Source organism: Salvelinus alpinus, chromosome 28 (assembly GCF_045679555.1).
Source record: "Salvelinus alpinus chromosome 28, SLU_Salpinus.1, whole genome shotgun sequence".
NCBI lineage: Eukaryota > Metazoa > Chordata > Actinopteri > Salmoniformes > Salmonidae > Salvelinus > Salvelinus alpinus.
In genome coordinates, this window is record NC_092113.1 from 29,422,682 (window position 1) to 29,483,629 (window position 60,948).

Sequence of the window (60,948 nt, forward strand, 5' to 3'; positions counted from 1 at the left end):
CTGGGAATAGAGATATGCACTTTAAAAAAAGAAGGTAGGGGAGTGGATCAGAAAACCAGTCTGTATCAGGTGTGACCACTATTTGCCTTAAACCGCGCGACACATCTCCTTCGCATAGAGTTGATCTGGCTGTTGATTGTGGCCTGTGGAATGTTGTCGCAATCCTCTTCAATGGCTTTCGAAGTGGAGGATACTGGCAGGAAATGGAACATGTTGATGGACATGTCGATCCAGAGCATCCCAAACATGCTCAACTGGTGACATGTCTGGTGAATATGCAGACCATGGAAGAACTAGGAAATATCCAGCTTCCAGGAATTGTGTACAGATTATTTTATTTTTATTTATTTTTATTTTACCTTTATTTAACCAGGTAGGCAAGTTGAGAACAAGTTCTCATTTACAACTGCGACCTGGCAAAAAATAAAGCAAAGCAGTTCGACACATACAACTACACAGAGTTACACATGGAATAAACAAAACATACAGTTAATAATACAGTATAAAAAGTCTATATACAGTGTGTGCAAATGAGGTAAGATAAGGGAGGTAAGACAATAAATAGGCCATGGTGGCGAAGCAATTACAATATACCAATTAAACACTTGAGTGACTGATGTGCAGAAGATGAATGTGCAAGTAGAGATACTGGGGTGCAAAGGAGCAAGATAAATAAATGAATATAGTATGGGGATGCGGTAGTTGGATGGGCTATTTACAGATGGGCTATGTACAGGTGCAGTGATCTGTGAGCTGCTCTGACAGCTGGTGCTTAAAGCTAGTGAGGGAGATATGAGTCTCCAGCTTCAGTGATTTTTGCAGTTTCATTCCCGTCATTGGCAGCAGAGAACTGGAAGGAAAGGCGACCAAAGGAGGAATTGGTTTTGGGGGTGACTAGTGAGATATACCTGCTTGAGCGCGTTCTACGGGTGGGTGCTGCTATGGTGACCAGTGAGCTGAGATAAGGCGGGGCTTTACCTAGCAGAGACTTGTAGATGACCTGGAGCCAATGGGTTTGGCGACGAGTATGAAGCGAGGGCCAGCCAACGAGAGTGTACAGGTTGCAATGGTGGGTAGTATGTTGGGCTTTGGTGACAAAACGATGGCACTGTGATAGACTGCATCCAATTTGTTGAGTAGAGTGTTGGAGGCTATTTTGTAAATGACATCGCCGAAGTCGAGGATCGGTAGGATGGTCAGTTTTACGAGGGTATGTTTGGCAGCATGAGTGAAGGATGCTTTGTTGCGAAATAAGAAGCCGGTTCTAGATTTAATTTGGGATTGGAGATGTTTAATATGAGTCTGGAAGGAGAGTTTACAGTCTAACCAGACACCTAGGTATTTGTAGTTGTCCACATATTCTAAGTCAGAACCGTCCAGAGTAGTGATGCTGGACGGGCGGTCAGGTGTGGGCAGTGATCGGTTGAAGAGCATGCATTTAGTTTTACTTGCATTTAAGAGCAGTTGGAGGCAACGGAAGGAGAGTTGTATGGCATTGAACCAGGCGAGGCAGTCATTTGAGAAACCAAGGCTGTTTAGTCTGCCGATAAGAATGTGGTGATTGACAGAGTCAAAAGCCTTGACCAGGTCGATGAATACGGCTGCACAGTAATGTCTCTTATCGATGGCGGTTATGATATCATTTAGGACCTTGAGCGTGGCTGAGGTGCACCCATGACCAGCTCTGAAACCAGATTGCATAGCGGAGAAGGTATGGTGGGATTCGAAATGGTCGGTAATCTGTTTGTTAACTTGGCTTTTGAAGACCTTAGAAAGGCATGGTAGGATAGATATAGGTCTGTAGCAGTTTGGGTCTAGAGTGTCTCCCCCTTTGAAGAAGGGGGAGACACTCACTCTAGACCCAAACTGCTCAGCCTTCTAATCTTTGGGAATCTCAGACGATATGAAAGAGAGGTTGAACAGGCTAGTAATAGGGGTTGCAACAATTTCGGCAGATCATTTTAGAAAGAGAGGGTCCAGATTGTCTAGCCCGGCTGAATTGTAGGGGTCCAGATTTTGCAGCTCTTTCAGAACATCAGCTATCTGGATTTGGGTGAAGGAGAAAAGGGGGAGGCTTGGGCGAGTTGCTGTGGGGGGTGCCGGGTAGTTGATCGGGGTAGGGGTAGCCAGGTGGAAAGCATGGCCAGCCGTAGAAAAATGCTTATTGAAATTCTCAATTATAGTGGATTTATCGGTAGTGACAGTGTTTCCTAGCCTCAGTGCAGTGGGCAGCTGGGAGGAGGTTCTCTTATTCTCCATGGACTTTACAGTGTCCCAGAACTTTTTGGAGTTTGTGCTGCAGGATGCAAAGATCCTGTAGCAGATCCTTGTGACATGGGGCCGTGCATTATCATGCTGAAACATAAGGTGATGGCGGCAGATGAATGGCACAACAATGGCCCTTAGGATCTCGTCATGGTATCTCTGTGCTTTCAAATTGCCATCGATAAAATGCAATTGTGTTTGTTGTCCATAGGTTATGCCTGCCCATGCCTGCCCAGTTGGACGTACTGCCAAATTCTCTAAAATGATGTTGGAGGCGGCTTATGGTAGCTTTTTGTGCAAATGGAAGATTTCTGAGATCTTTTATTTCAGCTCATGAAACCAACACTTTACATTTTGCGTTTATATTTTTGTTCTGTGTATTTATGACAATAGAACCCTTTTCCTTACAAAGGACCCTTGTCTTTCAAAAAGGGTAATTCTGCTCAAAATGGTTCTTGGTAGAACCCTAACACTCCGCAAAGAACCCTTTTTGGAACCCTTTCTTCTGAGAGTGTATGGGCATCATGCTATAGGTGATTTATTAGATGGAGTAGTGGGGTATTGATCGAAGGAATGAATAGGAAGAAAGATAAGAGTTGTGACAACTTCCTTAGAACTCATGGGAAGGTTTGGAATTTATGGAAATTGTGTGCATCATGTTCCCCAACATGGCATTTATAGAGAGCTGTCACAGAAAGTGACTGACTCACTGCATTCAATTTATCCTGAACAGCAGAGCAATATAAGGCTCTGCTGTAGCCTACTCTAATACAAATGTTTTGTACAGTGTGTTCCGTACAGTATACAGAAGATGTTCTGTACAAATCTTCCATACAGTATGCCCAGTTCTACAGTACCAACGTATAGCTTCATACAAAAAAATCCTTCAACGCTCCTTAGATGTCTAATATTTTCCTACACTCCCTACCCTGTTGCTGTCTCTGATCAGTTTGGCAACGGTGTCTCTGCTCAGTTTGACAGCGGTGTCGCTGATCAGTTTGACAGCGGTGTCTCTGCTCAGTTTGACAGCGGTGTCTCTGTTCAGTTTGACAGTGGTGTGTCTGCTCAGTTTGGCAGTTGTGTCTCTGCTCAGTTTGACAGTGGTGTCTCTGCTCAGTTTGACAGCAGTGTCTCTGATCAGTTTGACAGTTGTGTCTCTGATCAGTTTGACAGCAGTGTCTCTGCTCAGTTTGACAGTGGTGTCTCTGCTCAGTTTGGCAGCGGTGTCTCTGTTCAGTTTGACAGTGGTGTGTCTGCTCAGTTTGGCAGTTGTGTCTCTGCTCAGTTTGACAGTGGTGTCTCTGCTCAGTTTGACAGCAGTGTCTCTGATCAGTTTGACAGTTGTGTCTCTGATCAGTTTGACAGCAGTGTCTCTGCTCAGTTTGACAGTGGTGTCTCTGCTCAGTTTGGCAGCGGTGTCTCTGCTCAGTTTGACAGCGGTGTCTCTGATCAGTTTGGCAGCGGTGTCTCGGCTCAGTTTGACAGTGGTGTCTCTGCTCAGTTTGACAGTGGTGTCTCTGCTCAGTTTGGCAGCGGTGTCTCTGATCAGTTTGGCAGCGGTGTCTCTGCTCAGTTTGACAGTGGTGTCTCTTCTCAGTTTGACAGTGGTGTCTCTGATCAGTTTGACAGCGGTGTCTCTTCTCAGTTTGACAGCGGTGTCTCTGATCAGTTTGACAGCAGTGTCTCTTCTCAGTTTGGCAGCGGTGTCTCTTCTCAGTTTGACAGCGGTGTCTCTGATCAGTTTGGCAGCGGTGTCTCTTCTCAGTTTGACAGCGGTGTCTCTTCTCAGTTTGACAGCGGTGTCTCTGCTCAGTTTGGCAGTTGTGTCTCTTCTCAGTTTGACAGCGGTGTCTCGGCTCAGTTTGACAGTGGTGTCTCTGCTCAGTTTGGCAGCGGTGTCTCTTCTCCGTTTGGCAGCGGTGTCTCTTCTCAGTTTGGCAGCGGTGTCTCTGCTCAGTTTGACAGCGGTGTCTCGGCTCAGTTTGACAGCAGTGTCTCTACTCAGTTTGGCAGTTGTGTTTCTGCTGAGTTTGGCAGTGGTGTCTCTGCTCAGTTTGACAGCGGTGTCTCTGATCAGTTTGGCAGCGGTGTCTCTGCTCAGTTTGGCAGCTGTGTCTCTGCTCAGTTTGGCAGCGGTGTCTCTGCTCAGTTTGGCAGTTGTGTCTCTGATCAGTTTGACAGCGGTGTCTCTGCTCAGTTTGACAGCGGTGTCTCTTCTCAGTTTGACAGCGGTGTCTCTGCTCAGTTTGACAGTTGTTTCTCTGATCAGTTTGGCAGCGGTGTTTCTGCTCAGTTTGGCAGCGGTATTTCTGCTCAGTTTGACAGCGGTGTCTCTTCTCAGTTTGACAGTGGTGTCTCTGCTCAGTTTGACAGTTGTGTCTCGGCTCAGTTTGACAGCGGTGTCTCTGCTCAGTTTGACAGTGGTGTCTCGGCTCAGTTTGACAGTGGTGTCTCTGCTCAGTTTGACAGTGGTGTCTCGGCTCAGTTTGACAGTGGTGTCTCTGCTCAGTTTGACAGTGGTGTCTCTGATCAGTTTGACAGTGGTGTCTCGGCTCAGTTTGACAGCGGTGTCTCTGATCAGTTTGACAGTGGTGTCTCGGCTCAGTTTGACAGTGGTGTCTCTGCTCAGTTTGTCAGCGGTGTCTCGGGTCAGTTTGACAGTGGTGTCTCTGCTCAGTTTGACAGTTGTGTCTCTGCTCAGTTTGACAGCGGTGTCTCTGATCAGTTTGTCAGCGGTGTCTCTGCTCAGTTTGACAGCAGTGTCTCTGATCAGTTTGGCAGCGGTGTCTCTGCTCAGTTTGACAGGAGTGTCTCTGATCAGTTTGGCAGCGGTGTCTCTGCTCAGTTTGACAGGAGTGTCTCTGATCAGTTTGACAGCAGTGTCTCTGATCAGTTTGGCAGCGGTGTCTCTGCTCAGTTTGACAGGAGTGTCTCTGATCAGTTTGGCAGCGGTGTCTCTGCTCAGTTTGACAGCAGTGTCTCTGATCAATTTGACAGTTGTGTCTCTGATCAGTTTGACAGCAGTGTCTCTGATCAGTTTGACAGTGGTGTCTCTGCTCAGTTTGGCAGTTGTGTCTCTGCTCAGTTTGACAGTGGTGTCTCTGCTCAGTTTGACAGCAGTGTCTCTGATCAGTTTGACAGTAGTGTCTCTGATCAGTTTGACAGCAGTGTCTCTGCTCAGTTTGACAGTGGTGTCTCTGCTCAGTTTGGCAGCGGTGTCTCTGCTCAGTTTGACAGCGGTGTCTCTGATCAGTTTGACAGTTGTGTCTCTGCTCAGTTTGACAGTTGTGTCTCTGCTCAGTTTGGCAGCGGTGTCTCGGCTCAGTTTGACAGCGGTGTCTCGGCTCAGTTTGACAGTGGTGTCTCTGCTCAGTTTGACAGTGGTGTCTCTGCTCAGTTTGACAGTGGTGTCTCTTCTCAGTTTGACAGTGGTGTCTCTGATCAGTTTGACAGCGGTGTCTCTTCTATGTTTGACAGCGGTTTCTCTGATCAGTTTGACAGCAGTGTCTCTTCTCAGTTTGTCAGCGGTGTCTCTGCTCAGTTTGACAGCGGTGTCTCTGCTCAGTTTGTCAGCGGTGTCTCTGCTCAGTTTGACAGTGGTGTCTCTGCTCAGTTTGACAGCGGTGTCTCTGATCAGTTTGACAGTTGTGTCTCTGCTCAGTTTGACAGTTGTGTCTCTGCTCAGTTTGGCAGCGGTGTCTCGGCTCAGTTTGACAGCGGTGTCTCGGCTCAGTTTGACAGTGGTGTCTCTGCTCAGTTTGACAGTGGTGTCTCTGCTCAGTTTGACAGTGGTGTCTCTTCTCAGTTTGACAGTGGTGTCTCTGATCAGTTTGACAGCGGTGTCTCTTCTATGTTTGACAGCGGTGTCTCTGATCAGTTTGACAGCAGTGTCTCTTCTCAGTTTGTCAGCGGTGTCTCTGCTCAGTTTGACAGCGGTGTCTCTGCTCAGTTTGTCAGCGGTGTCTCTGCTCAGTTTGACAGTGGTGTCTCTGCTCAGTTTGTCAGCGGTGTCTCTGCTCAGTTTGACAGTGGTGTCTCTGCTCAGTTTGGCAGCGGTGTCTCTTCTCAGTTTGGCAGCGGTGTCTCTGCTCAGTTTGGCAGCTGTGTCTCTGCTCAGTTTGGCAGCGGTGTCTCTGCTCAGTTTGGCAGTTGTGTCTCTGATCAGTTTGACAGCGGTGTCTCTTCTCAGTTTGACAGTTGTGTCTCTGATCAGTTTGGCAGCGGTGTTTCTGCTCAGTTTGGCAGCGGTATTTCTGTTCAGTTTGACAGCAGTGTCTCTTCTCAGTTTGACAGCGGTGTCTCTGCTCAGTTTGACAGCGGTGTCTCTGCTCAGTTTGACAGCGGTGTCTCTTCTCAGTTTGGCAGCGGTGTCTCTGCTCAGTTTGACAGCAGTGTCTCTGATCAGTTTGGCAGCGGTGTCTCTGCTCAGTTTGACAGGAGTGTCTCTGATCAGTTTGGCAGCGGTGTCTCTGCTCAGTTTGACAGCGGTGTCTCTGCTCAGTTTGTCAGCGGTGTCTGCTCAGTTTGACAGTGGTGTCTCTGCTCAGTTTGACAGCGGTGTCTCTGATCAGTTTGACAGTTGTGTCTCTGCTCAGTTTGACAGTTGTGTCTCTGCTCAGTTTGGCAGCGGTGTCTCGGCTCAGTTTGACAGCGGTGTCTCGGCTCAGTTTGACAGTGGTGTCTCTGATCAGTTTGACAGCGGTGTCTCTTCTATGTTTGACAGCGGTGTCTCTGATCAGTTTGACAGCAGTGTCTCTTCTCAGTTTGTCAGCGGTGTCTCTGCTCAGTTTGACAGCGGTGTCTCTGCTCAGTTTGTCAGCGGTGTCTCTGCTCAGTTTGACAGTGGTGTCTCTGCTCAGTTTGTCAGCGGTGTCTCTGCTCAGTTTGACAGTGGTGTCTCTGCTCAGTTTGGCAGCGGTGTCTCTTCTCAGTTTGGCAGCGGTGTCTCTGCTCAGTTTGGCAGCTGTGTCTCTGCTCAGTTTGGCAGCGGTGTCTCTGCTCAGTTTGGCAGTTGTGTCTCTGATCAGTTTGACAGCGGTGTCTCTTCTCAGTTTGACAGTTGTGTCTCTGATCAGTTTGGCAGCGGTGTTTCTGCTCAGTTTGGCAGCGGTATTTCTGTTCAGTTTGACAGCAGTGTCTCTTCTCAGTTTGACAGCGGTGTCTCTGCTCAGTTTGACAGCGGTGTCTCTGCTCAGTTTGACAGCGGTGTCTCTTCTCAGTTTGGCAGCGGTGTCTCTGCTCAGTTTGACAGCAGTGTCTCTGATCAGTTTGGCAGCGGTGTCTCTGCTCAGTTTGACAGGAGTGTCTCTGATCAGTTTGGCAGCGGTGTCTCTGCTCAGTTTGACAGCGGTGTCTCTGCTCAGTTTGTCAGCGGTGTCTCTGCTCAGTTTGACAGTGGTGTCTCTGCTCAGTTTGACAGTGGTGTCTCTGCTCAGTTTGACAGTTGTGTCTCGGCTCAGTTTGACAGCGGTGTCTCTGCTCAGTTTGACAGTGGTGTCTCGGCTCAGTTTGACAGTGGTGTCTCTGCTCAGTTTGACAGTGGTGTCTCTGATCAGTTTGACAGTGGTGTCTCGGCTCAGTTTGACAGCGGTGTCTCTGATCAGTTTGACAGTGGTGTCTCGGCTCAGTTTGACAGTGGTGTCTCTGCTCAGTTTGTCAGCGGTGTCTCGGGTCAGTTTGACAGTGGTGTCTCTGCTCAGTTTGACAGTTGTGTCTCTGCTCAGTTTGACAGCGGTGTCTCTGATCAGTTTGTCAGCGGTGTCTCTGCTCAGTTTGACAGCAGTGTCTCTGATCAGTTTGGCAGCGGTGTCTCTGCTCAGTTTGACAGGAGTGTCTCTGATCAGTTTGGCAGCGGTGTCTCTGCTCAGTTTGACAGGAGTGTCTCTGATCAGTTTGACAGCAGTGTCTCTGATCAGTTTGGCAGCGGTGTCTCTGCTCAGTTTGACAGGAGTGTCTCTGATCAGTTTGGCAGCGGTGTCTCTGCTCAGTTTGACAGCAGTGTCTCTGATCAGTTTGACAGTTGTGTCTCTGATCAGTTTGACAGCAGTGTCTCTGATCAGTTTGACAGTGGTGTCTCTGCTCAGTTTGGCAGTTGTGTCTCTGCTCAGTTTGACAGTGGTGTCTCTGCTCAGTTTGACAGCAGTGTCTCTGATCAGTTTGACAGTAGTGTCTCTGATCAGTTTGACAGCAGTGTCTCTGCTCAGTTTGACAGTGGTGTCTCTGCTCAGTTTGGCAGCGGTGTCTCTGCTCAGTTTGACAGCGGTGTCTCTGATCAGTTTGACAGTTGTGTCTCTGCTCAGTTTGACAGTTGTGTCTCTGCTCAGTTTGGCAGCGGTGTCTCGGCTCAGTTTGACAGCGGTGTCTCGGCTCAGTTTGACAGTGGTGTCTCTGCTCAGTTTGACAGTGGTGTCTCTGCTCAGTTTGACAGTGGTGTCTCTTCTCAGTTTGACAGTGGTGTCTCTGATCAGTTTGACAGCGGTGTCTCTTCTATGTTTGACAGCGGTGTCTCTGATCAGTTTGACAGCAGTGTCTCTTCTCAGTTTGTCAGCGGTGTCTCTGCTCAGTTTGACAGCGGTGTCTCTGCTCAGTTTGTCAGCGGTGTCTCTGCTCAGTTTGACAGTGGTGTCTCTGCTCAGTTTGTCAGCGGTGTCTCTGCTCAGTTTGACAGTGGTGTCTCTGCTCAGTTTGGCAGCGGTGTCTCTTCTCAGTTTGGCAGCGGTGTCTCTGCTCAGTTTGGCAGCTGTGTCTCTGCTCAGTTTGGCAGCGGTGTCTCTGCTCAGTTTGGCAGTTGTGTCTCTGATCAGTTTGACAGCGGTGTCTCTTCTCAGTTTGACAGTTGTGTCTCTGATCAGTTTGGCAGCGGTGTTTCTGCTCAGTTTGGCAGCGGTATTTCTGTTCAGTTTGACAGCAGTGTCTCTTCTCAGTTTGACAGCGGTGTCTCTGCTCAGTTTGACAGCGGTGTCTCTGCTCAGTTTGACAGCGGTGTCTCTTCTCAGTTTGGCAGCGGTGTCTCTGCTCAGTTTGACAGCAGTGTCTCTGATCAGTTTGGCAGCGGTGTCTCTGCTCAGTTTGACAGGAGTGTCTCTGATCAGTTTGGCAGCGGTGTCTCTGCTCAGTTTGACAGCGGTGTCTCTGCTCAGTTTGTCAGCGGTGTCTGCTCAGTTTGACAGTGGTGTCTCTGCTCAGTTTGACAGCGGTGTCTCTGATCAGTTTGACAGTTGTGTCTCTGCTCAGTTTGACAGTTGTGTCTCTGCTCAGTTTGGCAGCGGTGTCTCGGCTCAGTTTGACAGCGGTGTCTCGGCTCAGTTTGACAGTGGTGTCTCTGCTCAGTTTGACAGTGGTGTCTCTGCTCAGTTTGACAGTGGTGTCTCTTCTCAGTTTGACAGTGGTGTCTCTGATCAGTTTGACAGCGGTGTCTCTTCTATGTTTGACAGCGGTGTCTCTGATCAGTTTGACAGCAGTGTCTCTTCTCAGTTTGTCAGCGGTGTCTCTGCTCAGTTTGACAGCGGTGTCTCTGCTCAGTTTGTCAGCGGTGTCTCTGCTCAGTTTGACAGTGGTGTCTCTGCTCAGTTTGTCAGCGGTGTCTCTGCTCAGTTTGACAGTGGTGTCTCTGCTCAGTTTGGCAGCGGTGTCTCTTCTCAGTTTGGCAGCGGTGTCTCTGCTCAGTTTGGCAGCTGTGTCTCTGCTCAGTTTGGCAGCGGTGTCTCTGCTCAGTTTGGCAGTTGTGTCTCTGATCAGTTTGACAGCGGTGTCTCTTCTCAGTTTGACAGTTGTGTCTCTGATCAGTTTGGCAGCGGTGTTTCTGCTCAGTTTGGCAGCGGTATTTCTGTTCAGTTTGACAGCAGTGTCTCTTCTCAGTTTGACAGCGGTGTCTCTGCTCAGTTTGACAGCGGTGTCTCTGCTCAGTTTGACAGCGGTGTCTCTTCTCAGTTTGGCAGCGGTGTCTCTGCTCAGTTTGACAGCAGTGTCTCTGATCAGTTTGGCAGCGGTGTCTCTGCTCAGTTTGACAGGAGTGTCTCTGATCAGTTTGGCAGCGGTGTCTCTGCTCAGTTTGACAGCGGTGTCTCTGCTCAGTTTGTCAGCGGTGTCTCTGCTCAGTTTGACAGTGGTGTCTCTGCTCAGTTTGACAGTGGTGTCTCTGCTCAGTTTGACAGTTGTGTCTCGGCTCAGTTTGACAGCGGTGTCTCTGATCAGTTTGACAGTGGTGTCTCTGCTCAGTTTGACAGTTGTGTCTCTGCTCAGTTTGACAGCGGTGTCGCTTCTCAGTTTGGCAGCGGTGTATCTGCTCAGTTTGACAGCGGTGTCTCTGATCAGTTTGACAGTGGTGTCTCTGCTCAGGTTGGCAGCGGTGTCTCTGCTCAGTTTGACAGCAGTGTCTCTGATCAGTTTGACAGTTGTGTCTCTGCTCAGTTTGACAGTTGTGTCTCTGCTCAGTTTGGCAGCGGTGTCTCGGCTCAGTTTGACAGTGGTGTCTCTGCTCAGTTTGACAGTGGTGTCTCTTCTCAGTTTGACAGCGGTGTCTCTGCTCAGTTTGACAGCGGTGTCTCTGCTCAGTTTGACAGCGGTGTCTCTTCTCAGTTTGGCAGCGGTGTCTCTGCTCAGTTTGACAGCAGTGTCTCTGATCAGTTTGGCAGCGGTGTCTCTGCTCAGTTTGACAGGAGTGTCTCTGATCAGTTTGGCAGCGGTGTCTCTGCTCAGTTTGACAGTGGTGTCTCTGCTCAGTTTGTCAGCAGTGTCTCTGCTCAGTTTGACAGTGGTGTCTCTGCTCAGTTTGACAGTGGTGTCTCTGCTCAGTTTGACAGTTGTGTCTCTGATCAGTTTGACAGTGGTGTCTCTGCTCAGTTTGGCAGTTGTGTCTCTGCTCAGTTTGACAGTGGTGTCTCTGCTCAGTTTGACAGCAGTGTCTCTGATCAGTTTGACAGTTGTGTCTCTGATCAGTTTGACAGCAGTGTCTCTGCTCAGTTTGACAGTGGTGTCTCTGCTCAGTTTGGCAGCGGTGTCTCTGCTCAGTTTGACAGCGGTGTCTCTGATCAGTTTGACAGTTGTGTCTCTGCTCAGTTTGACAGTTGTGTCTCTGCTCAGTTTGGCAGCGGTGTCTCGGCTCAGTTTGACAGCGGTGTCTCGGCTCAGTTTGACAGTGGTGTCTCTGCTCAGTTTGACAGTGGTGTCTCTGCTCAGTTTGACAGTGGTGTCTCTTCTCAGTTTGACAGTGGTGTCTCTGATCAGTTTGACAGCGGTGTCTCTTCTATGTTTGACAGCAGTGTCTCTGATCAGTTTGACAGCAGTGTCTCTTCTCAGTTTGTCAGCGGTGTCTCTGCTCAGTTTGACAGCGGTGTCTCTGCTCAGTTTGTCAGCGGTGTCTCTGCTCAGTTTGACAGTGGTGTCTCTGCTCAGTTTGTCAGCGGTGTCTCTGCTCAGTTTGACAGTGGTGTCTCTGCTCAGTTTGGCAGCGGTGTCTCTTCTCAGTTTGGCAGCGGTGTCTCTGCTCAGTTTGGCAGCTGTGTCTCTGCTCAGTTTGGCAGCGGTGTCTCTGCTCAGTTTGGCAGTTGTGTCTCTGATCAGTTTGACAGCGGTGTCTCTTCTCAGTTTGACAGTTGTGTCTCTGATCAGTTTGGCAGCGGTGTTTCTGCTCAGTTTGGCAGCGGTATTTCTGTTCAGTTTGACAGCAGTGTCTCTTCTCAGTTTGACAGCGGTGTCTCTGCTCAGTTTGAAAGCGGTGTCTCTGCTCAGTTTGACAGCGGTGTCTCTTCTCAGTTTGGCAGCGGTGTCTCTGCTCAGTTTGACAGCAGTGTCTCTGATCAGTTTGGCAGCGGTGTCTCTGCTCAGTTTGACAGGAGTGTCTCTGATCAGTTTGGCAGCGGTGTCTCTGCTCAGTTTGACAGCGGTGTCTCTGCTCAGTTTGTCAGCGGTGTCTCTGCTCAGTTTGACAGTGGTGTCTCTGCTCAGTTTGACAGTGGTGTCTCTGCTCAGTTTGACAGTTGTGTCTCGGCTCAGTTTGACAGCGGTGTCTCTGATCAGTTTGACAGTGGTGTCTCTGCTCAGTTTGACAGTTGTGTCTCTGCTCAGTTTGACAGCGGTGTCGCTTCTCAGTTTGGCAGCGGTGTATCTGCTCAGTTTGACAGCGGTGTCTCTGATCAGTTTGACAGTGGTGTCTCTGCTCAGGTTGACAGTGGTGTCTCTGCTCAGTTTGGCAGTTGTGTCTCTGATCAGTTTGACAGTGGTGTCTCTGCTCAGTTTGGCAGTTGTGTCTCTGCTCAGTTTGACAGTGGTGTCTCTGCTCAGTTTGACAGCAGTGTCTCTGATCAGTTTGACAGTTGTGTCTCTGATCAGTTTGACAGCAGTGTCTCTGCTCAGTTTGACAGTGGTGTCTCTGCTCAGTTTGGCAGCGGTGTCTCTGCTCAGTTTGACAGCGGTGTCTCTGATCAGTTTGACAGTTGTGTCTCTGCTCAGTTTGACAGTTGTGTCTCTGCTCAGTTTGGCAGCGGTGTCTCGGCTCAGTTTGACAGCGGTGTCTCGGCTCAGTTTGACAGTGGTGTCTCTGCTCAGTTTGACAGTGGTGTCTCTGATCAGTTTGACAGTGGTGTCTCTTCTCAGTTTGACAGTGGTGTCTCTGATCAGTTTGACAGCGGTGTCTCTTCTATGTTTGACAGCGGTGTCTCTGATCAGTTTGACAGCAGTGTCTCTTCTCAGTTTGTCAGCGGTGTCTCTGCTCAGTTTGACAGCGGTGTCTCTGCTCAGTTTGTCAGCGGTGTCTCTGCTCAGTTTGACAGTGGTGTCTCTGCTCAGTTTGTCAGCGGTGTCTCTGCTCAGTTTGACAGTGGTGTCTCTGCTCAGTTTGGCAGCGGTGTCTCTTCTCAGTTTGGCAGCGGTGTCTCTGCTCAGTTTGGCAGCTGTGTCTCTGCTCAGTTTGGCAGCGGTGTCTCTGCTCAGTTTGGCAGTTGTGTCTCTGATCAGTTTGACAGCGGTGTCTCTTCTCAGTTTGACAGTTGTGTCTCTGATCAGTTTGGCAGCGGTGTTTCTGCTCAGTTCGGCAGCGGTATTTCTGTTCAGTTTGACAGCAGTGTCTCTTCTCAGTTTGACAGCGGTGTCTCTGCTCAGTTTGACAGCGGTGTCTCTTCTCAGTTTGGCAGCGGTGTCTCTGCTCAGTTTAACAGCAGTGTCTCTGATCAGTTTGGCAGCGGTGTCTCTGCTCAGTTTGACAGGAGTGTCTCTGATCAGTTTGGCAGCGGTGTCTCTGCTCAGTTTGACAGCGGTGTCTCTGCTCAGTTTGTCAGCGGTGTCTCTGCTCAGTTTGACAGTGGTGTCTCTGCTCAGTTTGACAGTGGTGTCTCTGCTCAGTTTGACAGTTGTGTCTCGGCTCAGTTTGACAGCGGTGTCTCTGATCAGTTTGACAGTGGTGTCTCTGCTCAGTTTGACAGTTGTGTCTCTGCTCAGTTTGACAGCGGTGTCGCTTCTCAGTTTGGCAGCGGTGTATCTGCTCAGTTTGACAGCGGTGTCTCTGATCAGTTTGACAGTGGTGTCTCTGCTCAGGTTGGCAGCGGTGTCTCTGCTCAGTTTGACAGCAGTGTCTCTGATCAGTTTGACAGTTGTGTCTCTGCTCAGTTTGACAGTTGTGTCTCTGCTCAGTTTGGCAGCGGTGTCTCGGCTCAGTTTGACAGTGGTGTCTCTGCTCAGTTTGACAGTGGTGTCTCTTCTCAGTTTGACAGCGGTGTCTCTGCTCAGTTTGACAGCGGTGTCTCTGCTCAGTTTGACAGCGGTGTCTCTGATCAGTTTGGCAGCGGTGTCTCTGATCAGTTTGGCAGCGGTGTCTCGGCTCAGTTTGACAGTGGTGTCTCTGCTTAGTTTGACAGTGGTGTCTCTGCTCAGTTTGGCAGCGGTGTCTCTGATCAGTTTGGCAGCGGTGTCTCTGCTCAGTTTGACAGTGGTGTCTCTTCTCAGTTTGACAGTGGTGTCTCTGATCAGTTTGACAGCGGTGTCTCTTCTCAGTTTGACAGCGGTGTCTCTGATCAGTTTGACAGCAGTGTCTCTTCTCAGTTTGGCAGCGGTGTCTCTTCTCAGTTTGACAGCGGTGTCTCTGATCAGTTTGGCAGCGGTGTCTCTTCTCAGTTTGACAGCGGTGTCTCTGCTCAGTTTGGCAGTTGTGTCTCTTCTCAGTTTGACAGCGGTGTTTCGGCTCAGTTTGACAGTGGTGTCTCTGCTCAGTTTGGCAGCGGTGTCTCTTCTCAGTTTGGCAGCGGTGTCTCTTCTCAGTTTGGCAGCGGTGTCTCTGCTCAGTTTGACAGCGGTGTCTCGGCTCAGTTTGACAGCAGTGTCTCTACTCAGTTTGGCAGTTGTGTTTCTGCTGAGTTTGGCAGTGGTGTCTCTGCTCAGTTTGACAGCGGTGTCCCTGATCAGTTTGGCAGCGGTGTCTCTGCTCAGTTTGGCAGCTGTGTCTCTGCTCAGTTTGGCAGCGGTGTCTCTGCTCAGTTTGGCAGTTGTGTCTCTGATCAGTTTGACAGCGGTGTCTCTGATCAGTTTGGCAGCTGTGTCTCTTCTCAGTTTGACAGTGGTGTCTCTGCTCAGTTTGACAGTTGTGTCTCGGCTCAGTTTGACAGCGGTGTCTCTGATGAGTTTGACAGTGGTGTCTCTGCTCAGTTTGACAGTGGTGTCTCGGCTCAGTTTGACAGTGGTGTCTCTGCTCAGTTTGACAGTGGTGTCTCTGATCAGTTTGACAGTGGTGTCTCGGCTCAGTTTGACAGTGGTGTCTCGGCTCAGTTTGACAGCGGTGTCTCTGATCAGTTTGACAGCGGTGTCTCGGCTCAGTTTGACAGCGGTGTCTCTGCTCAGTTTGTCAGCGGTGTCTCGGGTCAGTTTGACAGTGGTGTCTCTGCTCAGTTTGACAGTTGTGTCTTTGCTCAGTTTGACAGCGGTGTCTCTGCTCAGTTTGACAGCAGTGTCTCTGATCAGTTTGGCAGCGGTGTCTCTGCTCAGTTTGACAGGAGTGTCTCTGATCAGTTTGGCAGCGGTGTCTCTGCTCAGTTTGACAGGAGTGTCTCTGATCAGTTTGACAGCAGTGTCTCTGATCAGTTTGGCAGCGGTGTCTCTGCTCAGTTTGACAGGAGTGTCTCTGATCAGTTTGGCAGCGGTCTCTGCTCAGTTTGACAGCAGTGTCTCTGATCAGTTTGACAGTTGTGTCTCTGATCAGTTTGACAGCAGTGTCTCTGATCAGTTTGACAGTGGTGTCTCTGCTCAGTTTGGCAGTTGTGTCTCTGCTCAGTTTGACAGTGGTGTCTCTGCTCAGTTTGACAGCAGTGTCTCTGATCAGTTTGACAGTTGTGTCTCTGATCAGTTTGACAGCAGTGTCTCTGCTCAGTTTGACAGCGGTGTCTCTGCTCAGTTTGTCAGCGGTGTCTCTGCTCAGTTTGACAGTGGTGTCTCTGCTCAGTTTGACAGTGGTGTCTCTGCTCAGTTTGACAGTTGTGTCTCGGCTCAGTTTGACAGCGGTGTCTCTGATCAGTTTGACAGTGGTGTCTCTGCTCAGTTTGACAGTTGTGTCTCTGCTCAGTTTGACAGCGGTGTCGCTTCTCAGTTTGGCAGCGGTGTATCTGCTCAGTTTGACAGCGGTGTCTCTGATCAGTTTGACAGTGGTGTCTCTGCTCAGGTTGGCAGCGGTGTCTCTGCTCAGTTTGACAGCAGTGTCTCTGATCAGTTTGACAGTTGTGTCTCTGCTCAGTTTGACAGTTGTGTCTCTGCTCAGTTTGGCAGCGGTGTCTCGGCTCAGTTTGACAGTGGTGTCTCTGCTCAGTTTGACAGTGGTGTCTCTTCTCAGTTTGACAGCGGTGTCTCTGCTCAGTTTGACAGCGGTGTCTCTGCTCAGTTTGACAGCGGTGTCTCTGATCAGTTTGGCAGCGGTGTCTCTGATCAGTTTGGCAGCGGTGTCTCGGCTCAGTTTGACAGTGGTGTCTCTGCTTAGTTTGACAGTGGTGTCTCTGCTCAGTTTGGCAGCGGTGTCTCTGATCAGTTTGGCAGCGGTGTCTCTGCTCAGTTTGACAGTGGTGTCTCTTCTCAGTTTGACAGTGGTGTCTCTGATCAGTTTGACAGCGGTGTCTCTTCTCAGTTTGACAGCGGTGTCTCTGATCAGTTTGACAGCAGTGTCTCTTCTCAGTTTGGCAGCGGTGTCTCTTCTCAGTTTGACAGCGGTGTCTCTGATCAGTTTGGCAGCGGTGTCTCTTCTCAGTTTGACAGCGGTGTCTCTGCTCAGTTTGGCAGTTGTGTCTCTTCTCAGTTTGACAGCGGTGTTTCGGCTCAGTTTGACAGTGGTGTCTCTGCTCAGTTTGGCAGCGGTGTCTCTTCTCAGTTTGGCAGCGGTGTCTCTTCTCAGTTTGGCAGCGGTGTCTCTGCTCAGTTTGACAGCGGTGTCTCGGCTCAGTTTGACAGCAGTGTCTCTACTCAGTTTGGCAGTTGTGTTTCTGCTGAGTTTGGCAGTGGTGTCTCTGCTCAGTTTGACAGCGGTGTCCCTGATCAGTTTGGCAGCGGTGTCTCTGCTCAGTTTGGCAGCTGTGTCTCTGCTCAGTTTGGCAGCGGTGTCTCTGCTCAGTTTGGCAGTTGTGTCTCTGATCAGTTTGACAGCGGTGTCTCTGATCAGTTTGGCAGCTGTGTCTCTTCTCAGTTTGACAGTGGTGTCTCTGCTCAGTTTGACAGTTGTGTCTCGGCTCAGTTTGACAGCGGTGTCTCTGATGAGTTTGACAGTGGTGTCTCTGCTCAGTTTGACAGTGGTGTCTCGGCTCAGTTTGACAGTGGTGTCTCTGCTCAGTTTGACAGTGGTGTCTCTGATCAGTTTGACAGTGGTGTCTCGGCTCAGTTTGACAGTGGTGTCTCGGCTCAGTTTGACAGCGGTGTCTCTGATCAGTTTGACAGCGGTGTCTCGGCTCAGTTTGACAGCGGTGTCTCTGCTCAGTTTGTCAGCGGTGTCTCGGGTCAGTTTGACAGTGGTGTCTCTGCTCAGTTTGACAGTTGTGTCTTTGCTCAGTTTGACAGCGGTGTCTCTGCTCAGTTTGACAGCAGTGTCTCTGATCAGTTTGGCAGCGGTGTCTCTGCTCAGTTTGACAGGAGTGTCTCTGATCAGTTTGGCAGCGGTGTCTCTGCTCAGTTTGACAGGAGTGTCTCTGATCAGTTTGACAGCAGTGTCTCTGATCAGTTTGGCAGCGGTGTCTCTGCTCAGTTTGACAGGAGTGTCTCTGATCAGTTTGGCAGCGGTCTCTGCTCAGTTTGACAGCAGTGTCTCTGATCAGTTTGACAGTTGTGTCTCTGATCAGTTTGACAGCAGTGTCTCTGATCAGTTTGACAGTGGTGTCTCTGCTCAGTTTGGCAGTTGTGTCTCTGCTCAGTTTGACAGTGGTGTCTCTGCTCAGTTTGACAGCAGTGTCTCTGATCAGTTTGACAGTTGTGTCTCTGATCAGTTTGACAGCAGTGTCTCTGCTCAGTTTGACAGTGGTGTCTCTGCTCAGTTTGGCAGCGGTGTCTCTGCTCAGTTTGACAGCGGTGTCTCTGATCAGTTTGACAGTTGTGTCTCTGCTCAGTTTGACAGTTGTGTCTCTGCTCAGTTTGGCAGCGGTGTCTCGGCTCAGTTTGACAGCGGTGTCTCGGCTCAGTTTGACAGTGGTGTCTCTGCTCAGTTTGGCAGCGGTGTCTCTGCTCAGTTTGGCAGCTGTGTCTCTGCTCAGTTTGGCAGCGGTGTCTCTGCTCAGTTTGGCAGTTGTGTCTCTGATCAGTTTGACAGCGGTGTCTCTGATCAGTTTGGCAGCTGTGTCTCTTCTCAGTTTGACAGTGGTGTCTCTGCTCAGTTTGACAGTTGTGTCTCGGCTCAGTTTGACAGCGGTGTCTCTGATGAGTTTGACAGTGGTGTCTCTGCTCAGTTTGACAGTGGTGTCTCGGCTCAGTTTGACAGTGGTGTCTCTGCTCAGTTTGACAGTGGTGTCTCTGATCAGTTTGACAGTGGTGTCTCGGCTCAGTTTGACAGTGGTGTCTCGGCTCAGTTTGACAGCGGTGTCTCTGATCAGTTTGACAGCGGTGTCTCGGCTCAGTTTGACAGCGGTGTCTCTGCTCAGTTTGTCAGCGGTGTCTCGGGTCAGTTTGACAGTGGTGTCTCTGCTCAGTTTGACAGTTGTGTCTTTGCTCAGTTTGACAGCGGTGTCTCTGCTCAGTTTGACAGCAGTGTCTCTGATCAGTTTGGCAGCGGTGTCTCTGCTCAGTTTGACAGGAGTGTCTCTGATCAGTTTGGCAGCGGTGTCTCTGCTCAGTTTGACAGGAGTGTCTCTGATCAGTTTGACAGCAGTGTCTCTGATCAGTTTGGCAGCGGTGTCTCTGCTCAGTTTGACAGGAGTGTCTCTGATCAGTTTGGCAGCGGTGTCTCTGCTCAGTTTGACAGCAGTGTCTCTGATCAGTTTGACAGTTGTGTCTCTGATCAGTTTGACAGCAGTGTCTCTGATCAGTTTGACAGTGGTGTCTCTGCTCAGTTTGGCAGTTGTGTCTCTGCTCAGTTTGACAGTGGTGTCTCTGCTCAGTTTGACAGCAGTGTCTCTGATCAGTTTGACAGTTGTGTCTCTGATCAGTTTGACAGCAGTGTCTCTGCTCAGTTTGACAGTGGTGTCTCTGCTCAGTTTGGCAGCGGTGTCTCTGCTCAGTTTGACAGCGGTGTCTCTGATCAGTTTGACAGTTGTGTCTCTGCTCAGTTTGACAGTTGTGTCTCTGCTCAGTTTGGCAGCGGTGTCTCGGCTCAGTTTGACAGCGGTGTCTCGGCTCAGTTTGACAGTGGTGTCTCTGCTCAGTTTGACAGTGGTGTCTCTGCTCAGTTTGACAGTGGTGTCTCTTCTCAGTTTGACAGTGGTGTCTCTGATCAGTTTGACAGCGGTGTCTCTTCTATGTTTGACAGCGGTGTCTCTGATCAGTTTGACAGCAGTGTCTCTTCTCAGTTTGTCAGCGGTGTCTCTGCTCAGTTTGACAGCGGTGTCTCTGCTCAGTTTGTCAGCGGTGTCTCTGCTCAGTTTGACAGTGGTGTCTCTGCTCAGTTTGTCAGCGGTGTCTCTGCTCAGTTTGACAGTGGTGTCTCTGCTCAGTTTGGCAGCGGTGTCTCTGCTCAGTTTGGCAGCTGTGTCTCTGCTCAGTTTGGCAGCGGTGTCTCTGCTCAGTTTGGCAGTTGTGTCTCTGATCAGTTTGACAGCGGTGTCTCTGCTCAGTTTGGCAGTTGTGTCTCTGCTCAGTTTGGCAGCGGTGTCTCTGCTCAGTTTGACAGCGGTGTCTCTGATCAGTTTGACAGTTGTGTCTCTGCTCAGTTTGACAGTTGTGTCTCTGCTCAGTTTGGCAGCGGTGTCTCGGCTCAGTTTGACAGCGGTGTCTCGGCTCAGTTTGACAGTGGTGTCTCTGCTCAGTTTGACAGTGGTGTCTCTGCTCAGTTTGACAGTGGTGTCTCTTCTCAGTTTGACAGTGGTGTCTCTGATCAGTTTGACAGCGGTGTCTCTTCTATGTTTGACAGCGGTGTCTCTGATCAGTTTGACAGCAGTGTCTCTTCTCAGTTTGTCAGCGGTGTCTCTGCTCAGTTTGACAGCGGTGTCTCTGCTCAGTTTGTCAGCGGTGTCTCTGCTCAGTTTGACAGTGGTGTCTCTGCTCAGTTTGTCAGCGGTGTCTCTGCTCAGTTTGACAGTGGTGTCTCTGCTCAGTTTGGCAGCGGTGTCTCTTCTCAGTTTGGCAGCGGTGTCTCTGCTCAGTTTGGCAGCTGTGTCTCTGCTCAGTTTGGCAGCGGTGTCTCTGCTCAGTTTGGCAGTTGTGTCTCTGATCAGTTTGACAGCGGTGTCTCTTCTCAGTTTGACAGTTGTGTCTCTGATCAGTTTGGCAGCGGTGTTTCTGCTCAGTTTGGCAGCGGTATTTCTGTTCAGTTTGACAGCAGTGTCTCTTCTCAGTTTGACAGCGGTGTCTCTGCTCAGTTTGACAGCGGTGTCTCTGCTCAGTTTGACAGCGGTGTCTCTTCTCAGTTTGGCAGCGGTGTCTCTGCTCAGTTTGACAGCAGTGTCTCTGCTCAGTTTGACAGGAGTGTCTCTGATCAGTTTGGCAGCGGTGTCTCTGCTCAGTTTGACAGCGGTGTCTCTGCTCAGTTTGTCAGCGGTGTCTCTGCTCAGTTTGACAGTGGTGTCTCTGCTCAGTTTGACAGTGGTGTCTCTGCTCAGTTTGACAGTTGTGTCTCGGCTCAGTTTGACAGCGGTGTCTCTGATCAGTTTGACAGTGGTGTCTCTGCTCAGTTTGACAGTTGTGTCTCTGCTCAGTTTGACAGCGGTGTCGCTTCTCAGTTTGGCAGCGGTGTATCTGCTCAGTTTGACAGCGGTGTCTCTGATCAGTTTGACAGTGGTGTCTCTGCTCAGGTTGGCAGCGGTGTCTCTGCTCAGTTTGACAGCAGTGTCTCTGATCAGTTTGACAGTTGTGTCTCTGCTCAGTTTGACAGTTGTGTCTCTGCTCAGTTTGGCAGCGGTGTCTCGGCTCAGTTTGACAGTGGTGTCTCTGCTCAGTTTGACAGTGGTGTCTCTTCTCAGTTTGACAGCGGTGTCTCTGCTCAGTTTGACAGCGGTGTCTCTTCTCAGTTTGGCAGCGGTGTCTCTGCTCAGTTTGACAGCAGTGTCTCTGATCAGTTTGGCAGCGGTGTCTCTGCTCAGTTTGACAGGAGTGTCTCTGATCAGTTTGGCAGCGGTGTCTCTGCTCAGTTTGACAGCGGTGTCTCTGCTCAGTTTGTCAGCAGTGTCTCTGCTCAGTTTGACAGTGGTGTCTCTGCTCAGTTTGACAGTGGTGTCTCTGCTCAGTTTGACAGTTGTGTCTCTGATCAGTTTGACAGTGGTGTCTCTGCTCAGTTTGGCAGTTGTGTCTCTGCTCAGTTTGACAGTGGTGTCTCTGCTCAGTTTGACAGCAGTGTCTCTGATCAGTTTGACAGTTGTGTCTCTGATCAGTTTGACAGCAGTGTCTCTGCTCAGTTTGACAGTGGTGTCTCTGCTCAGTTTGGCAGCGGTGTCTCTGCTCAGTTTGACAGCGGTGTCTCTGATCAGTTTGACAGTTGTGTCTCTGCTCAGTTTGACAGTTGTGTCTCTGCTCAGTTTGGCAGCGGTGTCTCGGCTCAGTTTGACAGCGGTGTCTCGGCTCAGTTTGACAGTGGTGTCTCTGCTCAGTTTGACAGTGGTGTCTCTGCTCAGTTTGACAGTGGTGTCTCTTCTCAGTTTGACAGTGGTGTCTCTGATCAGTTTGACAGCAGTGTCTCTTCTCAGTTTGTCAGCGGTGTCTCTGCTCAGTTTGACAGCGGTGTCTCTGCTCAGTTTGTCAGCGGTGTCTCTGCTCAGTTTGACAGTGGTGTCTCTGCTCAGTTTGTCAGCGGTGTCTCTGCTCAGTTTGACAGTGGTGTCTCTGCTCAGTTTGGCAGCGGTGTCTCTTCTCAGTTTGGCAGCGGTGTCTCTGCTCAGTTTGGCAGCTGTGTCTCTGCTCAGTTTGGCAGCGGTGTCTCTGCTCAGTTTGGCAGTTGTGTCTCTGATCAGTTTGACAGCGGTGTCTCTTCTCAGTTTGACAGTTGTGTCTCTGATCAGTTTGGCAGCGGTGTTTCTGCTCAGTTTGGCAGCGGTATTTCTGTTCAGTTTGACAGCAGTGTCTCTTCTCAGTTTGACAGCGGTGTCTCTGCTCAGTTTGACAGCGGTGTCTCTGCTCAGTTTGACAGCGGTGTCTCTTCTCAGTTTGGCAGCGGTGTCTCTGCTCAGTTTGACAGCAGTGTCTCTGCTCAGTTTGACAGGAGTGTCTCTGATCAGTTTGGCAGCGGTGTCTCTGCTCAGTTTGACAGCGGTGTCTCTGCTCAGTTTGTCAGCGGTGTCTCTGCTCAGTTTGACAGTGGTGTCTCTGCTCAGTTTGACAGTGGTGTCTCTGCTCAGTTTGACAGTTGTGTCTCGGCTCAGTTTGACAGCGGTGTCTCTGATCAGTTTGACAGTGGTGTCTCTGCTCAGTTTGACAGTTGTGTCTCTGCTCAGTTTGACAGCGGTGTCGCTTCTCAGTTTGGCAGCGGTGTATCTGCTCAGTTTGACAGCGGTGTCTCTGATCAGTTTGACAGTGGTGTCTCTGCTCAGGTTGGCAGCGGTGTCTCTGCTCAGTTTGACAGCAGTGTCTCTGATCAGTTTGACAGTTGTGTCTCTGCTCAGTTTGACAGTTGTGTCTCTGCTCAGTTTGGCAGCGGTGTCTCGGCTCAGTTTGACAGTGGTGTCTCTGCTCAGTTTGACAGTGGTGTCTCTTCTCAGTTTGACAGTGGTGTCTCTTCTCAGTTTGGCAGCGGTGTCTCTGCTCAGTTTGGCAGTTGTGTCTCTGATCAGTTTGACAGCGGTGTCTCTGCTCAGTTTGGCAGTTGTGTCTCTGCTCAGTTTGGCAGCGGTGTCTCTGCTCAGTTTGACAGCGGTGTCTCTGATCAGTTTGACAGTTGTGTCTCTGCTCAGTTTGACAGTTGTGTCTCTGCTCAGTTTGGCAGCGGTGTCTCGGCTCAGTTTGACAGCGGTGTCTCGGCTCAGTTTGACAGTGGTGTCTCTGCTCAGTTTGACAGTGGTGTCTCTGCTCAGTTTGACAGTGGTGTCTCTTCTCAGTTTGACAGTGGTGTCTCTGATCAGTTTGACAGTGGTGTCTCTTCTATGTTTGACAGCGGTGTCTCTGATCAGTTTGACAGCAGTGTCTCTTCTCAGTTTGTCAGCGGTGTCTCTGCTCAGTTTGACAGCGGTGTCTCTGCTCAGTTTGTCAGCGGTGTCTCTGCTCAGTTTGACAGTGGTGTCTCTGCTCAGTTTGTCAGCGGTGTCTCTGCTCAGTTTGACAGTGGTGTCTCTGCTCAGTTTGGCAGCGGTGTCTCTTCTCAGTTTGGCAGCGGTGTCTCTGCTCAGTTTGGCAGCTGTGTCTCTGCTCAGTTTGGCAGCGGTGTCTCTGCTCAGTTTGGCAGTTGTGTCTCTGATCAGTTTGACAGCGGTGTCTCTTCTCAGTTTGACAGTTGTGTCTCTGATCAGTTTGGCAGCGGTGTTTCTGCTCAGTTTGGCAGCGGTATTTCTGTTCAGTTTGACAGCAGTGTCTCTTCTCAGTTTGACAGCGGTGTCTCTGCTCAGTTTGACAGCGGTGTCTCTGCTCAGTTTGACAGCGGTGTCTCTTCTCAGTTTGGCAGCGGTGTCTCTGCTCAGTTTGACAGCAGTGTCTCTGCTCAGTTTGACAGGAGTGTCTCTGATCAGTTTGGCAGCGGTGTCTCTGCTCAGTTTGACAGCGGTGTCTCTGCTCAGTTTGTCAGCGGTGTCTCTGCTCAGTTTGACAGTGGTGTCTCTGCTCAGTTTGACAGTGGTGTCTCTGCTCAGTTTGACAGTTGTGTCTCGGCTCAGTTTGACAGCGGTGTCTCTGATCAGTTTGACAGTGGTGTCTCTGCTCAGTTTGACAGTTGTGTCTCTGCTCAGTTTGACAGCGGTGTCGCTTCTCAGTTTGGCAGCGGTGTATCTGCTCAGTTTGACAGCGGTGTCTCTGATCAGTTTGACAGTGGTGTCTCTGCTCAGGTTGGCAGCAGTGTCTCTGCTCAGTTTGACAGCAGTGTCTCTGATCAGTTTGACAGTTGTGTCTCTGCTCAGTTTGACAGTTGTGTCTCTGCTCAGTTTGGCAGCGGTGTCTCGGCTCAGTTTGACAGTGGTGTCTCTGCTCAGTTTGACAGTGGTGTCTCTTCTCAGTTTGACAGCGGTGTCTCTGCTCAGTTTGACAGCGGTGTCTCTTCTCAGTTTGGCAGCGGTGTCTCTGCTCAGTTTGACAGCAGTGTCTCTGATCAGTTTGGCAGCGGTGTCTCTGCTCAGTTTGACAGGAGTGTCTCTGATCAGTTTGGCAGCGGTGTCTCTGCTCAGTTTGACAGCGGTGTCTCTGCTCAGTTTGTCAGCAGTGTCTCTGCTCAGTTTGACAGTGGTGTCTCTGCTCAGTTTGACAGTGGTGTCTCTGCTCAGTTTGACAGTTGTGTCTCTGATCAGTTTGACAGTGGTGTCTCTGCTCAGTTTGGCAGTTGTGTCTCTGCTCAGTTTGACAGTGGTGTCTCTGCTCAGTTTGACAGCAGTGTCTCTGATCAGTTTGACAGTTGTGTCTCTGATCAGTTTGACAGCAGTGTCTCTGCTCAGTTTGACAGTGGTGTCTCTGCTCAGTTTGGCAGCGGTGTCTCTGCTCAGTTTGACAGCGGTGTCTCTGATCAGTTTGACAGTTGTGTCTCTGCTCAGTTTGACAGTTGTGTCTCTGCTCAGTTTGGCAGCGGTGTCTCGGCTCAGTTTGACAGCGGTGTCTCGGCTCAGTTTGACAGTGGTGTCTCTGCTCAGTTTGACAGTGGTGTCTCTGCTCAGTTTGACAGTGGTGTCTCTTCTCAGTTTGACAGTGGTGTCTCTGATCAGTTTGACAGCAGTGTCTCTTCTCAGTTTGTCAGCGGTGTCTCTGCTCAGTTTGACAGCGGTGTCTCTGCTCAGTTTGTCAGCGGTGTCTCTGCTCAGTTTGACAGTGGTGTCTCTGCTCAGTTTGTCAGCGGTGTCTCTGCTCAGTTTGACAGTGGTGTCTCTGCTCAGTTTGGCAGCGGTGTCTCTTCTCAGTTTGGCAGCGGTGTCTCTGCTCAGTTTGGCAGCTGTGTCTCTGCTCAGTTTGGCAGCGGTGTCTCTGCTCAGTTTGGCAGTTGTGTCTCTGATCAGTTTGACAGCGGTGTCTCTTCTCAGTTTGACAGTTGTGTCTCTGATCAGTTTGGCAGCGGTGTTTCTGCTCAGTTTGGCAGCGGTATTTCTGTTCAGTTTGACAGCAGTGTCTCTTCTCAGTTTGACAGCGGTGTCTCTGCTCAGTTTGACAGCGGTGTCTCTGCTCAGTTTGACAGCGGTGTCTCTTCTCAGTTTGGCAGCGGTGTCTCTGCTCAGTTTGACAGCAGTGTCTCTGATCAGTTTGACAGTTGTGTCTCTGATCAGTTTGACAGCAGTGTCTCTGCTCAGTTTGACAGTGGTGTCTCTGCTCAGTTTGGCAGCGGTGTCTCTGCTCAGTTTGACAGCGGTGTCTCTGATCAGTTTGACAGTTGTGTCTCTGCTCAGTTTGACAGTTGTGTCTCTGCTCAGTTTGGCAGCGGTGTCTCGGCTCAGTTTGACAGCGGTGTCTCGGCTCAGTTTGACAGTGGTGTCTCTGCTCAGTTTGACAGTGGTGTCTCTGCTCAGTTTGACAGTGGTGTCTCTTCTCAGTTTGACAGTGGTGTCTCTGATCAGTTTGACAGCAGTGTCTCTTCTCAGTTTGTCAGCGGTGTCTCTGCTCAGTTTGACAGCGGTGTCTCTGCTCAGTTTGTCAGCGGTGTCTCTGCTCAGTTTGACAGTGGTGTCTCTGCTCAGTTTGTCAGCGGTGTCTCTGCTCAGTTTGACAGTGGTGTCTCTGCTCAGTTTGGCAGCGGTGTCTCTTCTCAGTTTGGCAGCGGTGTCTCTGCTCAGTTTGGCAGCTGTGTCTCTGCTCAGTTTGGCAGCGGTGTCTCTGCTCAGTTTGGCAGTTGTGTCTCTGATCAGTTTGACAGCGGTGTCTCTTCTCAGTTTGACAGTTGTGTCTCTGATCAGTTTGGCAGCGGTGTTTCTGCTCAGTTTGGCAGCGGTATTTCTGTTCAGTTTGACAGCAGTGTCTCTTCTCAGTTTGACAGCGGTGTCTCTGCTCAGTTTGACAGCGGTGTCTCTGCTCAGTTTGACAGCGGTGTCTCTTCTCAGTTTGGCAGCGGTGTCTCTGCTCAGTTTGACAGCAGTGTCTCTGCTCAGTTTGACAGGAGTGTCTCTGATCAGTTTGGCAGCGGTGTCTCTGCTCAGTTTGACAGCGGTGTCTCTGCTCAGTTTGTCAGCGGTGTCTCTGCTCAGTTTGACAGTGGTGTCTCTGCTCAGTTTGACAGTTGTGTCTCTGCTCAGTTTGACAGCGGTGTCGCTTCTCAGTTTGGCAGCGGTGTATCTGCTCAGTTTGACAGCGGTGTCTCTGATCAGTTTGACAGTGGTGTCTCTGCTCAGGTTGGCAGCGGTGTCTCTGCTCAGTTTGACAGCAGTGTCTCTGATCAGTTTGACAGTTGTGTCTCTGCTCAGTTTGACAGTTGTGTCTCTGCTCAGTTTGGCAGCGGTGTCTCGGCTCAGTTTGACAGTGGTGTCTCTGCTCAGTTTGACAGTGGTGTCTCTTCTCAGTTTGACAGCGGTGTCTCTGCTCAGTTTGACAGCGGTGTCTCTGCTCAGTTTGACAGCGGTGTCTCTTCTCAGTTTGGCAGCGGTGTCTCTGCTCAGTTTGACAGCAGTGTCTCTGATCAGTTTGGCAGCGGTGTCTCTGCTCAGTTTGACAGGAGTGTCTCTGATCAGTTTGGCAGCGGTGTCTCTGCTCAGTTTGACAGCGGTGTCTCTGCTCAGTTTGTCAGCAGTGTCTCTGCTCAGTTTGACAGTGGTGTCTCTGCTCAGTTTGACAGTGGTGTCTCTGCTCAGTTTGACAGCGGTGTCTCTGCTCAGTTTGTCAGCGGTGTCTCTGCTCAGTTTGACAGTGGTGTCTCTGCTCAGTTTGACAGTGGTGTCTCTGCTCAGTTTGACAGTTGTGTCTCGGCTCAGTTTGACAGCGGTGTCTCTGATCAGTTTGACAGTGGTGTCTCTGCTCAGTTTGACAGTTGTGTCTCTGCTCAGTTTGACAGCGGTGTCGCTTCTCAGTTTGGCAGCGGTGTATCTGCTCAGTTTGACAGCGGTGTCTCTGATCAGTTTGACAGTGGTGTCTCTGCTCAGGTTGGCAGCGGTGTCTCTGCTCAGTTTGACAGCAGTGTCTCTGATCAGTTTGACAGTTGTGTCTCTGCTCAGTTTGACAGTTGTGTCTCTGCTCAGTTTGGCAGCGGTGTCTCGGCTCAGTTTGACAGTGGTGTCTCTGCTCAGTTTGACAGTGGTGTCTCTTCTCAGTTTGACAGCGGTGTCTCTGCTCAGTTTGACAGCGGTGTCTCTGCTCAGTTTGACAGCGGTGTCTCTTCTCAGTTTGGCAGCGGTGTCTCTGCTCAGTTTGACAGCAGTGTCTCTGATCAGTTTGGCAGCGGTGTCTCTGCTCAGTTTGACAGGAGTGTCTCTGATCAGTTTGACAGCGGTGTCTCTGCTCAGTTTGACAGCGGTGTCTCTGCTCAGTTTGTCAGCAGTGTCTCTGCTCAGTTTGACAGTGGTGTCTCTGCTCAGTTTGACAGTGGTGTCTCTACTCAGTTTGACAGTTGTGTCTCGGCTCAGTTTGACAGCGGTGTCTCTGATCAGTTTGACAGTGGTGTCTCTGCTCAGTTTGACAGTTGTGTCTCTGATCAGTTTGACAGTGGTGTCTCTGCTCAGGTTGGCAGCGGTGTCTCTGCTCAGTTTGACAGCGGTGTCTCTGATCAGTTTGACAGTTGTGTCTCTGCTCAGTTTGACAGTTGTGTCTCTGCTCAGTTTGGCAGCGGTGTCTCGGCTCAGTTTGACAGTGGTGTCTCTGCTCAGTTTGACAGTGGTGTCTCTTCTCAGTTTGACAGTGGTGTCTCTTCTCAGTTTGACAGCGGTGTCTCTGCTCAGTTTGGCAGTTGTGTCTCTTCTCAGTTTGACAGCGGTGTCTCGGCTCAGTTTGACAGTGGTGTCTCTGCTCAGTTTGGCAGCGGTGTCTCTTCTCAGTTTGGCAGCGGTGTCTCTTCTCAGTTTGGCAGCGGTGTCTCTGCTCAGTTTGACAGCGGTGTCTCTGATCAGTTTGTCAGCGGTGTCTCTTCTCAGTTTGACAGCAGTGTCTCTGCTCAGTTTGACAGCAGTGTCTCTGCTCAGTTTGACAGCAGTGTCTCTGATCAGTTTGACAGCAGTGTCTCTGATCAGTTTGTCAGCAGTGTCTCTGATCAGTTTGACAGTTGTGTCTCTTCTCAGTTTGACAGCGGTGTCTCTGATCAGTTTGACAGCAGTGTCTCTGATCAGTTTGACAGCGGTGTCTCTGATCAGTTTGGCAGCGGTGTCTCTGATCAGTTTGACAGTGGTGTCTCTGCTCAGTTTGACAGCGGTGTCTCTGCTCAGTTTGACAGCGGTGTCTCTGATCAGTTTGACAGTTGTGTCTCTGATCAGTTTGACAGCAGTGTCTCTGCTCAGTTTGACAGTGGTGTCTCTGCTCAGGTTGGCAGCGGTGTATCTGCTCAGTTTGACAGCGGTGTCTCTGATCAGTTTGACAGTGGTGTCTCTGCTCAGGTTGGCAGCGGTGTCTCTGCTCAGTTTGACAGCGGTGTCTCTGATCAGTTTGACAGTTGTGTCTCTGCTCAGTTTGACAGCAGTGTCTCTGCTCAGTTTGACAGCGGTGTCTCTGCTCAGTTTGACAGCGGTGTCTCTGCTCAGTTTGACAGTGGTGTCTCTGCTCAGTTTGACAGTGGTGTCTCGGCTCAGTTTGACAGTGGTGTCTCTGATCAGTTTGACAGTGGTGTCTCGGCTCAGTTTGACAGCGGTGTCTCTGATCAGTTTGACAGTGGTGTCTCGGCTCAGTTTGACAGTGGTGTCTCTGATCAGTTTGACAGTGGTGTCTCTGCTCAGGTTGGCAGCGGTGTATCTGCTCAGTTTGACAGCGGTGTCTCTGATCAGTTTGACAGTGGTGTCTCTGCTCAGGTTGGCAGCGGTGTCTCTGCTCAGTTTGACAGCGGTGTCTCTGATCAGTTTGACAGTTGTGTCTCTGCTCAGTTTGACAGCAGTGTCTCTGCTCAGTTTGACAGCGGTGTCTCTTCTCAGTTTGACAGTGGTGTCTCTGCTCAGTTTGACAGCGGTGTCTCTGCTCAGTTTGACAGCGGTGTCTCTTCTCAGTTTGGCAGCGGTGTCTCTGCTCAGTTTGACAGCAGTGTCTCTGCTCAGTTTGACAGGAGTGTCTCTGATCAGTTTGGCAGCGGTGTCTCTGCTCAGTTTGACAGCGGTGTCTCTGCTCAGTTTGTCAGCGGTGTCTCTGCTCAGTTTGACAGTGGTGTCTCTGCTCAGTTTGACAGTTGTGTCTCTGCTCAGTTTGACAGCGGTGTCGCTTCTCAGTTTGGCAGCGGTGTATCTGCTCAGTTTGACAGCGGTGTCTCTGATCAGTTTGACAGTGGTGTCTCTGCTCAGGTTGGCAGCGGTGTCTCTGCTCAGTTTGACAGCAGTGTCTCTGATCAGTTTGACAGTTGTGTCTCTGCTCAGTTTGACAGTTGTGTCTCTGCTCAGTTTGGCAGCGGTGTCTCGGCTCAGTTTGACAGTGGTGTCTCTGCTCAGTTTGACAGTGGTGTCTCTTCTCAGTTTGACAGCGGTGTCTCTGCTCAGTTTGACAGCGGTGTCTCTGCTCAGTTTGACAGCGGTGTCTCTTCTCAGTTTGGCAGCGGTGTCTCTGCTCAGTTTGACAGCAGTGTCTCTGATCAGTTTGGCAGCGGTGTCTCTGCTCAGTTTGACAGGAGTGTCTCTGATCAGTTTGGCAGCGGTGTCTCTGCTCAGTTTGACAGCGGTGTCTCTGCTCAGTTTGTCAGCAGTGTCTCTGCTCAGTTTGACAGTGGTGTCTCTGCTCAGTTTGACAGTGGTGTCTCTGCTCAGTTTGACAGCGGTGTCTCTGCTCAGTTTGTCAGCGGTGTCTCTGCTCAGTTTGACAGTGGTGTCTCTGCTCAGTTTGACAGTGGTGTCTCTGCTCAGTTTGACAGTTGTGTCTCGGCTCAGTTTGACAGCGGTGTCTCTGATCAGTTTGACAGTGGTGTCTCTGCTCAGTTTGACAGTTGTGTCTCTGCTCAGTTTGACAGCGGTGTCGCTTCTCAGTTTGGCAGCGGTGTATCTGCTCAGTTTGACAGCGGTGTCTCTGATCAGTTTGACAGTGGTGTCTCTGCTCAGGTTGGCAGCGGTGTCTCTGCTCAGTTTGACAGCAGTGTCTCTGATCAGTTTGACAGTTGTGTCTCTGCTCAGTTTGACAGTTGTGTCTCTGCTCAGTTTGGCAGCGGTGTCTCGGCTCAGTTTGACAGTGGTGTCTCTGCTCAGTTTGACAGTGGTGTCTCTTCTCAGTTTGACAGCGGTGTCTCTGCTCAGTTTGACAGCGGTGTCTCTGCTCAGTTTGACAGCGGTGTCTCTTCTCAGTTTGGCAGCGGTGTCTCTGCTCAGTTTGACAGCAGTGTCTCTGATCAGTTTGGCAGCGGTGTCTCTGCTCAGTTTGACAGGAGTGTCTCTGATCAGTTTGACAGCGGTGTCTCTGCTCAGTTTGACAGCGGTGTCTCTGCTCAGTTTGTCAGCAGTGTCTCTGCTCAGTTTGACAGTGGTGTCTCTGCTCAGTTTGACAGTGGTGTCTCTACTCAGTTTGACAGTTGTGTCTCGGCTCAGTTTGACAGCGGTGTCTCTGATCAGTTTGACAGTGGTGTCTCTGCTCAGTTTGACAGTTGTGTCTCTGATCAGTTTGACAGTGGTGTCTCTGCTCAGGTTGGCAGCGGTGTCTCTGCTCAGTTTGACAGCGGTGTCTCTGATCAGTTTGACAGTTGTGTCTCTGCTCAGTTTGACAGTTGTGTCTCTGCTCAGTTTGGCAGCGGTGTCTCGGCTCAGTTTGACAGTGGTGTCTCTGCTCAGTTTGACAGTGGTGTCTCTTCTCAGTTTGACAGTGGTGTCTCTTCTCAGTTTGACAGCGGTGTCTCTGCTCAGTTTGGCAGTTGTGTCTCTTCTCAGTTTGACAGCGGTGTCTCGGCTCAGTTTGACAGTGGTGTCTCTGCTCAGTTTGGCAGCGGTGTCTCTTCTCAGTTTGGCAGCGGTGTCTCTTCTCAGTTTGGCAGCGGTGTCTCTGCTCAGTTTGACAGCGGTGTCTCTGATCAGTTTGTCAGCGGTGTCTCTTCTCAGTTTGACAGCAGTGTCTCTGCTCAGTTTGACAGCAGTGTCTCTGCTCAGTTTGACAGCAGTGTCTCTGATCAGTTTGACAGCAGTGTCTCTGATCAGTTTGTCAGCAGTGTCTCTGATCAGTTTGACAGTTGTGTCTCTTCTCAGTTTGACAGCGGTGTCTCTGATCAGTTTGACAGCAGTGTCTCTGATCAGTTTGACAGCGGTGTCTCTGATCAGTTTGGCAGCGGTGTCTCTGATCAGTTTGACAGTGGTGTCTCTGCTCAGTTTGACAGCGGTGTCTCTGCTCAGTTTGACAGCGGTGTCTCTGATCAGTTTGACAGTTGTGTCTCTGATCAGTTTGACAGCAGTGTCTCTGCTCAGTTTGACAGTGGTGTCTCTGCTCAGGTTGGCAGCGGTGTATCTGCTCAGTTTGACAGCGGTGTCTCTGATCAGTTTGACAGTGGTGTCTCTGCTCAGGTTGGCAGCGGTGTCTCTGCTCAGTTTGACAGCGGTGTCTCTGATCAGTTTGACAGTTGTGTCTCTGCTCAGTTTGACAGCAGTGTCTCTGCTCAGTTTGACAGCGGTGTCTCTGCTCAGTTTGACAGCGGTGTCTCTGCTCAGTTTGACAGTGGTGTCTCTGCTCAGTTTGACAGTGGTGTCTCGGCTCAGTTTGACAGTGGTGTCTCTGATCAGTTTGACAGTGGTGTCTCGGCTCAGTTTGACAGCGGTGTCTCTGATCAGTTTGACAGTGGTGTCTCGGCTCAGTTTGACAGTGGTGTCTCTGATCAGTTTGACAGTGGTGTCTCTGCTCAGGTTGGCAGCGGTGTATCTGCTCAGTTTGACAGCGGTGTCTCTGATCAGTTTGACAGTGGTGTCTCTGCTCAGGTTGGCAGCGGTGTCTCTGCTCAGTTTGACAGCGGTGTCTCTGATCAGTTTGACAGTTGTGTCTCTGCTCAGTTTGACAGCAGTGTCTCTGCTCAGTTTGACAGCGGTGTCTCTGCTCAGTTTGACAGTGGTGTCTCTGCTCAGTTTGACAGTGGTGTCTCTGCTCAGTTTGACAGTTGTGTCTCGGCTCAGTTTGACAGCGGTGTCTCTGATCAGTTTGACAGTGGTGTCTCTGCTCAGTTTGACAGTTGTGTCTCGGCTCAGTTTGACAGCGGTGTCTCTGATCAGTTTGACAGTGGTGTCTCTGCTCAGTTTGACAGTTGTGTCTCTGCTCAGTTTGACAGCGGTGTCGCTTCTCAGTTTGGCAGCGGTGTATCTGCTCAGTTTGACAGCGGTGTCTCTGATCAGTTTGACAGTGGTGTCTCTGCTCAGGTTGGCAGCGGTGTCTCTGCTCAGTTTGACAGCAGTGTCTCTGATCAGTTTGACAGTTGTGTCTCTGCTCAGTTTGACAGTTGTGTCTCTGCTCAGTTTGGCAGCGGTGTCTCGGCTCAGTTTGACAGTGGTGTCTCTGCTCAGTTTGACAGTGGTGTCTCTTCTCAGTTTGACAGCGGTGTCTCTGCTCAGTTTGACAGCGGTGTCTCTTCTCAGTTTGGCAGCGGTGTCTCTGCTCAGTTTGACAGCAGTGTCTCTGATCAGTTTGGCAGCGGTGTCTCTGCTCAGTTTGACAGGAGTGTCTCTGATCAGTTTGGCAGCGGTGTCTCTGCTCAGTTTGACAGCGGTGTCTCTGCTCAGTTTGTCAGCAGTGTCTCTGCTCAGTTTGACAGTGGTGTCTCTGCTCAGTTTGACAGTGGTGTCTCTGCTCAGTTTGACAGTTGTGTCTCGGCTCAGTTTGACAGCGGTGTCTCTGATCAGTTTGACAGTGGTGTCTCTGCTCAGTTTGACAGTTGTGTCTCTGATCAGTTTGACAGTGGTGTCTCTGCTCAGGTTGGCAGCGGTGTCTCTGCTCAGTTTGACAGCGGTGTCTCTGATCAGTTTGACAGTTGTGTCTCTGCTCAGTTTGACAGTTGTGTCTCTGCTCAGTTTGGCAGCGGTGTCTCGGCTCAGTTTGACAGTGGTGTCTCTGCTCAGTTTGACAGTGGTGTCTCTTCTCAGTTTGACAGTGGTGTCTCTTCTCAGTTTGACAGCGGTGTCTCTGCTCAGTTTGGCAGTTGTGTCTCTTCTCAGTTTGACAGCGGTGTCTCGGCTCAGTTTGACAGTGGTGTCTCTGCTCAGTTTGGCAGCGGTGTCTCTTCTCAGTTTGGCAGCGGTGTCTCTTCTCAGTTTGGCAGCGGTGTCTCTGCTCAGTTTGACAGCGGTGTCTCTGATCAGTTTGTCAGCGGTGTCTCTTCTCAGTTTGACAGCAGTGTCTCTGCTCAGTTTGACAGCAGTGTCTCTGCTCAGTTTGACAGCAGTGTCTCTGATCAGTTTGACAGCAGTGTCTCTGATCAGTTTGTCAGCAGTGTCTCTGATCAGTTTGACAGTTGTGTCTCTTCTCAGTTTGACAGCGGTGTCTCTGATCAGTTTGACAGCAGTGTCTCTGATCAGTTTGACAGCGGTGTCTCTGATCAGTTTGGCAGCGGTGTCTCTGATCAGTTTGACAGTGGTGTCTCTGCTCAGTTTGACAGCGGTGTCTCTGCTCAGTTTGACAGCGGTGTCTCTGATCAGTTTGACAGTTGTGTCTCTGATCAGTTTGACAGCAGTGTCTCTGCTCAGTTTGACAGTGGTGTCTCTGCTCAGGTTGGCAGCGGTGTATCTGCTCAGTTTGACAGCGGTGTCTCTGATCAGTTTGACAGTGGTGTCTCTGCTCAGGTTGGCAGCGGTGTCTCTGCTCAGTTTGACAGCGGTGTCTCTGATCAGTTTGACAGTTGTGTCTCTGCTCAGTTTGACAGCAGTGTCTCTGCTCAGTTTGACAGCGGTGTCTCTGCTCAGTTTGACAGCGGTGTCTCTGCTCAGTTTGACAGTGGTGTCTCTGCTCAGTTTGACAGTGGTGTCTCGGCTCAGTTTGACAGTGGTGTCTCTGATCAGTTTGACAGTGGTGTCTCGGCTCAGTTTGACAGCGGTGTCTCTGATCAGTTTGACAGTGGTGTCTCGGCTCAGTTTGACAGTGGTGTCTCTGATCAGTTTGACAGTGGTGTCTCGGCTCAGTTTGACAGTGGTGTCTCTGATCAGTTTGACAGTGGTGTCTCTGCTCAGTTTGACAGCGGTGTTTCTGCTCAGTTTGGCAGCGGTGTCTCTGATCAGTTTGGCAGCGGTGTTTCTGCTCAGTTTGGCAGCGGTGTTTCTGCTCAGTTTGGCAGCGGTGTCTCTCCTCAGTTTGGCAGCGGTGTCTCGGCTCAGTTTGACAGTTGTGTCTCTGATCAGTTTGACAGTGGTGTCTCGGCTCAGTTTGACAGCGGTGTCTCTGATCAGTTTGACAGTAGGTGTCTCTTCTCAGTTTGGCAGCGGTGTTTCTTCTCAGTTTGACAGCGGTGTCTCTGATCAGTTTGGCAGCGGTGTCTCTGCTCAGTTTGACAGCGGTGTCTCTGATCAGTTTGGCAGCGGTGTCTCTGCTCAGTTTGACAGTTGTGTCTCTGCTCAGTTTGACAGCGGTGTCTCTGCTCAGTTTGGTAGCGGTGTCTCTTCTCAGTTTGACAGCGGTGTCTCTGTTCAGTTTGACAGCGGTGTCTCTGCTCAGTTTGACAGCGGTGTCTCTGCTCAGTTTGACAGCGGTGTCTCTGCTCAGTTTGACAGCGGTGTCTCTGATCAGTTTGGCAGCGGTGTCTCTGCTCAGTTTGACAGCGGTGTCTCTGCTCAGTTTGGCAGTTGTGTCTCTGATCAGTTTGACAGCGGTGTCTCTGCTCAGTTTGACAGCGGTGTCTCTGCTCAGTTTGACAGCGGTGTCTCTGATCAGTTTGGCAGCGGTGTCTCTGCTCAGTTTGGCAGTTGTGTCTCTGCTCAGTTTGACAGCGGTGTCTCTGCTCAGTTTGACAGCAGTGTCTCTGATCAGTTTGACAGCAGTGTCTCTGATCAGTTTGACAGCAGTGTCTCTGCTCAGTTTGACAGCAGTGTCTCTGCTCAGTTTGACAGCGGTGTCTCTGATCAGTTTGTCAGCGGTGTCTCTTCTCAGTTTGACAGCAGTGTCTCTGATCAGTTTGACAGCAGTGTCTCTGATCAGTTTGTCAGCAGTGTTTCTGCTCAGTTTGACAGCGGTGTCTCTGATCAGTTTGGCAGCGGTGTCTCTGCTCAGTTTGACAGTTGTGTCTCTGCTCAGTTTGACAGCGGTGTCTCTGCTCAGTTTGGTAGCGGTGTCTCTTCTCAGTTTGACAGCGGTGTCTCTGTTCAGTTTGACAGCGGTGTCTCTGCTCAGTTTGACAGCGGTGTCTCTGCTCAGTTTGACAGCGGTGTCTCTGCTCAGTTTGACAGCGGTGTCTCTGATCAGTTTGGCAGCGGTGTCTCTGCTCAGTTTGACAGCGGTGTCTCTGCTCAGTTTGGCAGTTGTGTCTCTGATCAGTTTGACAGCGGTGTCTCTGCTCAGTTTGACAGCGGTGTCTCTGCTCAGTTTGACAGCGGTGTCTCTGATCAGTTTGGCAGCGGTGTCTCTGCTCAGTTTGGCAGTTGTGTCTCTGCTCAGTTTGACAGCGGTGTCTCTGCTCAGTTTGACAGCAGTGTCTCTGATCAGTTTGACAGCAGTGTCTCTGATCAGTTTGACAGCAGTGTCTCTGCTCAGTTTGACAGCAGTGTCTCTGCTCAGTTTGACAGCGGTGTCTCTGATCAGTTTGTCAGCGGTGTCTCTTCTCAGTTTGACAGCAGTGTCTCTGATCAGTTTGACAGCAGTGTCTCTGATCAGTTTGTCAGCAGTGTTTCTGCTCAGTTTGACAGCGGTGTCTCTGATCAGTTTGACAGCAGTGTCTCTGATCAGTTTGACAGCGGTGTCTCTGCTCAGTTTGACAGCGGTGTCTCTGCTCAGTTTGACAGCGGTGTCTCTGCTCAGTTTGACAGCGGTGTCTCTGATCAGTTTGGCAGCGGTGTCTCTGCTCAGTTTGACAGCGGTGTCTCTGCTCAGTTTGGCAGTTGTGTCTCTGATCAGTTTGACAGCGGTGTCTCTGCTCAGTTTGACAGCGGTGTCTCTGCTCAGTTTGACAGCGGTGTCTCTGATCAGTTTGGCAGCGGTGTCTCTGCTCAGTTTGGCAGTTGTGTCTCTGCTCAGTTTGACAGCGGTGTCTCTGCTCAGTTTGACAGCAGTGTCTCTGATCAGTTTGACAGCAGTGTCTCTGATCAGTTTGACAGCAGTGTCTCTGCTCAGTTTGACAGCAGTGTCTCTGCTCAGTTTGACAGCGGTGTCTCTGATCAGTTTGTCAGCGGTGTCTCTTCTCAGTTTGACAGCAGTGTCTCTGATCAGTTTGACAGCAGTGTCTCTGATCAGTTTGTCAGCAGTGTTTCTGCTCAGTTTGACAGCGGTGTCTCTGATCAGTTTGACAGCAGTGTCTCTGATCAGTTTGACAGCGGTGTCTCTGCTCAGTTTGACAGCGGTGTCTCTGATCAGTTTGATAGCAGTGTCTCTGCTCAGTTTGACAGCAGTGTCTCTGCTCAGTTTGACAGCGGTGTCTCTGCTCAGTTTGACAGCGGTGTCTCTGATCAGTTTGTCAGCAGTGTCTCTGCTCAGTTTGTCAGCAGTGTCTCTGCTCAGTTTGACAGCAGTGTCTCTGATCAGTTTGTCAGCAGTGTCTCTGCTCAGTTTGACAGCAGTGTCTCTGATCAGTTTGTCAGCAGTGTCTCTGCTCAGTTTGACAGCAGTGTCTCTGATCAGTTTGTCAGCAGTGTCTCTGCTCAGTTTGACAGCAGTGTCTCTGCTCAGTTTGTCAGCAGTGTCTCTGATCAGTTTGACAGCAGTGTCTCTGATCAGTTTGTCAGCAGTGTCTCTGCTCAGTTTGACAGCAGTGTCTCTGATCAGTTTGTCAGCAGTGTCTCTGCTCAGTTTGACAGCGGTGTCTCTGATCAGTTTGTCAGCAGTGTCTCTGATCAGTTTGACAGCAGTGTCTCTGATCAGTTTGTCAGCAGTGTCTCTGATCAGTTTGACAGCAGTGTCTCTGATCAGTTTGACAGCAGTGTCTCTGATCAGTTTGTCAGCAGTGTCTCTGATCAGTTTGTCAGCAGTGTCTCTGATCAGTTTGACAGCGGTGTCTCTGATCAGTTTGACAGCAGTGTCTCTGATCAGTTTGTCAGCAGTGTCTCTGATCAGTTTGACAGCAGTGTCTCTGATCAGTTTGTCAGCAGTGTCTCTGATCAGTTTGACAGCTGCGCGACTGGGTGGAAGATGACCATGTGCTTTAAGGTTTACCGGATCTTTTTTCTGCAGTTTTTTTGAAGATCACAACACTACCCATACACTGCAGTGCTGTTGTTCAGCAGCAGATGATGCGCTGTCATCCACTGGCTTGTCATTCCCACTCACCGTCGAATGGACTTAAGCTAGCCACAAGTTCTGACTGAGTTCCATTGTCATGGAACGCAAATACAGCGATGAGTTTCTCTCTCTTGGTTTAATACAAACTTTGAGAAATAACGAGGAGCGCCCACAATGTGTTTTGTGGATGGAAGTGCTTAGTAATGTGTCTCTCAAAACGAATTAAACGAAATAAAACGAAGTTAAAATGACAGGTCCTGACCAAACATCCACAGCATGATGGTAAACCCAGGGGGTTCTTTCAGAACAGGGGCATAATGCTTCAGGAAACAGTTCTTCGACAGTGGAAAAGTAAGTCAGCTTGCAAGGCACTTCTGTCATAAGGGAGCACCATCTCTCATAGTAGTCAATGTGAGTTTCTCTTTCAAACAATCCCCTTGTACACAGCCAATAGCTAGCTGGCTAACGTTAGCCAATGCAACGTTAGCCAATACTGTATCTAGATACTGATAGTGCAACCCTAAGTAACAGTACAGATGGAGTTGCTGTTAAAATACAAGCAATAATTTTTATTCTCAACTGGAATACAGTAATTGACGCAAGATGCTTTTTGAGGCTGAGAAACTGACTGAGAAAGCGGTAGATGTTCTGATGCAGTTTGGCACCACATACCTGTGCGAGTCAGTGTTCTCAACTGTCAAAAACGGAGCCCAAAATAGACCTGCTTGTTGAAAACTTCAACCAGTCACACACCTATCACTTTAGGACTGTGTGTGTGTGTGTGTGTGTGTGTGTGTGTGTGTGTGTGTGTGTGTGTGTGTGTGTGTGTGTGTGTGTGTGTGTGTGTGTGTGTGTGTGTGTGTGTGTGTGTGTGTGTGTGTGTGTGTGTGTGTGTGTGTGTGTGTGTGTGTGTGTGTGTGTGTGTGTGTGTGTGTGTGATTTAATGTAGTTTAACAGCAACAGTTCCAATCTAGACAGATATGTTGCAGTGTTTTTAATGGGGACAAATAAACATGAATAGCTATTTATATGGGTATTTCATTTCATTGTTATTTGTCTGTGTTGCATGTGTTAATGGGCGTAAGGGCAATGAAATGTACCGATATTTACATATAGTTGCATGTTTTTGTAAGCTTGGGTCCCAGGAAAACACAGAATTTCTCATTTGGGTCCCAGGCTAAACAAGTTTAAGAACCCCTGCCCTATCCACATCGACGGGACAGTAGTGGAGGTGGAAAGTTTTAAGTTCCTTGGCGTACACATCACGAACAAACTGAAATGGTCCACCCACACAGACAGCGTGGTGAAGAAGGTGCAACAGCGCCTCTTCAACCTCAGGAGGTTGAAGAAATTTGACTTGTCACCTAAAACCCTCACAAACTTTTACAGATGCACAATCGAGAGCATCCTGTCTGGCTGTATTACTGCCTGGTACGGCAACTGCACCGCCCTCAACTGCAAGGCTCTCCAGAGGGTAGTGCGGTCTGCACAACACATCACCGGGGGAAAACTACCTTCCCTCCAGGACACCTACACCACCCGATGTCACAGGAAGGCCAAAAAGATCATCAAGGACAACATTTACATTTACATTTAAGTCATTTAGCAGACGCTCTTATCCAGAGCGACTTACAAATTGGTGCATTCACCTTATGACATCCAGTGGAACAGCCACTTTACAATAGTGCATCTAAATCTTTTAAAGGGGGGGGGGGGTCAGAAGGATTACTTTATCCTATCCTAGGTATTCCTTGAAGAGGTGGGGTTTCAGGTGTCTCCGGAAGGTGGTGATTGACTCCGCTGTCCTGGCGTCGTGAGGGAGTTTGTTCCACCATTGGGGTGCCAGAGCAGCGAACAGTTTTGACTGGGCTGTCCTTAGCCCGGTACCTCCAGTTCCGGTACCACGCACCAGGCCTACAGTGCGCCTCAGCCGGCAATAGATGCACTATTGACAACAACCACCCGAGCCACCGCCTGTTCACCCCGATATCATCCAGAAGGCGAGGTCAGTACAGGTGCATCAAAGCTGGGACTGAGAGACTGAAAAGCAGCTTCTATCTTAAGGCCATCAGACTGTTAAACAGCCATCATAGAGAGGCTGCTGCCAACATACAGACTCAAATCACTGGCTACTTTAATAAATTGGTTTAATAAAGGTATCACTAGTCACTTTAAATAATGCCACTTTAATCATGTTTACATATCCTACATTACTCATCTCTATCAAGTTTCAGGTAAGACCCGACAGTTTATTAATTGAACAGGGGCAGGCAAAAAGCAGGTCAAGGGCAGGCAGAGGTCGGTAATCCAGATAGGTGAGGTAAAGGTACAGGACGGCAGGCAGGCTAAGGGCAGGCAAAGGTCAGTAATCCAGAAAGGTGGGGCAAAAGTACAGGACGGCAGGCAGGCTCAGGGTCAGGGCAGGCAGAATGGTCAAACACCGGGAAAACTAGAAAACAGGAACAATTGAGTGTAACGGTCTTAGGAGTAGGGATTGGACCAAAGTGCAGCGTGGCTGCTCATGGCTCGCTGACGGCTCTGGCTGCTCATGGCTCGCTGACGGCTCTGGCTGCTCATGGCTCGCTGACTCTTGCTGGTCCTGGCTGGACGGCTCTGGCTGGTCCTGGCTGTACGGCTCTGGCGGATCCTGTCTGGCGGAAGGCTCTGGCTGATCCTGTCTGGCGGAAGGCTCTGGCTGATCCTGTCTGGCGGAAGGCTCTGGCTGATCCTGTCTGGCGGAAGGCTCTGGCTGATCCTGTCTGGCGGAAGGCTCTGGCTGATCCTGTCTGGCGGAAGGCTCTGGCTGATCCTGTCTGGCGGAAGGCTCTGGCGGCTCCTGTCTGGCGGAAGGCTCTGGCGGCTCCTGTCTGGCGGACGGCTCTGAAGGCTCAGGACAGACGGGCGGCTTTGAAGGCTCAGTACAGACGGGCGGCTTTGAAGGCTCGGGACAGACGGGCAGCTCTGACGGTGCTTGGTAGACGGGCAGCGCAGGCGGCGCTTGGCAGACGGACAGCTCAGATGGCGTTGGGCAGACGGGCAGTTCAGGCGCCGCTGGGCAGACGGCAGACTCTGGCCGGCTGAGGCGCACTGTAGGCCTGGTGCGTGGTACCGGAACTGGAGGTACCGGGCTAAGGACACGCACCATCAGGCTAGTGCGGGAAACAGCAACAGGATGCACAGGAGGCTTGGTGCGTGGTGTAGGCACTGGTGGTAATGGGCTGGAGACACGCACCACAGGGCTAGTGCGTGGAGGAGGAACAGGGCTCTGGAGACGCACAGGAGGCTTGGTGCGTGGTGTAAGCACTGGTGGTACTGGGCTGAGGCGGGGAGGTGGCGCCGGAAATACCGGACCGTGCAGGCGTACTGGCTCCCTTGAGCACTGAGCCTGCCCAACCTTACCTGGTTGTATTCTCCCCGTAGCCCGACCAGTGCGGGGAGGTGGAATAACCCGCACTGGGCTATGTAGGCGAACCGGGGACACCATGCGTAAGGCTGGTGCCATGTATGCCGGCCCGAGGAGACGCACTGGAGACCAGACGCGTTGAGCCGGCTTCATGGCACCTGGCTCAATGCCCAATCTAGCCCGGCCAATACGAGGAGCTGGTATGTACCGCACCGGGCTATGCACACGTACAGGAGACACCATGCGCTCTACTGCGTAACACGGTGTCTGCCCGTACTCTCGCTCTCCACGGTAAGTACAGGGAGTAGGCGCAGGTCTCCTACCTGACTTCGCCACACTCCCTTTTAGCCCCCCCCCCCAAAAAAAATTGGGGTTTCCTCTCGGTTTTCCAGCCACGTCTCCTTGCTGCCTCCTCATACCACCGCTCCTGGGCTTTCGCTGCCTCCATCTCTTCCCGAGAGCGGCGATATTCTCCAACCTTAGCCCAGGGTCCCTTACCGTCCAATATTTCCTCCCATGTCCATGAATCCTGCGATCGCTGTTGCTTTCTCCCACGCCGCTTGGTCCTAGGTTGGTGGTTCTGTAAGGGTCTTTCTCCTCCTCTTCGCTTGAAGAGGAGTAGTAGGGATTGGACCAAAGTGCAGCGTGGTGATAGGACATAATGAATTTATTAAAGTAAAAGACGAAACACGAAATACAGTTGTGAATATTACAAAACAACAAAACGACGTAGACAGACCTGAACTGGAGAACTTACATAAACACGCAGAACAGGAATAGACTACACAAACCGAAACAGTCCCGTGTAGCGCGACAAACACAGACACGGAAGACACACACCCACAAACAAACAGTGAGAACATCCTACCTTAATATGGTTCTCAATCAGAGGAAATGTCAAACACCTGCCTCTAATTGAGAACCATATCAGGCAACCCATTTAAACCAACATAGAAATACATAACATAGAATGCCCACCCCAACTCACGCCCTGACCAACTAAACACATACAAAAATAAGAGAAAACAGGTCAGGAACGTGACATTGAGAGACAGGAGCAGAGGGAAAACCGCTGGTAGGCTTGACGAAACAAAACGAACTGGCAACAGACAAACAGAGAACACAGGTATAAATACACAGGGGATAATGGGGAAGATGGGCGACACCTGGATGGGGGTGGAGACAATCACAAAGACAGGTGAAACAGATCAGGGTGTGACAATCTCATATGTATATACTGTATATACTGGCAACAGGTAGCCTAGTGGTTAGAGCGTTGGGCCAGTAACCGAAAGGTGGCAAGGTCAAAATCTGTAATTCTGCCCCTGAACAAGGCAGTTAACCCACTGTTCCTAGGCCGTCACTGTAAATAAGAATTTGTTCTTAACTGACTTGCCTAGTTAAATAAAAATAAAATATATATTTTATACCATCTATTGCATCTTGCCTATGCCGCACGGCCATCGGTCATCCATATATTTATATGTATATATTCTTATTCCATCCCTTTACATGTGTGTGTATAAGGTACATTTGTTAGATTACTTGTTAGTTATTACTGCACTCTCGGAACTAGAAGCACAAGCATTTCGCTACACTCGCATTAACATCTGTATGTGACCAATAACATTTGATTTGATTTGCTTTGAATAAGCACAGAAAAAAGAGGGAGTCCTTTAAGTGAGTGCTTTGAGTGCTTTCTAAGGGTGTTTACAACTCTTCAGCTGTGATCTATAATAAAATATGTAGTCATTGTACTATCATCAATAGTCAGTACAGTCCATCGAATTTGAAAAAGCCAAGCCTCAAAAGGGTAAAGTAGTTACAATACTGTAACAGAAATAGCAGACATCAACTAAATGAGAGTATAGGTATCAAAGAATCTTGGCAACATGTAAACAAGAGACATTGGCAATGACATTACTACTCGTTCTCCTAAGAATCATTTTCCAGAACTAATTGATTACATTCTATCATCATGTAATTGCTATATCATTCACAAACAAAAACAATCGCAACATGCTGTCACAATCTGCATGATTACATTATTACCTAAAATGCTTTCATAAATTAGATTTCCATAGTCTCTCATTTTCTTTAACGTATGTATGTGTGTGTGTGTGTGTGTGTGTGTGTGTGTGTGTGTGTGTGTGTGTGTGTGTGTGTGTGTGTGTGTGTGTGTGTGTGTGTGTGTGCGTGTGCGTGTGCGTGTGTGTGTGTGCATATTTGGGTGACATCTGTTCAGGTAACATCTGATCCTGAAGAGGTGTACTAGGTGTAACGTACATTAAGACACATCTGCATCAGTCATAGCCATGCCTCCATGTTTCCATGCCTCCAGCGATGTTCTCCACAGCACTGAGACAGACTCATCTGGTTCCATCCCTGCCTCCCTGCACTCCTCCCTCAAAGTTTCTCCCTTTTTCTATCTTCCATCTGCCAGCAAGGGCTATTTCTGTCTATACCTCCACATGGATGGGTGGATGGGTAGATGGGTGCATGCAGGCATCAGGAAAACAGACAGAGACATGGGAGTTAGAGAGGTTAGCTGTGGAGCGCTGTCTGACTACAGGAAGGAAGGGACACTTTCTGTTACTAGATCAAATCAAACTTGAAATCAAACTTGATTTGTCACATGCTCCGAATACAACAATTGTAGACCTTACCGTGAAATGCTTACTTACAAGCCCTTAACCAACAGTGCAGTTCAAGAAGAATTCATATAAAGTAACACAATAAAATAACAATAAAGAGGCTATATACAGGGGGTACCGGTACCGATTCAATGTGCGGGGGTACAGGTTAGTCAAGGTAATTTGTACATGTAGGTAGGTGTGAAGTGACTATGCATAGATAATAAACAGTGAGTAGCAGCAGTGTACAACACAAATGGGGGGGTCAATGTAAATAGTCCGGTGGCCAATTTATTAATTGTCTTGGGATTAGAAGCTGTTAAGGAGTCTTTTGGTTCTCGACTTGTGCTCCGGTACCGCTTGTCGTACGGTAGCAAAGAAAACAGTCTATGACTTGGGTGACTGGAGTCTCTGACCATTTTTTGGGGCTTTCCTCTGACACCGCCTATTATATAGGTCCTGGATGGCAGGAAGCGTGGCCCCAGTGATGTACTGGGCCGTATGCACTACCCTCTGTAGCGCCTTATGGTCAGATGCCGAGCAGTTGCCATAGATGACTGCATCATGGTGACTAATATTGAGACAAAGCCCTCAGGCATGTTCGGTTCCCTTTTTGAGTTGATATGGGAGGGGTTACACTGCCTACACCTCGCCTGTATTTGGAGTTTGGTAGCTCCAAGTTCTCTCATAATATTTCAGCTGTCAGTTAAATGATATCAAAGTCTGATTCAGACTACTGATTCAGACTACTGATTCAGACTCAGACTACTGATTCAGACTACTGATTCAGATTCAGACTACTGATTCAGACTACTGATTCAGACTACTGATTCAGACTACTGATTCAAACCACAAATAATTGTTGGGAAACCAAGTCTGGGGCCACTTGCCCTGACAGCTTATTCCATAAACCTGAAAAACACTACCCTGTAACGAAATATCAAATTGGCAGTGACTGTTCAGTGTGGAAAATGAACTGACGAAGCAGGGAGATAGTATGCTAATCCTGTATTCACTGACTGACTGTCACTCACTCCGCCCAGCCCCACAGGCAGCATCCATTCACTTCTTTCTAACTGGGTCTGCGTCTCAAATGGCACCCTATTCCCTATAGTGCACTATAGGGCTCTGGTCAAAAATAGTGCACACTGTAGGGAATAGGGTGCCATTTGGGACGCACACCCTGGTTACAAAGAAGTGGATGGCTGCTGCCTGTGGGGCTGGGCAGAGTGAATGACAGTCAGTCAGTGGATTTGTGAGACTGAGATTGCACAACAGGCTCAGTTGAATGGTTCTGAACTGAAGCATACTTTTCCCACTGCTGCATGCTGACACCATATTTCACCCCAAATAATTTCATACTCCTCATCTTTATTGCCACTGCACTTCTCCATTGCATTATTGTTGTTTATATAAAGAGTGTATTCATCGTGTCGACCAGTAAAAAAATCATGTGACGTGTCTCAGTTTGATATCAAGTATTTTTGTGTCTGTGTTCTTATTTTATTCTCCTCTTGTGCTTGTTCAGCAAATTGCAATCTTTCGCCCCTACCTATTCATACAGACCACCCTACCTATTCATACAGACCACCCTACCTATTCATACAGACCACCCTACCTATTCATACAGACCACCCTACCTATTCATACAGACCACCCTACCTATTCATCCAGGCCACCCTACCTATTCATCCAGGCCACCCTACCTATTCATACAGACCACCCTACCTATTCATACAGGCCACCCTACCTATTCATACAGACCACCCTACCTATTCATACAGGCCAACCTACCTATTCATACAGGCCACCCTACCTATTCATACAGACCACCCTACCTATTCATACAGGCCACCCTACCTATTCATACAGGCCAACCTACCTATTCATACAGACCACCCTACCTATTCATACAGACCACCCTACCTATTCATACAGGCCACCCTACCTATTCATACAGACCACCCTACCTATTCATACAGGCCACCCTACCTATTCATACAGGCCAACCTACCTATTCATACAGACCACCCTACCTATTCATACAGACCACCCTACCTATTCATACAGGCCACCCTACCAATTCATACAGGCCAACCTACCTATTCATACAGACCACCCTACCTATTCATACAGACCACCCTACCTATTCATACAGGCCACCCTACCTATTCATACAGGCCAACCTACCTATTCATACAGGCCAACCTACCTATTCATGCAGGCCACCCTACCTATTCATACAGGCCACCCTACCTATTCATACAGGCCAACCTACCTATTCATACAGGCCAACCTACCTATTCATACAGGCCACCCTACCTATTCATACAGACCACCCTACCTATTCATACAGGCCACCCTATCTATTCATGCAGACCACCCTACCTATTCATGCAGGCCACCCTACCTATTCATGCAGGCCACCCTACCTATTCATACAGGCCACCCTATCTATTCATGCAGACCACCCTACCTATTCATGCAGGCCACCCTACCTATTCATGCAGGCCACCCTACCTATTCACGCAGACCACCCTACCTATTCATGCAGGCCACCCTACCTATTCATGCAGGCCACCCTACCTATTCATACAGGCCACCCTATCTATTCATGCAGACCACCCTACCTATTCATGCAGACCACCCTACCTATTCATGCAGGCCACCCTACCTATTCATGCAGACCACCCTACCTATTCATGCAGGCCACCCTACCTATTCATGCAGGCCACCCTACCTATTCATGCAGGCCACCCTACCTATTCATACAGGCCACCCTACCTATTCATACAGGCCACCCTACCTATTCATACAGGCCACCCTACCTATTCATACATGCCACGCTACCTATTCATGCAGGCCACCCTACCTATTCATGCATGCCACCCTACCTATTCATGCAGGCCACCCTTCCTATTCATGCAGGCCACCCTACCTATTCATACAGGCCATCCTACCTATTCATGCAGACCACCCTACCTATTCATGCAGGCCACCCTACCTATTCATACAGGCCACCCTACCTATTCATACAGGCCACCCTACCTATTCATGCAGGCCAGCCTACCTATTCATGCAGGCCACCCTACCTATTCATGCAGGCCACCCTACCTATTCATGCAGGCCACCCTACCTATTCATACAGGCCACCCTACCTATTCATACAGGCCATCCTACCTATTCATGCAGACCACCCTACCTATTCATGCAGGCCACCCTACCTATTCATACAGGCCACCCTACCTATTCATACAGGCCACCCTACCTATTCATGCAGGCCAGCCTACCTATTCATGCAGGCCACCCTACCTATTCATGCAGGCCACCCTACCTATTCATGCAGGCCACCCTACCTATTCATGCAGGCCACCCTACCTATTCATACAGGCCAGCCTACCTATTCATGCAGGCCACCCTACCTATTCATGCAGGCCACCCTACCTATTCATGCAGGCCACCCTACCTATTCATACAGGCCACCCTACTGTCGTGACGTGACTATCATTAATGTGATGATGGTTATTGTATCAAATCAATTAACTATGTTTAATTATTACGTGATTAAATGACCTTGTTACACAATGAAAGGGGTAGGGAAAGAAAGAGCGGGAGAGACAGAGAGGGGACCCATCGTACATACAGTTGGAAAACTATGCTCATGGGAATGTGAATACTTTGCAAATGAACGACCGCTCATTCGAAAAGAATTGCAATGCATATATTTACGCCTGTATGTCTTTGTTGTCTCTCTCTGTTGAAATCACCCGGTCCATCTATGGGAAGTCGTTCAACAGAAAGTCTCTGGTTGTGTAAGTCTCTGGTTGCCCACCAGAGGTCACAATGTCCTCAGTTGTAGTAGTAGGTTTTCTTTGTTTTGGAAGTGTTCGTTAGAATTGATACATCAGACGTTCCAATGGTCGTTTGAGAGGGAAATGTTCCTCTTTTCTCATCTTCGGTCAAAGTTCTAGACTACTTTACATTGCCCGCCTGCAGACTGAGAATGTTTGGTATAGTCTTCGCCTTCACTCGTCGAGAGTTTGAGAGGGTCTTACCATTTCGTAACATTCAGCTCATGCTGTCGGTCATGCTGGTCTATATTTAAATTGCAACCATTTCAACGTGTAGTCACCGCACCACGCTTTCTGGTCTTGTAGTTTTTAACCATTTGTCAGCCGCGTAGCCACCACTCCACGCTGTCTGGTCTCAATGGTTGATTATTCAGGGTACAGCTAGAACCCCTTTACACACTGGCAGCAACCCAGCATGTTTTTGGTCTAATGTAAATTTCGTTAGCAGTCCTTTTATGCACTAGCTTTGGAGGGCGGTTCCATCACATTGACACAATGTCTGTGCTCACTTGGGTGTGGTCACTGACTCGGCAAAAGCTTACATGAAAAACAATTCTCCTCTAGAAGGCTAAAATCACATTTCATCTTCACACAAATAGTTTCATATTTAATCATATAAGTTTTACAACATTTAGATGTAACTCTGGCATATACAGTACATTGTGAAAGCTCTCAAAGTCACAATGTTTCCTGTAATGCCCTGATCTGTTTCACCTGTCCTTGTGCTTATCTCCACCCCCTCCAGGTGTCGCCCATCTTCCCCACTTATCCTCTGGGTATTTAACCTGTGTTTTCTGTCTGTCTGTTGCTAGTTCGTCTTGTTTGTTTTGCGTTTTGTGTCTCAGCGCCTGCTTTTTCCAGTTTCTCTTTTCTCGTCCTCCTGGTTTTTGACCCTTGCTTGTCCTGACCCTGTACCCGCCGCCTGACCACTCTGCCTGAGCCTGCCTGCTGTCCTGTACCTTTGCTCCACCTCTGGATTACTGACCTCTGCCTGACCTGACCCTGAGCCTGCCTGCCTGCCGTCCTGTACCTTGGCCTCTACTCTGCATTATCGACCCCTGCCTGCCTTGACCTGTCATTTGCCTGCCCCTGTTGTTAGAATAAACATTGTTACTTCACACAGTCTGCACTTGGTTCTTACCTTGATTCCTAATAGTTTCCATTACAACGTCTTTAATGATATCACAAAACAATAAATTATCTGACATGATTTTTCTTTAAGTCCCTCACGACTATTTTGAACATTCTTTGTGTTAGAAATATTGTTTTATTATCCACTTTTGGATGTTGGAGTTTTGGCAGGAAGAATATCTTTGTAACAAAATGGTTCTTTCCCCTCAATACTGCATGGCAAGGGAGAGAAAGTTCCTGCAAGGTATTTACGACTGTCATAAAATTGGCCAACTCCCCCAGAAAATGGTGGTCTTGAAACCTTTAATTAGCCGGCACATTTGATCTCCATCCAAGAGGGCAAGTCATGACACTACCTATTCATGCAGGCCACCCTACCTATTCATGTAGGCCAACATCTTTACAAGAGAAGGAGGTAACAGAAAACATTGGCAGCTACATAAAGTGCAGTGATGCTTCATACAATTACTTAAACTCCCCCCTTCTTGTTTCCTGTAGCTGCTTGTAATCAAATCAAAATCCAATTTTATCGGTTGCATACCAATATTTAGCAGATGTTATTGCGGGTGTAGTGAAATACTTGTGTAATACTAAGGTCTCCACACAATACAATGCACAAACCTGCCCTAGGCTATTCCTTTACTTTATTTGTATGTTTCATAGACTTTGGGCTCCCGAGTGGCGCAGGGGTCTAAGGCACTGCATCTCAGTGCAAGAGGCGTCACTAAAGTCCCTGGTTTGATTCCAGGCTGTATCATAGGGCGGCACACAATTGTTCCAGCATCATCCGGGGTAGGCCGTCATTGTAATTAAGAATTTGTTCTTAACTGACTTGCCTAGTTAAATAAAATTAAAACATTGAGTTATTATGATCCAGTGCTTCTTTTATTCTGTACACCACTAGTTAGACGACACATTTTGAAGTTAAATACATGTTTCTTTACACAATGTTGTTTATCATGAAATCAATGGTTGTTCATCATTCTAACAAACAAAACTGAATATAAACATGTGATATCATCTCATTTCATATCACAGAGCCCATACGACTATAATAACAAATCTGTGATGTGCTTTTCACTTGGGAGTCAGTCAAATTGATGGAAAGAAAGACGGAAGAAGCGGACGCTGATGTGCAGCATGACTATAATGGCGGGGGAATCAAGGAGAGTTGGAATATTGTCCAAAATAATAGAAAACGGAGTAAAGTAGCATACAGTGATGAGAATGTCCATTCTTATCTTGTAGGAGTATGTTTTGTTAATGAGGAGCAGCTGATTGGATTACCAATTTTGAAGAATCCATTTGAGATATCCAAACTGGTGGAGAGGGTGCTGCGTAAAGTGAAGGCTGTGAGGATCATGAGATGCGGGCTTGTTTTGATTTATTTGTTCTTCTGAAGATCAGAAGGAGCGTGTGTTGTGTCTCACCCGATTTGCGAAGTTTGATGTGTCCTGTGTGTCTCGTCAGAACAGGGGACTCCTCAAGGAGGTTATATCTGGCGTTTCGTTGAAAGTCGATGTTGAAGAGATTAAAAACATTCATGGAGTGATTGATGCTCGTCGGATGAATCGTGTGGTGAAGACTACAGTATCTGTTATTTTGTTCTTTGATATGGAATCTCTCCATACCCTTCTTTTGATATGGAATCTCTCCATACCCTTCTTTTGATATGGAATCTCTCCCTACTCTTCTTTTGATATGGAATTTCACCATACCCTTCTTTTGATATGGAATCTCTCCATACCCTTCTTTTGATATGGAATCTCTCCCTACTCTTCTTGTGATATGGAATTTCTCCATACCCTTCTTTTGATATGGAATCTCTCCCTACTCTTCTTTTGATATGGAATTTCTCCATACCCTTCTTTTGATATGGAATCTCTCCATACCCTTCTTTTGATATGGAATCTCTCCCTACTCTTCTTTTGCTATGGAATCTCTCCATACCCTTCTTTTGATATGGAATCTCTCCATACCCTTCTTTTGATATGGAATCTCTCCCTACTCTTCTTTTGATATGGAATCTCTCCATACCCTTCTTTTGATATGGAATCTCTCCCTACTCTTCTTTTGATATGGAATCTCTCCATACCCTTCGTTTGATATGGAATCTCTCCATACCCTTCTTTTGATATGGAATCTCTCCCTACTCTTCTTTTGATATGGAATCTCTCCCTACTCTTCTTTTGATATGGAATCTCTCCATACCCTTCTTTTGATATGGAATCACTCCCTACTCTTCTTTTGATATGGAATCTCTCCCTACTCAAGTGCTATAAAAACTACGGAGTCAGAGCATTTGTTCCAAGACCAATGCAGTGTGATCACTGTGAAGCTTGTGGACATGTTTCAAGTGTTTGCAGAAGGGAGAAGCCGAGATGTGCAAGTTGTGGAAAAGATCATGTCGTGTTTTAAAAGTGATGAAAATGTGACATGTTGCAATCGTGGTGGGAACCATGAAGCCAAGTCGTTGGAATGCCCAACAAGGGTGGAAGAGAATGAGGTGGCCAAAGTCAGGGCTGTCCAGAGCATTTCATATGCAGCGGCTGTATAAAAGGGTTAAGGGTTCGAATGGTGCTCCTGAAGAGTCCATGGAGCCTTCACTGAAGGCTGCAGGGGTTGCTGTTCAACAGCTGGACCCAGGTATGTTAAAGGTTAAGAAGGTGGACTTCGTGGCCTTTATTGCTATGGTGATCAATGGCACTGCCAAGGTGGAGAGGAAGTCCAGAAAAATAGATATCCTTGTGGATGCAGTGGAACGGTTCCTGGGACTGAAAGACTTCTCGGCGGAGGAGTTGCATGGAGTATTGGCACAAGCCGTACCACCCTCTCGGGTCATAGAGCCTGAGAAGGGAGATATTGAGATTTGAAGGAAGGAAGAAGTGGGAGTTTTGGGATTTTAGTTTCATCAATGTGTTTTTTAAAATTGATTTATTTTGGGTGGATGAAGTTAGTTTCCCTACCTTGGTTTTTCAACCCCGTCCAGTTGGTAGCAGTAATAGACCTTTTTGGGTTGTAGTCTCCCATAAAACCCACAGAAGTAGAAGCTTTTCACTTGATAAATGATTGAACACTGTCACCTGCTGGTCAAATGACCACATTGAAATAACTTTTATTTTGAAGTGAGAAAAGGAACCCGGAAATAGTGTTTACTGTGAGAAAGTGGAGGGTGAGTGCTAGCTACTTGTGGCTGTATTTATCTAATCTTGGAACGAAGTCGATCGTTTTTAAAATATAAACTTAATTTGCTGGGTGAGAGATCTGTGTGTTTACAAACTATCTACACCAGTGAAGGGCTAAATTACATAGCCCCTTAGCTAGCGCAATGTCAACAATCTTGCTAGCTACTGACAGGTTTTCATGTTCAGTCAATATATTCTGTATGATGCCAAATGTTTTAATATGTTTTGTATTTTGGTGACTGCGTTGTTGTCATTAGCTAAGCATTTGAAATGGTCACTCGCCTCCAGAAGGTCAGTCAACCCAAATAGATTTTTTGCTGGATCAAAATTGGAGTCCTCGATTACGTTAGCAGTAATAGTAATAATTAGCTGGGTCATTCTCACGAAATTTGACCCAAAAATGAGTTTCATTTTTAACGAAATGTCCTCTTTGATCACTGAGATTAGGTATCTGTACTTAATCTATACTGAACAAAAATAGCATGGCATGGCATCTGCCTACAAAACAAAAAAGTAGGGCGTGAATCAGAAAACCAGTCAGTATCTGGTGGGACCACCATTTATTTGTCTCATGCTGCACGACACATCTTCACAGAGTTGATGAGGCTGTTGATTGTGGCCTGAGGAATCTTGTCCCACTCCTCATCAATGGCTGTGCGAAGTTGCTGGATATTGGCAGGAAATGGAACAAGCTGTCGTACATGTTGATCCAGAGCATCCCAAACATGCTCAATGGGTGACATGTTTGGTGAGTATGCAGGCCAGAAGAAATGGGACATTTTCAACTTCCAGGAATTGTGTACAGATCCTTGAGACATGAGGCTGTGCATTATCATGCTGAAACATGAGGTGATGGCGGCGGATGAATGGCATGACAATGGGCCTTAGGATCTGGTCACGGTATTTCTGTGCATTCAACTTGCCATCGATAAAATGCAATTGTGTTCGTTGTCCTTAGCTTATGCTTGCCCATACCATAACCCCACTGCCACCATGGGGCACCCTGTTCACCACGTTAAAATCAGCAAACTGCTCGCCCATACGACGCCATACACATATACGGTGGGGCAGTCGGGAGGCCGGTTGGACGTACTGACAAATTATCTTAAATGATGTTGCAAGCGGCTTATGGTAGAGAACTGAACATTCAATTATCTGGCAACAGCTCTGGTAGACATTCCTGCAGTCAGCATGCCAATTGCACGCTCCCTCAAAACTTGACAATTTCCACAAAATTCCTATTACCACAAAAGTCCAAAACAGTTATAAAGAAATCAATGTCTAATACATTTTTTACATTGCTCCCCTAATGAAAAGGTGTGAGTTAAACATATCACTGAAAATAAAAATATTTCTAATGAAATTATAAAATGATAATGAAATTATATTGGACTCAAATTTCTGAGCTTTTTAGCCATTTTGTTAGTGAGAAGGCCAAGGGGGGTAAAGGGGCTGTTTGAGACTAAGAACCTAATTCTGAAGCAAATGTACTTAATTTATACTACTCATCTAGATGATGCATCATGGGTGAATAAAACTTTGTTACGGAAATGAGACGCATGCCAACAGACACTGTGTTTGTACGTAATACATATTGTAGTTTAATGTAAACTTCAACTAGTATACAATTTTTATGATTTATGGATAAACTGCAGCAACATATTTGGTGTTTTATTCAAATAAGCAAGCTTTTCTAAAGTAAAATCTTATAAAATTACCAGAGTTTAATCCGGACGCATTTCGATAATGAGAATTTGGGGTGAAAATGTACACAATTCAGGAAAAAAATTATTTAAAATAAGACACTTAGCCAAAAAGTACACATCTTAGTCCTCAGAACGATAGTTGATTTTTGCAGATGCATCATGGTTTTTGTATCTCAATGTGCTACAAACATGGTTCATAAGAATCACCCAGCTAGGTGGCAGTCAGTCAAGTCTCTGTAACATTTACATTTAAGTCATTTAGCAGACGCTCTTATCCAGAGCGACTTACAAATTGGTGCATTCACCTTATGATATCCAGTGGAACAACCACTTTACAATAGTGCATCTAACTCTTTTAAGGGGGGGGGGGGGGTTAGAAGGATTACTTTATCCTATCCTAGGTATTCCTTAAAGAGGTGGGGTTTCAGGTGTCTCCGGAAGGTGGTGATTGACTCCGCTGACCTGGCGTCGTGAGGGAGTTTGTTCCACCATTGGGGTGCCAGAGCAGCGAACAGTTTTGACTGGGCTGAGCGGGAACTGTACTTCCTCAGAGGTAGGGAGGCGAGCAGGCCAGAGGTGGATGAACGCAGTGCCCTTGTTTGGGTGTAGGGCCTGATCAGAGCCTGAAGGTACGGAGGTGCCGTTCCCCTCACAGCTCCGTAGGCAAGCACCATGGTCTTGTAGCGGATGCGAGCTTCAACTGGAAGCCAGTGGAGAGAGCGGAGGAGCGGGGTGACGTGAGAGAACTTGGGAAGGTTGAACACCAGACGGGCTGCGGCGTTCTGGATGAGTTGTAGGGGTTTAATGGCACAGGCAGGGAGCCCAGCCAACAGCGAGTTGCAGTAATCCAGACGGGAGATGACAAGTGCCTGGATTAGGACCTGCGCCGCTTCCTGTGTGAGGCAGGGTCGTACTCTGCGAATGTTGTAGAGCATGAACCTACAGGAACGGGTCACCGCCTTGTAAATATGGACTATTAGGCTGACAAACCAACTGGCCAAGTATAATTCTGTAGTGTAATTACATGGCATTCATATATTCCATCAAGGTCCAACTAACACATGACCATAGCTTTATAGAATGTCATCTGACTCCCAATGCAGGTGGGGTTACACCTGCCCTTGTGTTCTCTGAAAAGATGGATTCTAGTGGGAAACCCTCCACAGCCCAAGTCCTACTATTAACCACCAGCTCAGCACTGACTGCAGTCTTCTACTCCGTGTACAGGAGGAGGACAACAACAGTAGCAAGATTAAAGGTAATCACATTATAGGCTTGTCTCATCTATCTTTCTTATCTCTTTAAATCTGGTAGGATTGTGGTTAGGCTAATCATTGACAAATTACACATCTTGAGGGGAGTTTAAAGACATGGTCCGGAACGTTGGCGACGTAAGTATTTATACCTCTCACTTTGGGCTGTATTTGTCAATGTGTAGTTCGTACAGTACATACATAATCTATGAGCAGAATTACTGTGTTACCTCAAGTAGCCACGAAATCCCTAGTTTGAAAGCGACAGTTTACTGGAAGCTGCGCAGCGCCATTTTCCCCCACGTGGGCCAGCCCCTTATCAATTCGAGTTCCAGCCAATGAGCTTTAGCTCCTCGCCATTTCAGTGACAGCTAGCAAGATACACACACGGCAGAGCGAGAGACGGTGAGCACATATGTGACGTAGTACGCAATTTTGGGGGACCACTTTTGGCTTGTGAGCACTACTTAATGAACTCCTTGCTAAAAAGTATACAAAAGTGTCAGAGAATCTCTTTAAATTGTTTTGTTTGCAACTTACCAGAGCATACAGTAGCACTGCACCTAGAAATCCAATGTGATATTATCAATAGTTCAGATATACTGTCATTTGCGTTTTACCAGGAAAGGATTTCACTTCATCATAATGATCATTGGAAGTTTTTGATTGTTCTTCAATATGCTTTATGTTTTACAGGGAGCCAAGAGAGTGTCTATTGATCAGGATCTGAAGAACATCCTGACAGCAGCACCAGGAAAATGTGTTCCGTACGCTGTGATCGAAGGTGTTGTGAGATCTGTTAAAGAAACCCTGAACAGCCAGTTTGTGGACAACTGCAAAGGGGTCATCGAGAGGTTAACTCTAAAGGAGAAGAAGATGGTGTGGGATCGCACCACTCATCTCTGGTAGGTGCTAAAGTACAGTTGTGGCCAAAAGTTTTGAGAATGACACAAATATTAATTTCCACAAAGTTTGTTGCTTCAGTGTCTTTAGATATTTTTGTCAGATGTTACTATGGAATACTGAAGTATAATTACACGCATTTCATAAGTGTCAAAGGCTTTTATTGACAATTACATGAAGTTGATGCAAAGAGTCTTTGCAGTGTTGACCCTTCTTTTTCAAGACCTCTGCAATCCGCCCTGGCATGCTGTCAATTAACGTCTGGGCAACATCCTGACTGCTGGAAGCCCATTCTTGCATAATCAATGCTTGGAGTTTGTCAGAATTTGTGGGTTTTTGTTTGTCCACCCGCCTCTTGAGGATTGACCACAAGTTGTCAATGGGATTAAGGTCTGGGGAGTTTCCTGGCCGTGGACCCAAAATATCGATGTTTTGTTCCCCGAGCCACTTAGTTATCACTTATGCCTTATGGCAAGGTGCTCCATCATGCTGGAAAAGGCATTGTTCGTCACCAAACTGTTCCTGGATGGTTGGGAGAAGTTGCTCTCGGAGGATGTGTTGGTACCATTCTTTATTCATGGCTGTGTTCTTAGGCAAAATTGTGAGTGAGCCCACTCCCTTGGCTGAGGAGCAACCCCACACATGAATGGTCTCAGGATGCTTTACTGTTGGCATGACACAGGACTGATGGTAGCGCTCACCTTGTCTTCTCCGGACAAGCTTTTTTCCGGAAAGGGGATTCATCTGAGAAAATGACTTTACCCCAGTCCTCAGCAGTCCAATGCCTGTACCTTTTGCAGAATATCAGTCTGTCCCTGATGTTTTTCCTGGAGAGAAGTGGCTTCTTTGCTGCCCTTCTTAACACCAGGCCATCCTCCAAAAGTCTTCGCCTCACTGTGCGTGCAGATGCACTCACACCTGCCTGCTGCCATTCCTGAGCAAGCTGAGCAAGCCTTCTTCACAACAATTGAACCGCTCTCCTTGAAGTTCTTGATGATCCGATAAATGGTTGATTTAAAGCAATGATGACGGCACGTGTTTCCTTGCAGGTAACCATGTTTGACAGAGGAAGAACAATGATTCCAAGCACCACCCTCCTTTTGAAGCTTCCAGTCTGTTATTCGAACTCAATCAGCATGACAGAGTGATCTCCAGCCTTGTCCTCGTCAACACTCACACCTGTGTTAACAAGAGAATCACTGACATTGTCAGCTGGTCTTTTTGTGGCAGGGCTGAAATGCAGTGGAAATGTTTTTTGGGGATTCAGTTAATTTGCATGGCAAAGAGGGACTTTGCAATTAATCTGATCACTCTTCATAACATTCTGGGGTATATGCAAATTGCCATCATACAAACTGAGGCAGCAGACTTTGTGAAAATTAATTTGTGTCATTCTCAAAACTTTTGGCCACGACTGTACATTGAAGTGCTATGATGTATTCTTGCACGCTCTCTTACTGATGGCTGTTAGGAGGCTCAGTTTTTGTGGATGTATGGTTTGCGTGTGAAGACACACACACTAACGATGGCCCAACAGTTGTGTTACCTTGAATTAATAAATAAACATAAAATAATTTGTAAACACAAACAAAATGTATGAAAATAATGTTATGCTCTACACCGCATATTTTTGTGGATACACATCTCTCTAGATATCTCTAATATTTTGTACCTGTCAGGAACGAGAGTGAAAAGGTCATCCACCAGCGCACCAACACGGTGCCCTTTGACCTGGCATCCCACGACATGGCCATGGCCGCCACCATCCGGGTCATCCGTCCCCTGGACTCCTCGGAGCTAGACCTGGAGACCACTTACGAGAACTTTCACCCCACGGTCCAGTCCCTGACCAATGTCATTGGCCATTTCATCAGCGGGGAGCGCCCTAAAGGTATGGTCCTTTTGTGTGGTCCTGTGCTGCTCAGTTAAGCCCAGGGCTAAGGTCAACACTGCTTTAGTAGAGCATGGCACTTGCAAAGCCAGCGTTGTGGGTTACATTGCTGCTGGGACCATCCATACTAAAATGTATTCATACATGTAAGTCTTTAAGTCACTTTGCATAAAAGCTAAATGGCATATGTTGTTGTTGTTATTATTATTATAGGTATCCACGAGACGGAGGAGATGCTGCGTCTGGGGGAGAGTGTGACCGGGGTCGGGGAGCTGGTGCTGGACAACAACCTGGTGAAGCTCCAGCCTCCCAAGCAGGGCCTGAGGTACTTCCTCAGCCGACTGGACTATGACTCCCTGGTGGAGAAGCAGCAGAGCAGCGTCAGAGTCTGGAGGGTCCTGACCGCGGTGTTTGGTGTGGTAGCTTCTACGACGCTCCTCTTCATCCTGTGGAAGCAGTGGGTTCACCACAGACAGAGGAGAAAGGAGAAGAACGTCCTGGAGGAGTTCAAGGAGCATCAGAGGAAGAGGATGAGGGAGCTGAATGTAGAGGAGACCAGTGTTTCCCCTAGTGCCTGTACGGTGTGTCTGAGCCGGGAGCGTTCCTGTGTGTTCCTGGAGTGTGGGCATGTCTGTGCCTGTGACCAGTGCTACCAGGCTCTTCAAGAGCCAAAGAAGTGCCCTATCTGCAGGGCACCGATAGAGAGGGTAGTACCGCTTTATAACAGCTAATGGACAATGCCATGGCGATTGTAACTGGACTAATCTAATGATACTGAAAAAAGGATTGTGTATTTGTTTGTCTTTTTTTGTGTGACAGGAAAATGACTGTGTATAATTTAAAGTGGTACTTGTAGCTTTAACATTTCATTGAAAGATCAACCTTACTTGTAATGCTGTGTTGTAATTATGCATATGTTGATTTGAGTTCTATCAGTTGAGGAAAAGATGTCCTTTTTCCATAGAGTTGTAGAATCAACTCAGAAGTTGAATGTCTTCACCTCAATGTTTCTCCAAAGCACATCAAAGCCATTTTGAATAAAGAAAGAAAAACACAAAACAAATCCTCAACTTATTTTTCAAAGTTGGAGTATACATTTACATCTGTATACTAACTATCCACACAGTTATGAAAATATGTATTGCTGCCAGGACAGAGTGACTTCTGCCTTTCATACATGTTTTCAACAGTGATATGTTATGTTTTGCATAAGCCATCGAATTTGATATGAGCAGTGAAAGTACAGAAAGAAAACATGTGCAAGATAGAAACATTTTATAATGTAAGAAAAGTATCAAGTATGTCCCCCAAGTTAGCCTACAAAGTGACTGAATCAGTTATCTCTTATAGAAATGAGATGAGGTGGTATACAATGATATTTAATTATTCATTCATAATGAGTTGACTATAAGGGGATTCTCATTGAACCATGAAGGTACAAAACATGTAACATAAGGAGCGTGTCGTGGTGAGACTGGTGGATGGAGAAGGAAAAATTTACCTCCGTCGGCGACGTGTATTTTCTACCAGTTCTCGGGATTGTTTTGCATCGCACTCCTTATCAGATTTAGCCTAATATTTTACAACGGTGTCATTTTATTATGTAAATGTACTGTATTCCATTGATACATGGCCCGTTTATTCGTAAAGAGGACAGAAAACTTTGAATAAATCATTTTTAATATTAGCAATATTAGACGATATCATTTTCAGTGTGTTATGATATCTGCTTTTTCACCGGCGTCTTTCAGTATCGATTATTGACTAACCTTGTACTGTGAAGACATGTCGGCAGTATTGCCTTTCAACGAGAAATATTATGGTGTTGATGGCGACGTGGGAAAGGTCTCCATCACGTGTTGCCTGCAGGATACCAGCAACTTCTATTGTGCTGCACTGACTAAAATACCACCTAAACCCGGACAGATTGGGAGAGGTAAACGAGGTGAGAGACTATTGTCAACAAAGGACGTTTTTAAATAATCATTACAATAAATTAAATAAACACTTTTGAAAATAGGGTGTGTGTGTTCAAAAATACAGAGTTGGGCTCTTTCATTGGAAAATGTTCATATTCTCCTGTGGCTTGACTGGAGACAGCATGTATAAATGAACTTTTCCATGAGTAGAGATATAGAGGGCGTTGTATGAAATCCACCATCTTAGTTTGACTGACAATCTGAGTGAATCCTCACAATTTTGTGTTTTCTTCTAATCGCCAGTTGTCATTGAAGATGAAGGACCCAGCAGAAAAAACACCTGCCGGTGTCTAGAATAACCCAAAAGAAGGTTGGAAGCTCAAAAATACTGTAGGCCTACTATCCTTGCTCAGCAAAAAAGCACGTTGGTATGTTCTCGTTTTGTATTTATTTCAGTGATGCCTATTAGTCCATGCTTCCAAACAGAAAAGAACTGTGAAATTACTTCACTTGGTCATTTGCTTTTAAGGCACATGTTATAGAACTTCATTAATTGATCCAGTCTAAATGATTGATTAATGATATGGAAATTATTCCCCAATGCAAAGGCTGGTAAAATGCAAAGGATATACTGTATGGGATAATATGTAGAGGAACAACAGATCCTAAACGTGCTCTTATTTTTACTCTATCTTGGCTGTTTATTTTGCTACTGTACTGTTCAGTCTTGCAAAGTTTCAATACTTTTGTACAAAATGTTAAAAGGTGTGTTAATGTGTTTTCACCTTTAATAGCATACATCAATAACTTTTGGATACCCTTTTGGTAGTGATGACCACTTGTTTCTTTACAGAATGACAATTGAAGGACTACTGTTTTTAATCATGCACTTTTGAGTTTTGCCATTTGTACTTATGTTGTTGCTGCAAACTGCCTGCTCATTCTAATGTGAAAAACTTATTTTAACATCAGGCATATGAAACAACTAAAACTATTCCTGTTTTGTGATTGTAACAGTCAACACATTTTTATAATACAGTGCTGTCATGGGGAATATGATCACAACTGTGCCAAATATCTCAGAAGATGCCATTACATACATGTATTGTCAGTGATATGTCCAATGGCCCAATGTGCATTTCTGATCATGTTTGTTTGAGGGCTTTTTTTGTCAATATCTGCCCTTGCATGGAATAGTCTGAGCAGAAGTGTCTCTGTGTCAAAAGAAATTACTGGCATACATATTGTTTGCAACTTGGAATGACAAACCCCAATAATATATTATTTAAATATTGTGTATGTTGCACTACTTTTCACTGAACAGGGCTGTGTTTGTAATGTACAGTCAAGTATTAAAATGTGAAAATGAATTGTGTACCTTGTTTCCCTTCTCCCTGGCTGACCCATTATTTGCATCACTTTGCACTCTTTACCGCTAAACAAACCATTATTGCTATACTCTGTTAATTACAGTTTCATACATCAATAATGACCTAAAGTAGGCCCTGTTATTACATTGCCACTGTCAGCCACTAAGTGCCACAGCACTACACCCAGGGTGCTGTGACTTCAGAAGATGTTTTCACTGACTCTGAGGATACCAGATTAGCAAGAGGAACCTAATGGCCCTCCTCTCACTGGTAATCATTTTATGACGACCTTAAAGGACAAATCATAGCTACTTAGGCAACTT

At 48.0% G+C, this 60,948-nt stretch overlaps 1 protein-coding gene across 4 annotated transcripts; it reads left to right on the forward strand.

The window, feature by feature from the left end:
* Positions 1–51,468: 51,468 nt before the first annotated feature.
* On the forward strand, positions 51,469–58,399 carry mul1 (mitochondrial E3 ubiquitin protein ligase 1). 4 transcript variants are annotated; one of them, XM_071372664.1, is made up of 5 exons: positions 51,469–51,570; positions 54,393–54,547; positions 55,239–55,447; positions 57,125–57,336; positions 57,550–58,399. In XM_071372664.1, the coding sequence occupies exons 2-5, from the start codon at positions 54,428–54,430 to the stop codon at positions 58,065–58,067; spliced, it is 1,059 nt and encodes a 352-aa protein (XP_071228765.1). In that variant the 5' UTR covers positions 51,469–51,570; positions 54,393–54,427; the 3' UTR covers positions 58,068–58,399. The 4 variants fall into 4 exon arrangements, with proteins under 4 accessions (XP_071228765.1, XP_071228766.1, XP_071228763.1 ...); XM_071372665.1 differs by having other exon boundaries at positions 51,556–51,653; XM_071372662.1 differs by lacking the exon at positions 51,469–51,570 and adding an exon at positions 51,667–52,331.
* The last annotated feature ends 2,549 nt before the right edge of the window (positions 58,400–60,948 follow it).

Bases quoted from the DNA above. Each gene is read 5' to 3' on its own strand.
- mul1 (XM_071372661.1), top strand. From the start codon at position 54,314: ATGGCATTCATATATTCCATCAAGGTCCAACTAACACATGACCATAGC. The intron at 55,448-57,124 runs GTAGGTGCTAAA...TGTACCTGTCAG, and splicing joins GATCGCACCACTCATCTCTG to GAACGAGAGTGAAAAGGTCA. The intron at 57,337-57,549 runs GTATGGTCCTTT...TTATTATTATAG, and splicing joins CAGCGGGGAGCGCCCTAAAG to GTATCCACGAGACGGAGGAG.